The sequence below is a fragment of the Ischnura elegans genome (genome assembly GCF_921293095.1).
Source record: "Ischnura elegans chromosome 13 unlocalized genomic scaffold, ioIscEleg1.1 SUPER_13_unloc_4, whole genome shotgun sequence".
In the NCBI taxonomy this organism is placed as follows: Eukaryota; Metazoa; Arthropoda; class Insecta; order Odonata; family Coenagrionidae; genus Ischnura; species Ischnura elegans.
The window spans coordinates 3,468,625-3,540,315 of NW_025791660.1; the positions used below are offsets into that span (position 1 = coordinate 3,468,625).

The following is a 71,691-nucleotide window of genomic DNA, read 5'->3' on the forward strand; positions in this document are numbered from 1 at the left end:
ATAAAACTTTTGGTCGGTGCAATATTTACACGGAAATTTAGTAATTCTTAATTTGTTGGTGGTAGCCTTCTAATGATATTTGAAACTGAAGTCGATCACTTTCTAATAAAAATTAAATCAGATGTTATTTTGCCTAACGTAATTACCATTCAATGATTTTGTGACGTTAACCATGGATTAATTACTTTACGACGTTCAGATCTTTACGATAGAAACCAATAAATGTCTGCTAATTTGAAATTTCTATGGATGTAATAAATCTTTATGGGTTTACATTTCTATCTCAAATCCTCTTCTAGTCTACTTTCTGGTATAGTTTCACAAACATTACCTTTTGCCTGACGAAAAGGATATTCCCCCAATGTTCATCAACCTTTTTTTTTTTCATTACTTCATCTACAATTTCATAATACCTTCCTCTCGCATGCAACATGTTGGTTATTTGTCACCCCCTGCCAAACACCCTAGAGGTGGCTCGCAGGGTAAATATGCATGTGTAGATATAACCCTGCAAGTCACCTCTAAGGTGTTTTGCAGGGGGTGACCGAGCAGCTTGTAAGAGGACCGCCACATGAACACTGTACGGTCTTGGAAATATTATGCTTATTAGAAATAAAGTATTTCTCATTCATGCAAAGACAAAACCGGCCAACGGTTATGTATTGTCATAAGAATCCATGCAAGGTTAAACGAATGGATAGATTTTAATAATCCCGTTCGTAGATTCCATGTAATTGCGATGATGGCAGATGGCCGCTGTATTCCGATCCACAACTTCTCTCAATTGTATTGTTGTTGACAGGACAAAGAAAGGAATGAATGGTGATAAGGAGAACAAGGCCTTTTCAATGCTTTCATAGTTTCTCTCATCTACATTTACATTTACATAATAGCCTGCGAGCCACCTCTAGGGTGTTTGGCAGGGGGCGATCAATCACCAGCATGCAGCTTGCAATAGGGTGGTTTCCTATTATTTTTTTATTGCCTAAATCGAAAGATTATTACTCCTGGAGTACGTATTTCGCGCTTTTAGATTTTTAAATGACGATATCTATTTTTCGCGATTAAATGAAAAGTGAAAAATTTCAAGCGCGCAAAAACACGACGCGTAAGTAGGAAAGTCCGTGCGACGCATTTCTGGTTCCCCCTCTCTCCTTGTGAAGTGACCTTGATCGAGGCTCTGAGCGCTGATAGGACGCAGGATGCTAGCGGATAGCTGAGTACCTTGCTGAATGGTAGCGCTTGGCTTAAAAAAGGTTTATTAATACCTTATCAAACGAAGAAAACTTTCCGACCTTAGCCAGTTTTAAAAGGTGATTATTAAGACATGTTTCCCTGAGCTCTGTGCCTCATGCATGCATTGGTAACCTCAGACGATGTATAACTCCTATCCTCTCGTGTAGAAACTAAGTCCCTGTGACGTCACGCGGAGTGGAATCGCATGGGCGCCAATCTGGCCTTTTTCAAATGAGGATAAAATTTGACCCTTGCCATTCGTCTAAACCGGTATTTCAAAAACCAAATAATTTGTGTATTATGAATACACTAATGGTGGGTAACGAATCGCAATCATTGCCTATCGTTTTCTTTGATGAAGGAAACTACCCCATTAGACTCCAACATGCACACCACACGGTACAAAAAGCGTCACGTGTACTAACAAATTATACTACCATATGCTGTTAGAAATAATAATAATAAAAGAAAGAAACATGCATTATGTTTTACATAGACGAATAAAATATCCCTCAGAAAGCAGTAAATTTCACCGTTTTGAACCATTTATTTTTAAAATTCCGCAATTCATTAATCTCGCACTTATCGCTTGTACTGGTGAGTATTTCATCCCACTCCACACCTTGGAATTAGTTGCACCCCCCAGTCTTAATTTCTAGATGCGCCCATGTAAGTCAGTAGGCTACACTACAATCCATACAATGTATTTATGAATTCTATCGCTGCCGTTATAATCTCTTATTGATCGTACAAAAGAAGACATTATGCACCTGTCTGTTCTGCAATCTATCTCTCTTATTTCACTTATATCATCTGATCCTCCGTAGCATTTTGGCGTCCGTAAAATATGGGTAACTTCGTTAGAAAAGACACTAAAAGAAGACGCGGACTAGCTTCTCCGTTGAGGAGCAAATTCTCTTCGTGATCCCTAATCGAACGTCTTTTGTCTATGGAGACGGTGGTATATCAATTCGATGACTTCCATGACGCATGTTGTCAGGGGTGGATGAAGGGTTTTTCTGGGGGGGCACAAGATAGGACGTATCCAGGATTTATTTCCTAGGGGTGGGGGGGGGCACAGGGATACCTAGTAATACAAAAGGAACGTAATGGTAATGGGACCGTATTAAAAATCTCACATATTTTTTAAGTGTCTGGGGGGGCACACACCCCTTGCATCCCCACCACAACATGCATAGATCCGCCTAAAGCATGTTGAAAAAGCAAATGTATTGAATCTATCGCTATATTTTCCTTACCAAGTGAGTGAAGTAATGGGATATAAAAAGATATGTCTGTCCCACATTCCCCCTCAACGGGTTTAGAATCGCGAGGAGACACAAACATCTAAACAATTGACACAGGAGCAATGAAGATAGAATGACGCATATTATTGTTATCTTCAACAGTATAATGTAGCTCTTAAAATGAATATGTCGTTTTGGTGAAAAATTTTTAATTTATTTTACGATAAAAATGTTGCTCAAATGTTGCTAATTGTAAGAGTCAATACCGTATGAATGACACATTCTCTGCAAAATACTCCTCTGGTTTCACCTAAATATGAGATTTGAGATTCTCATGTCCATTTACTGAAGAGCGCCTCTTATTAAATAATTATTATCTAATTAAGAAATATTCTCTCAACTCGGGTTATGATCTTTGGGTAGTATGATTAGTTTGATGAGGGTGGGAACACTCCCATTTCTGTGCGACTTAGTCGGAAGCCTATTTTCCTAACTAGGGAGAACTGGAAGTGCAAGCTCTTTGCTTCATTTGTCTGCGCTTTTTTATAAATTCAAGAAATAAATATCATACTCTAGTATTCTGTATCTGGTGCCCGCAAGTGAGTACAAAGCATTGCATTAGAAGATCGCTCCCTGAGTTTGCGGATTGAGACGCGATCGGACGATAAGGATGTTAATGGGGGTCTGCTTCCGATTACGCGGCCCCCTCCGCCATGATGGCCACCCTCAGTCCACATTAACCAGATAAGAACCGAGCCATTGGGATGATAGCAATTAGGAGAGGCAGCATTCTAACGCTTTATCTCAATGGAGTTCTTGATGAGTCAAATCTCGCGCCTGCACTCATCACGGCTGGCCAGTGGTCGTCCCTGACACGATGAAGTTTTTAGTTTTAGATTCGGCCTCGTAGGTGGAGCGGAAATTCTCAATTTGGAGTCTATAGGTTACGCGATACATTTACACTATTTATTTAATGCCTATGAGAATGAAAGGGAGAATGAACGCCAAAATGAACCATGTGATATCATGTTGTGCGAATGCAAGAATAGGAAATGGAATCTGTTGTTGCATTCGTACATGTTGCATTCCAGTCCATGGGCGTACCTAGCGAGGGGAAAAGGGGGGGGGCAAAAATCTCAAAAGTTTTTAAGGAAAATAAGTAGTGATTTTTAATGAAAGTGTTCAACAAATTTTCTTCAAGCCCACGAAAAATGATATGCATTATTTTAACCTCTTCCCTACGCAGGGCGTGATTTCACGGCCTGAATTTTCTGATGCTAAAGAAGGAAGGCCGGCTTTTCACGGCTGGAATTTTTTCGAAGCAAAAGGCCAAAGGCCGTTTTTTCACGGTTTCGCGGTCAAGCATGCCAAGTGGGTCCCAACCGCCATTAGGGTCCCTCAGCGTGAGAGGTTCGACCCTTTCCTATTGTCCGCGTGGGGATTATCTCGGCCCATTCAGGCTCTCAGTGTCCCACTTAATGAAGGTGCTCATGTTCACTTATTTGTTTATAAGGTGGAATAACTAAAAACGTAAATGTTGCATTTTTTGAAAATCAATGCGAGTAATTACATTCTGTATGTTCTGCTGATTGGTTCCAAATTTTAAACGGAATTCTAGCGTTCATATTAACGGAGTTGATCATCACCTAGAACAATTTTTGGAGACGCTAAGGTTAGATGTTTATTTGTTATTTTTTATAACTTACTAGCAAGTTTATAGGGGCAATATTGTAATGATTTACATCTAAAAGTATACGTTACTCTGTTAGCTACTTTCTAAGTGTACATTTGCGGTGAAATTTGATAGAATATCCGATGTAACTTCAATGAAAAAAAACCCTCGTAATGTAATAAAATTTGATTCCCTCAGTTCTTTGTCGTGAGCCAAAATTACAGCGGCTATTTTAACGGCTATGATAGCCTCACTCTTCTCGTAAAAGCTCATTTGGCTATGATATAGTGCCGTTTTGCTGAAAAACCTAAAAATAACAGTAGAACTTCGTTTAAAAGTTCTACAGGCATTGCAAAATGAAAGGAATACATTGATGAACTGACATTTAATGCAACAGCAACAATTAAAAAATAAAAATTGCACTGGCAACAATAAACTGACCGCAAAAGTATGCCGGGATGGGATACCTTCGGGGAAAAGGGTCGAGGATTATATTTGCCCAGTTGCCGAGGGACCCCGCTAGGAAAGGTCATTAAGGGGAGGAAGCGACTACCTGGTCAGTCCCAAGCCGAAAAAAAGCTCCAAACGGGGCGAAAAAGAAAATCTCAAACCCTTCGTAGAGCCAAAAGCAACTTCCCGCAAAGGAGCTCGGCGCGAAAAAGGATAGGTAACTCAAATAAAATTATTTTTTCAAATGTCACAACTTGGCTTGCCTCCTTCTATACCATGGCTTGCCCTCCCAGGTATGATACTGGGTAGGCCTTTGTTCTAGTCCACAAAAATCATGCACGCAAACAGATTCACTAAAGTCGCACTTTAAATCCATCATGTAAAAATCCCTTTCTATCTTGTAAACAGGCCAAGATACATGTTCACTTACTTATTACTCCCGTTAGGTAGTATTTTATATTATTTTAATTTAATATTTCACTTGAATTGATAACATAACTGCGGAATATTTCTTAAGCCATTTGTTCACATGGGCGTAGAGAAAAAAAGAGTCGATTCCGATGAATTCTGACCAATTAGTGACTTCACACATGGTCTTCAAATAAGCTTCTTCATTGAGAATCTGGAGTCAATTCCTTCACACACTCGCGACAACTAACTTAAAATGTTTTTTTGTCGAGAAATCTCGGGCCGGCCAACCTGAAGGGGAGGTGGAGAAAGGGGTTACATTTCCGTTATTACACTATAAAGAAAGTGAAATTAACCTCACCGCCCAAAAGAATTACAAGTGCAAACCAGTAATGGGTTCATTACAGAAATTTGAAATTTTTTAGCCATCAATTCCAGCAACTTGTACAATGCCACAGCAAATACCTCAATTATGAGTCTTCCCTCTGTCTTCACTTATTATTAGTTTTTAATTGTCAATTATATTTAAATGGTTAATGTTCCAGTACCATGTGCAAAATATAGTTAAACGGAAAACCAAATAATAAAATATACAAAATTATTTAATTCTACTTACATTACAAAAAGAGGCCAAAAATAATAAAAAATACAAAAGCAATAAAAACAACAATAAATATCAATTAATTCTTTCGCGCCGGAGCCTCGTTGAGGTAAATTCTTCCACGATACGAGTCCCTTGAAAATATTTATCCCTCCCCTGTAGGAAGCTCTCTTGCATGGACGAAAGGCAGAAGTTCACAGCCGTCCCAAGGCAAGGACCCGACTCAGCGGGACGCATATACCTTTCCTCTGCCGCTGAACGAGAACATGAAAGAAGGATTTAAAGTCTCCTTCATGGCGCGAGTCACCGATCAACTGACTAAAACAGCCATGTTTTATATGATCATAAATTTGTTGTTACCGTAGATTGTATACACATAAAATGAAATCCCTGCGTTTTTCTCAGCGTGACTACATTTTAAACGAAGTTCGGATTTAGTATATTTATGTATTCCATATCAACTGATATAAAACGTAACTGGCATCAGTTGATATTGACGCTAAAACTCCTCTTGAAATTTCCATCTGATAGGCGAAAAAATAGAATTCGTTTCTAACTTTATTAGATACTTGATTTATTAGATAAGCAACAAATATAAAAAAAACACTGCAAATAGCATTGTTTGACATCGTGGAGGGGATGGGGTATGGTCGACCTGAGCGGCCGAGGAAGGACATTAGGCCCATTGGCAAAGCTGCGTCTATAGGGTCGAACACGTAGATATAGGTCTATTGGGGTAATTGGCAGGGGGTGATCGATCACCAACATGCAGAACGAAATAGCATTCCCACATGCACAACTATACGGTCCAAATATCGTCACGGACACTAGCAAATTTTAAAACCTCATTAATGCAAAGCCAATATTTTTTATCTATTCATTACGGTTACCTGCCAAAAAAGGTGGAACACACAAAACACACCGATAGAAATAATAAGAAAATTCCAAAACATGCATTAAGGTATACGGAAGTTAATAATCTACAATACATTTACATCTACAAAGTACCCTGCGAGCCACCTCTAGGATGTTTGGCAGGGAGTGATCAATTACCATCATACAGAATGAAATTGGATTCCCACATGCACACCACACGGTACATAAAACCATCCGCATAATTACAAATTATTTAACCACATGCTGTTGAAAATAATAATAAAATTCTTAAACGTGTATTAAGGTATACATAAGTTACAAGTGGCGCAGCGAGGGGGGGTTTAGGGGGATAAACCCCCCCCCCCCCAGAGCTCAGATAATTTTTTAAGTTTAATCCATTTTACTTAATTGGATTTATATTACTAACATAATAGAGTAAGGATGAATAAAATAACCCTCAAAAAGCCGTAAAACTCACAGTTATGAACCATATATCTTTAAAATTGGCAGGGGGTGATCAATCACCACCATGCAGCATGCAATTAGACTCCCACATGCACACCACACGGTACAAAAAGCGTCAGGTGTACTAACAAATTATACTACCCTATGCTGTTAGAAATAATAATAAAATTTAGAAACATGCATTAAGTTTTACATAGATTAATAACATATCCCTCAGAAAGAAGTCAATTTCACTATTTTTATCATTAAAATTCCGCAATTCATTAATTTCGCACCTACCGCTTATCCTTGTGGGTATTCCATCCCACCACACACCTAGGTATTAGTTGCTCCCCTCCCAGCCTTAATTCCTGGCTGCACCCATGTAAGTTAGTAGGCTACACCACGAGTCATCAAATCTTTTTTGAGTTGTAACGCTAACGTTATAATCTCTCATTGATCATGGAAGAAGAGACATTCTGAATCAATCTGCTCTACAGTCTATTTCTCTAATTTTATTTATATGATCTTATCTACCGTAGTATGTTGGCGTTCGTAGGATATAGCTAACTTCGTCAGAAAACACACTGCTCTTGAATTTACCTATAAGATGTAGTCTATTTTTCAACCTATGGTTTTACAAAGGTTCCCACCCGAGTTTATCTAAAAATTAATTCGTTGGAAAATTGAAGACGCAAAAAGGCGGAGCAAGGCACGCGATATCTCCCTGTACGACATGTTTAGCAGAAATTCTTCATAGCTTGCTAATCATTAGATCAAAATCCTCTCTTGCATTCTATCAATCAATAATAGCAATTTAATGCTAAGTTACATCACATTCCCAGTCTGCATCAATGTGCGCATATCTGAAAGCTCTGCGCAGCAATTATAATCCTTTGATTACAGCCAGGATAGGGACAAGGGGTGGCTGAGATTATGATTCTATAAATTGTGTAATCAGTGTAAATTGGATACCCAAGGGGGAGTACAGGTCCCCATGAAACAAGGATGCCAACTTGCAAAAAAATATTGGGGGGGGGCCCAAACCGGGGATCTTGCCCCGAGAAATTTTATGTGTAGTGAGTTTGAAGATTTTTTTTGAGAATTTTAGAAGAGTCATATGATCAACATTAGAACCATGATAACTCGAATCTCGACACTCCGGGGAAAATTGACAAGCCTGGCACATTTACTCCTCACACCCTTGAAGAATTTTTGATGGGGCTCGGGCCCCCTCAGGCTCCATGGAGTCGGTGCCACTGAGAACATGTCTGCATCTATCACTCGATTGTAGAATACCAACAGCAAGTAAAATGGGTTCTAGTAAGTAGTAAGTCCTCCTAAGTAACTTTGGAGCTAATTAGTAGTATTTCAATTCGTTAACGTCGGTAAATATGAAGGAAGATATGAAGAAATATGTCTGTACCAAGTGGTAACCCCTACTGAGTGTTTCGACCCAATGGGGATGTTATTGCCCCCATCACAACCCCCCGCAGATCCGCCACCGAATACACCCTCCCATTACTTCATATTATGGATTTATCGGCTTCTCTTTTCATTTTATTGTTTACAGATCTCCGTCTATCTCTGCATCGATTTACATTAACTGACATCATTCTCCCGTGATAAACCTTGATAACCTCCACTTTGAGCTTCATCTTGGAGAAATATATTTCAAGATTTCTCATTTTAAAGAAATGAATACATTTTACTGTCTCATAATTATTGTGGCAGCTACATATTCCGCCATTAAACTTAGCAGCACAAAATAACATGTACTTTCAATTTTTACTGAATAGAGTTGATTACAATAAAAGTAAAGGATAACATTTTTTGGAACGTGCGGTTTGCCTGTGAGAATCCAATTGCATGCTGCATGCTGGTAATTGATCATGCCCTGCCAAACACCCTAGAGGTGCATCGCAGGGTATCATGTAGCGTAGATGATAATGAATGTATTTTGATGTTACTTAAGGCGCAGCCATGATAGCGTCGTGTAAAGCGGTGAATTGCTTCAACACATGCGAGAATGCGTGGACGTGAGATGGCAAAATAGCCCTTGCTTTAATTTCATTCATGCATTCGCGCAATTCCACGACATTTTAGAAATAAATGCAGGTCTAACATTCGCAAATCCGAGCCCCGTGTAAAACGGCCCTTAGAAACAGCAATGGGTTAACCTGTATTCTTATGCCTTCTCATCGTCTCTTAGCTAAATTTCCCTTGCTGCTGAGTACATCATAACATCTCCAAGCGATATTTTAACTTTTTCCTCCGGCATCCAAGCTTAAATTTCCAACAGCAGTCAGGGAGATTACCTTCACTCCATACCATAGTGGTTTCGTCTGACGTCCACGGGGTTACCTCCGTTTCTCTTTTTCCTGGGTAATTGAGCTTTGAGGTAATAATTATTCTCTGACATCTGGGGGTATCTATCCTCCAAATCCTCCCATAGCTATGTCATTGATTAGAATAAATTTTGAATAACATGAGTCATTCAAGACAACTAAAGACGTATTTTCTACACGAAAACGGGAGGCTTGTTTACTTAAGAGATTAAAAAGTATATGGAACATGCATGACCGATTTCCGTGGACCGGAGCATGTAGGAATTTATGAATCAAATTAGAATAGGTTATATTTTCAAGTCATGCATTCGCACAAGTTGGGCATACCATGGCCCATTTTGGCGTACATTCTGAATGCCATGCGTACAGACATTTACTATTGTGTGTTAATGTGTTAGATGACCAAAAATTTGGACTTCAAATTTATATTTCCGCTCCACTTACGACGCCGATTCTAAAACGAAGAACTTCATCGTGTCAGGGACGACCACTGGCCAGCCGTGATGAGTGCAGACGCGAGATTTGACTCATCAAGAACTCCATTGAGATAAAGCGTAGGGATGCTGCGTCTCCTAACTGCTATCATCCCAATGGCTTCGCTCTTATCTGGTTAATGTGGACTGAGCGTGGCCATCATGGCAGAGGGGGCAGCGTTATCGGAAGCACACCCCCATTAACATCCTTATCACCCGATCGCGTCTCAATCCGCAATCTTAGGGAGCGATTCTCCCACTCAAATGCTTTGTACTCACTTGAGCTGCTTGATGGACCCAGATCTACATCTACATCTACAAATTACCCTGCGAGCCACCTCTAGGGTGTTTGGCAGGGGGTGATCAATCACCAGCATGCAGCATGCATTTGGACTCCCACATGCACACCACACCGTCCAAGAAACGTCCCGTATAATAACAAACTATACTACTATATGCTGTTAGAAATAGAATATAGAATAGAAATTCAGAAACATGCAGTAAGTTTTACATAGGTTAGTAGGCTACACTACAAGTCATGCAATCTATTTACGCGTTCTATTGCTGCCGTTATAATCTCTTATTGATCGTGGAAAAAATGACATTCGGAATCTGTCTGTTCTGCAATCTATCTCTCTTATTTTATTTATATGATCTGATCTTCCGTAGTACGTTGGCGTCCGCAAGATATGGTTAACTTCGTCAGAAAAGACACTGCTCTTGAATTTATCTAAAAGGTTTAGTCTATTTTTCAATCTACGGTCCGACGGAGATTCCCATCCGAGTTTATGCAAGAGGTCAGTTACACTAACAAGACTATCGTAACGACCTTTCAAATACCTGGCAGCTCTTCTTTGCACGCGTTATAACTCTGTTATTAAGCCTTTTTCATGTGGGTCCCAAACACTGGCAGCGTATTCCAAATGTGGTCTAACGAGGGAAAAGTAGCTAATTTATCTCACTTTGTCGTCGCACTTTCCTAATATTCTTTTAACAAAACCCATTTTACGATTAGCTTGACCGGTTATTTCTCGAATATGTTTATTCCACGATAGATCATTATTGAGTCTAACCCCTAGATATTTCACAGATTCAACTGCCTTTAACTGCGTGCCCCGAATGACATAGTTACGCTGTAGGGAGTTATTCTTCTTCCAGAAATTCATTACGACGCATTTTTCCAAATTTAATTCTAACTGCCAAGCATCGCACCAAGCTTGGATAGCAGCAAGGTCATTCGTTAGTTCATCTATATCTTTGCTGGAACGAATTTCTCTGTAAACTACAGCGTCGTCTGCAAATAATCGTAACTTACTCTGCACTACTTCGCCAGATACAGAATACTAGGATATGGTATTTGATCCATGAAATGTTGCAGAAAATCGGGGACATAGGAAGTAGAAGTAAATAGCTTGCATCTCCAATTATCTTTACCTAGGTATACATAAGTACTTTGAACGCAAATCTATGGATTATGTACACCTTTGTTTTAATTCTAAGACAACGAGTAAAATACTAATGCAGCACATTGGTTGAAGTGTTCCCACCTTCGTGAAACTCATCATTATAACCAAAGGTGACAACCTGAGATTAGAAAATTTTGCAACGTTATGAGATCGTTATTCAGTATATGGGTATGAGACCCTCTAATCTCAATTTTTGGTTTAAGTATTTTGAGGTGAATTTGTTACTCATACATTATTGACTGTTTTCAACATTTGAGTGACATTATTTATCGTAGAATAGATTCCATTTAGGCATCGAGTCTTTGAATTGATTTTCCGCTGTTTTATTGGACAAAATTCGACTGGCGGTCAAAAAACAATATCCTCTGCTAGGGAGAATTTAGTCAGCGTTCTCTTTGCGTGCGTCGCCGTGATCGATAGCGAAGTGTGGTCAGAGAGGGGATGAGAATAATCTCACACTTGCACGTCACAACGGGCGAATAAACTATAAAAAGCATACAAAAGGCCTTGTTTTACTCTACACCTCGTCTTCATCCACTCCTTCTTTTGTGCCATCAACAATAATATTACGGAGAGAACTGATTTATTTATTTCCTGTATCGGCCATTTTCTTGTCATTGCAGTCACATGGAAACTACGGAGATAATTGACACCAGAAAAAAAGAAATGAAGTGGTTGATGAACATTGGACGAATACCCTCTTTGTCGAGCAAAAGAAAATGTTTGTGAGACAACACTTGGGAGAGACAACTGATGATGAGTCAAAATACGCCAGTGGGGTAGCCAGGAATTTCGGTGGGTCCAAAACCATGGGGGGGGGGGGTTTAAAAAGGGTGTAGCTGGTAGATGGTTTTAACCAAAACTTTACACATTTAATTATCGAAATAAACTTCTTCGGTCAAATAATTCTTTCGAAAATGAATTATTTTTCGATATTTTGATTTCTTTTATGAAGCGAGGTGATTGTGTTTTTATATTTTTGGGGGGTCCGGACGCCCCCTCCCTCGCTACGCCGCTACCATTTGCTCATCATAGCAGTTGCACGGAAACAGCGAAGAACATTGACGTACGAAACCAAAAGAAAATAAAAAGGTTGATGAATAATGGAGGAATATCATCTTAGTCAAGCAAAAGAATATGCTGGTGATGAAAGCAAATCGGATAGAATTTAGAATAGAAAGAAATGGTATCAAGGATTTACTAAATAGACAGAAATTTCAAATCGGAGGTAATTTATAGCTTTTGAAAGCGAACTCCTGAACGTTGTAAAGTAAATAAGCCATGTGATGACCACAGAAAATCATTAAAGGGTATTTATCACAGATTAAGTAGTACCAAATTTAATTAAATAAGGAAGTGGTCGTTATCTCAGTTCCAATGTCATTAGCAGGCTTCTACCAAGGAATTAATAATTCCTAACCTTCGTTTAAATATTGCTAACTAGTAGTTTTATTTTTTACATGGTAGCATGTTCGTGTCCTGAATACTATCCCAGTTTACCTCGTGTGGAATCACCCCGTGCACTTATAGGGTGCGCCTCTCCCTCTAGCGGGGCCACCCGCATTACGTAACATTGCTGAAACACCAATATAACTTTTTAATGTCACATTATGGCAATGTCTCGTGCATGTGCATGGTCAGTTTAAATAAAACTTTCTTAGACTTTATAAGTGACTTAATTATTTGTCTTTACTACAAAAGTGACAATAGCTCCAGAAATCTTTTGCTCTTCCCCCTTGAGTTATTTCTCTATGAGCTACTGCCATAGGCAGCAATGGCTGGGACGAGAATGGGCAAAACACCCGGAAATTCATGTGTAAGTGATTATATATACACCCTCAAATTCGCGTGGTAAGGCGCGATTCGGAGTCCCTTTTAAAATACCGAAACTAATTTGAAAAGATATGCAGATCTACGGGGAAAATGAGTGCTTGCGCCCCCCCCCCAGACCCTGAAAAAATATGTAAGATTTTTAATATCGTCCCGTCATCATTGCGTACGTTTTGTATTACTAAATCCTAAATAACTAAGTAAAACGAATGTGGATGAGTTGCGACAACGTTTTCAAAAATTTTAAGAGAGATAGAATTTAGGATTGCAATGAGACTAATTTGGGACCCACGAACCAAAGAGCCTTTATCCAGTCGACTACCATATGGTATTTGAGAGGGAGGGATTATTCGAGGGAAGTCATGGTGCGCGAAATCTTTTCATGCGAAAATCTCTCGAACACGGGAAGAAAGACGTGATGCTTTTTCTACCTTACCTACTTACCCTAGTAGAAAAAAGTGTGTTCGTTCAGTGTTTTTTTTATGTTCATTTAATGTTCAAATTGTGTTCCTTCTATGTTCACCGAATGTTCACTTTATGTTCTTTTTATGTGTTTTGTGACAGAAAGAACATAAAAAGAACACAAAATGAAAACTCGTCTGTGAACATAAAACGATCTTAATTTGAACACAAAATGAACACATTTTTGAACATCAAAAGAAGACAAAATGAACATAAAAAGAACATTTTGTTGAACAAGAAAGAAAAAGCTTTCACAGAAGTCCCATCATTACCATGAACACTTTCACATCTTTGTGAATCAGATGTCAGAGTTTGGAGAAGTTTCAAATCATATTATATCCAGCTTTTTTATTAGAAACAAAGAAGCCAAATGCTCAGGCCTTATCCCTGTTTAGTATGCAATAAAGTTTATATTGAGAGTGTTTTCAGGTGTTCCTTGATTGCATTCTCGGATCGTTCAATGTCCATTTTTTGATGAAATGCCTTCATTTTGGGATAATTTTCCCGGAAATCCATTATTTTAAATTTCTAGAAATATTATGGAAAACTGCTAAAAAAATACAGTTTTGTGGATTTCAAGATGGCGAAATTCAAACTCATTTTTGGTAGACAAAGTCTCCAAAATCATCTGTATTACTTGTTTTATGTAAAGCTACTTGTCATGACACATGAACTGCAGTTATCCACAATCACCTCCAAGGAATGAGAATTTTTATACCGGTTTATTTAAAGAACAACAAAGAAAAATGTTCATTTTGTGTTCAACATAGTGAACATAAAATGAACATATAAAAAAATGTTCAATTTGTGTTCACCATGGTGAACATAAAATGAACACAAAGTGAACATAAAATGAACGCATAAAAAATGCTCATATTGTGTTCACCATGGTGAACATAAAATGAACTCAAAGGGAACATAAAATGAACATATAAAAAATGTTCAATTTGTGTTCACCATGGTGAAAATAAAATGAACATAAAATGAACACATGAAAAAATGTTCATATTGTGTTCACCATGGTGAACATAAAATGAACTCAAAGGGAACACAAAATGAACATAAAGAAAAATGTTCTATAGAATAAACGTAATCAAAATTTCAATTCAATTCTAAAAAATTAATAGAATAAACATAAACAAAATATATGCAAAAAACCTTCAAAGAAATTAACCCATTATTCCCCAGACTGCATATAGGGCTTTTACCTTCGGTTTTTTCCTATTTTCCGGTTTATTTTGGCCTAATTAAGATTAATTTTCAGAAAAAAATATTATATTTATCATAATATATGATTTGCATAATGTTGCGCTTACGCAACGCTGGGAAAACTCCGGTAAATAAGAAGCAAAAAAGGACTTTTCAAAATTTAGGTTGCATATTTTATTTTTCATCGTCTTTTATGATGTAATGTTCGATAATTATCAGCGTGGAATTAAACGTAGTAATTTTAGCAATATAACTTATATTTGATTTGCACACTCGAATTCTTCGCCAGGAATTATAAGTATGATTGCGGATGAAATGCATTATTCTCCCATGACGGGCAAGCTGGAGTATGCCATTTTTCCTAGGGTGTCCTGCATGTGGGTACCGATTTTTATGCTAAATGTCATCAGCAATTTTATTGGAAACGATTTATTGCCTCACAATCAGTAAAATTGTATGATCTCGGATCGAAATTCTAACAATTGAATTGATTGGCCCGTGACTTTGGCGTAAAATCACCACGTATTCACCGCTGCACTATCAACCCCTTTTCGGAATAGAGTTTTTTTGCCGTTAATCTGGATACGGTAACATGCAACAAAATTATCGAGTAAATCTACCCCTCCCATTTCCTGATTGTAATCGTTGATGATATTTCGATTTTTTTCGGAAATCTTCGTGCCTTTTTGTCCTTACTATGGGTTCCATATTCCCGTAATTTGAGGCAACAGCAATGACTTATTATGCCATCGCACTAAGAGAATATGTTTTGACCCGTCAAACGAATAATAGAAATCCCCGGTAGGTTTTTTTGTCAAATCTCTCGAAGACATGAGTGCGCAGTTTTCCGTTCGATTTTCTCTTACTTTTTCCGTTGAAAAATACCAATTATCACTTAAAAGTTGCTAACAGATTGTAACTGGTGAAGAAATTTTAAAAATACGCAGCATGATATTTTGTAGAATTACAAAAATTCAGCAAATTTAGAACATCCCTTTCTCCCAATGAACTTAGAGATCCTAGAAATATCAATTTCAAGTTCCGCCTCTCCATTTGGCAAAAATTGATAGAGATGAGACCAGACACCACAACTACCTACTCTAAATTTTCCCCACGAATGAACATTTTAGCTGCGTGCCACCTGGAATATGGAACCATTTGTTGGGAAAATTCCTAACTGAATGGAATTTTGGTATAATCTATTGAGAAATGGTCCGACTTTCAAAAATGTATTACTTTGTGTAGTTGAGAATTACTGAAGAGCTGTCGATATTTTTTCAATTCGTCAAACCGAATCCGCGTCATACATTGCCTCACGATGCGACATACATCTCCTCTTGGCTTGTCCAGTGCAACTTAGTGGGCGGTAATATATGATACCCCGACAACATTATGGTTATTTATTTATTTGTTAGGTTATTTGAGTGGCTCAAAATTAATTCAAGTAATTGGTGAGTGGCCTCCGTACTGAGTAATAAGTGTCTCCATTACTTTTTTCACGCAGAAATTCGAGACTACTACGGAGGTATATTCCATTTTTTCACATTAAGGTGAACCTGTTCGTTCCCTGCATCTTTTACCTGGGTATGCGCGTTTACTGGAATATTTGTCTTTAGATACTACTTGAGTAAACTGTGATTTTCCTTGCAGCACCTCCGGCATTCATCCATATTTGAAATACTGAGAAGATGTAATCCCCATTGTAGTTCCAAAACTTAGAAAATGTATTCATCGCCTCTCCTGTTAATTTATATTTTTCAATTACCTTCTTGACGCTTCTTCTTAAGTAAACGTCTGAGGCGTAGAAATAAGCTTGATTATGAGCCTTACATCACCTGAGTGATAGAAGAAAAATATAGGTAACTCAGGATTGCACGGAGAAAATTCCAAAGAGCGACTAGAGGAACGCTCCACCTTCCATTACAATCCTGATTCCACTAATACGTTTCTCACCCTCTCATTCTACCATCTCTGAAACTGAATGCATCTGAAGCTGACTTTAACGTCTACGAAGTAATGCTTCCACTCAACGACATGGGAATAACATAGCCCTGAATCGACTCCACGTGTGCGTGCAAGAGTTTGAAGAAGTGCCGGAGTGTTCAATTTAAAATTCGTACCGATGGCCATTTAGGAATTTAAAATGTCATACACCCTCTACTATGTAAACTCACAACCTATGAGTCCCTAAAATGCAGCTAAACATGCCTCCAAAACACTACGTTGTCGATTAAAAGCCATGCTGACAAGTTTCGTTATGCTTTGAGAAAAGCCCTCTGGTCTACCAGAGAATTCCCATCGTTGCGTAAACGCAACATTATTTACAACGACCATATTTATACCAGTAACGACGAAAGTTTGTGACAAAAATAAACATGATAAATAAAGAAACTTAGAACTAAGATAAAACATTACCACTAGTAAGATTACTCAATAAATCTCGGTAAAAAATCATTTACAATTTGTAGTACTTCAGCGCTTCGAAATAGGCAAATTTCGAAGTAAAATAAATACTATTATTTTAATGAAATTTTTTACAAAACCAACTGAATAAGAACGAAAGGTACTTCAGAACTTCAGAAAACCTGAGAAAAAATTATTCTGACGCAAAGATTTGTTCTAATAATTACGATTCAATAATGTTGCGTTTACGCAACGCTGGGGATTAATGGGTTAATGTAGATTCTTTGAAGGGAAGAAAAAAATCAATAAATGATTGAACGGTAGAGCTACACGCTCAATCTCCATAACATTCATTAATCAGGTACGCAAGCATTTTTATTTGAATTGATTTATAGATTTAGATATGAAGTCAGGAATATCATTCCACGCCCTTATACATGAGTTAATGGTGGACAATTGGTATAAAGTTTACAAGAATTGCCATGAGAAAAAATTCCCCTGGACCGGGAATCGAACCACGGACCTTTGGCTTTCCGGGCCACTGCGCAGACCACTACGCTATCCAGGTTCCTTAATTCTCATGGCAATTAAGGTTAATTAAACAATTGGCTTGAAACATTAGCCGAAAATAAAACCTCGTGTGGTTTCGAAACTTCTCATCATAGGCAGATATAGGGGGAGGCATGTGCAGTTACAGCAAACCCTCCATCGTAGGAATTATTAGCTAATCCTATAGAGAACTCACCTGGTGCTCCCACTACTGCACTATCATCCAAATGGTTCCACATATAATTTTTATGCTCAAATAGGGTAGGGTTTGAAAACAATAACATTTGAATAGCTAATGCTATTGGACAAGACAAGGTTAGTGGTCAATAGTGGAAAAAAATAATCTTTTCTGAGGGTCCTACACCTTTATTTTCTACGACAACATTTCATCAGCATCTTTATGTTGTAGATATATTTGTCGAACTAATTAATTTTTCTATATTCAAATATGGCATTAATAAAAACTGACCTTCTTTATATGGCAACATAAAACTTGGACAATGTCTGGATAGATTGCACATTACACAACCAGGTACTATGTTTTTCACTAAAAATATACCAATACTCTGAATATTCTCAGGAATTTCTCCATACACTGTCTCAAAATGATAAATCCAAGTTTTCAATGCAAGCACTATCACAAACAGGCAGGGATGGGCAAAGAAACAGACTTATTTTCAACTTTGGTTAGAGGAGTTGCAATCGCTCGAGAACAGCCATTTTTTGCTCATGTTTGCTCTTGCACTTCATTCAAATTTTCCCCCTTTTCTGTAGACGTGGAGGTCTCATTTGTGTTGGAAAGAATGCGGTTCTCTTGCATCAATCGATTCGAATTTTGTATATTCATCAGCCTCTTTGTTACTGTTTCCGGGGATAGCATGCTCCATTTGCACGTCCTCGGGCTACATTCTTCATTCTCCTTCAGGAGCTCGAGAATTTTCCTCTTCCTAATCACGGGGCGATCTGGAGATCATGTGATCTCCTGATACGTGTATTCTATTACCATTATTCTCTAAGGGTCTTGCATCATTTTCCAGCTCATGTAGGTACTCTCTGTAAAAAAGCAAGATACCCGAGTTTGAGGAGCTCAAGCGTCTAAACGAAGCTATCAATTTTAATGCAACAAAAAAAGCATACGAAAGAGAATTGTGTGTTTCATTTGTTCAATTCATTTGTGTGTTGTAACATGTACTTAAAAAAATCTTCGGCGTCATAGTATTTCCTGTTCTTAATTTTTTTTTCTCCAAAAGAACCCGTTTTATGCGCGTAAAATCAAGTTTCCCTAATTTGAGTGCTTGGCATTGCCGTAGTTTTTGTTCCTATAACTATAATCTTGATATGAAGAAGCCACATCTATCACTAGTAGTTAGCCGAAAACAAGCTGTTTGTACCACTTAAATTAACGGATGTGTTGTATACAACGCAAACCTCTGCTAACTTCCAAACCAAGGGGTCAATTGAAAATTGATATGCACTGTTGTCTTCCGTAGAATGTTAGTAATACATAAACGTAGATCATACAGGTTAAATGTCAGCAGTAAAATAAAAGTAATAAACAGGCAGCGAACCGACAGCGCAGGTGCGGCTAGCTATGGCAATTGGCTGGTTTGGGGAAGTTTTATCGAGGCGTTGGAGAGCGAGTAGCTGTCCTCCCTGTTGAAGCTTGGTGTGTTGGCTATCTCGATAGCCTCTTTTATCAGCCGGGGAAATTATTGCTCCTGTCAGGTGATGAGTTTAGAGTTTCCGAAGTACATGATGTGCATTGGCCATCCCCATACATGCTCGGCAATGGCGGATAAACGAAATTATCTATTGTTGGTAGCTCTTTGGTGATCTTTCATTTTGCATTTAAAGGCTCGTGATGTTTGGCACGTGCACGAGTATCCGCAAGAGCACTCGACTCGGTGTATTCGTCTTTATTTCTGAATGGCACTTGGCCTTTCATATGGAGTCGTCTGTCTCCTTGCCACAGGATTCTTGCAGAACACGACAAAGTCACAAAAGTGTCACTATGCCGTGTTTTTCCAAAACCCTCGCGCCTTTTTCCGATGTCTCGGATGCATACATCCTTGAAATGCAGAATGGAAACGCACCAAAGGCCCACCAAAATAGACAATTTCGTTTATCCGCCATCGCGAAGCCCGAACAATGTTGACTTCGAAAACGCTAAATGCTAAGAATTATTGGGAGACAAGTGGTTCCTGAACTGGCCGCATTCAGACGCTGATGAACTGTGCGTCAATTTTTTCCGCCACTATACCTATCTTCAAAACTTCATTGCAGGTGGCCATTAAAATCTCTCGGGCAGTCTCCTCCCGGACATCAGAATGTGGGACTACTTTTACCTCCGTAATGTTTTGCCTTAGGGAATTCCATCGTGAGTGATAATTTAACGTTGGAGAGACAGCGAATCCTCGGGATAATAATGTGATTGTTTCCCCTTGCCTTCCTCATCGCAGTACTATAGCCGTTCACGTAAATGTTCTCAAAGCTGCAGTGAAATGAGTGTCGCTGTACTGACCACCGTGGCCCCTACCTTTAAGGCCTGGTTACTCGGTGCATTAACCCGTACGGGTTAATGTATGAATGCGTGTCTGTTTGCATGTCTGAATTCATGGACGTTTGCGTGGACGAGGAGCATGAATGAGCGGTTACACGGTACATGCGTTCGCACAAGTTTTCACACATTTTCTCGTAACGCAAGGCGTTTATTTTTTGTTTATTCCCTTTACAGTGCGCAAAATTTAAATGTGAAAACAGTATCATTAGGTAGGAAGCAGACGATACCTACCAGAAAACTATTGCCTTTTCGTTGTTTCCTGTAGGACCAGGAAATTTCACGTACTGGTAATATATTTGCGCTGCCGTGTAAACAGTGGTTTTCATTGTAGTTGCCGAAGTTGTTTCATTTCGTGCCAGTAATATTTATTTATATTTAATATTTATCGTTATCGCTCGCTTAATGCTATATCTCAATAGTACTCTACTCATTTTAAACCGTTATAAAAGTTAATACTTAGGCTGAAAATTTGTAGACGCATCTTGTTTTTAAGCCGTGTTTACTAGACATTTTTCTGTCATATATCTGTTTCACTGAGTGTAGATGATGTATGAGAGTAGAATTTTTTAGTACTTTGTTCTACTTTTGTCCGGGACGGTTATAAAGTTAAGATATTTGCTGTTGATGGAAAAGATGTTGGTTTACAAGTCTTGTCAATTTATGAACTTGCGTAATGTGAGTCGTATTTTTGTGGTGGGCCAGAGCATTCCCACCTCGGACGTATAAAAGGTAGAATTGTCGTTAATTCGTATGATATAAATTACGTTTAAATGTGTTCTATAAGTCGTATGATAGCCGTTGCATTTCACAAATGTCGTGTTGAAAACTCTATGACCTCATCGATTGTTTTGTTCCGGCATAATACAACCAATAAGATACCATAGGCATAAACTTGGTATGTCCGGCATACATACAGGGATAATCTATACGAATATTAGTGTAGATGCAAATGGTGAGTTTGTGGTAGGATTCAAGCACTTACGATACACTACAAATGAACAAATACGCGTAAAGAGTTACTGAATAGCCAAGACGGCCGTGGAATAGCCCTGCAGATGACAACTAAATGTGTCGTTTCCCACCAGGTGGCTCTGTTATCAACTTGTGCGAATGCATGAACGAAATTAGAACAGGTTCTATTTTCCGTTCACGCGTTCATGCATTTGTACATTTTGGGGTGGTTACACGGTGAATTTTTCCGTTCATTCTCGCGTTCATACATTGGTTACACGGTGCATTAACCCGTACGGATTAATGCACCGTGTAACCAGGCCTTTACTCATATGAAGATGACCTGCTGCCTTCTCCTCCAGATGATGCGAGGCATATTTAGAAGCCTCCCATCGCCAAATCGCGGCATTTCCAAAGGCTTTGTGCATTATTTAGTTGGCCTATCTTGCCCAGGAATAGGCTCATATCTGCTCGAATCACTGCCGCCTTTTCTCCATGACTGCTTATTTGACATATGAACTTGCTGATGTCGCCGCTAAATTTTATGACTAAATGTCAACACAACATCTGCATCCCCGGCGGACGCAGTCGGTGGCTGCAAACCTTTAACTGGGGGAGCGTAAAAACTTTTCTGCCACTGTGTGCAGGACATGAGCGGGGAAGATATTTTTCCATCGACCAAGGCGTGTGTCTAGCAGGTAGTGCACCCTCATAATCCGGGATTGCTCACCCTACCCCCTCACGACAGACCACGAATGTAATACGTCCTTGGTAATTACTCAGACTGAAGACCCACCACCAAACGTATAAAAAATAGATACGAATGCGTTCACATAAGTTTCCCCGGCTAATGTACAACAGCAAGATAAATTAATTCCTATGAAATGCAAGGACTCGTTGGAATGGTTTTCATCGTGAATGCGCCGCGGAAAGCAGGGAGCTCTTTCTCTCTCGGAGAGGGGATAATCCGGGTAGCGCTACCCGTGGTGAGGGTGCTAAGTCCTCGAAAGATGCCTTTGAGCTCTCTGCTACTAGGTTTGGCCGAGTTCAAGCCGCCGCCGAAAGGTCGGCGACGAAATCTCAAGGAAAGGCTACCAATTGTAAGAAAATGTGGTCAAACCTTGAAAATCGTTTTCCCAGCACTCACTATGCAGACCGTTTAAAAAAGTTCCCGCTCCCTAAGAGATAACCCATTAGTGCATAGCGTCCGACTCATAGGACGTGCGTCTATAATTTTATTATGGGCTCCAATTGACATGCTCTACATTGTAATACTAAATTAAGTTGACATGGATATCTGTCTATACCGCTCTTCTAATATTTTAGTTGACGACTTGGATGTATCCACTTGAGAAGCATTTATGTGGCATTCGAAGAATCTCAGTCACCCGCACAGGGTAATTCAATTATTTTTATTGAAGTTTTTTTTCTTAATATATTGATAACTTACATCTTTTGTCCTTAGGGTTGATGTTATTCTTTCATATTTCCTCAAGTTTCTCTTAACGTTTTTTATCTATATTATCAACATTGACAGCCGTTCGATATATCGGGCGCCATGCACGGGGGTCAATTCTCGTTGCTAATCTAACAATGGCTGCTCTTATTTTTAACCAAAAATTTTAATTTTAGCATAGTAAGTTTAATTTTAAAATTTATTTAACCATTGAACGCAAGCATATTGTTTGCAACTATCCATAAAAAAAGATTTTTACCTTGGCAATAAATAAATATAAACACCCAATGGCACCTCTGGAGGCGGCAATGATGCAAGATTACCCTCAAATGTAACATCATATTATCTTTATGAGTGGAGAAAGGGGAATCCTCTAGTTAACCTAAAATGCATTCCTCCATTCTATTCAAGGTATTGAAATGTGACAGTCGACTAGACTTTTTCTTTATTTTTCACAGATAAATTTTTGAATCACATATGCATGCAAAGTATCATTAATTCTAAATATAAAAATGTGAACCTAGCTTTGTAGGAGGAACTTATGACATTCCTCGGCGATAAGATAATGTCAGGATGCTCTTAATATTTTTTATTTGTAATCTTTAATACATGTTTATCTGTCCGCCATGTGTTTCCAGACGGCTGAACGGATTGCGGCCAAAGTTTGTGCACAAATAAATCTCTTGCTCACAAACTCCGTAGTACTACTATTGGTTGCGTACGACGTGTCCTTTGCATCATTATCTCATTACCAAATCCTGCAAGTGCGCTCAGCGCCATCTAGGATCCACTCCCCATCCTCTGCTTACTCTCCCACCCTCCGATATCATCCCCATTCACTCTGCCAATGTTTGTACATCTTCCACCTCCATTACTGCCTTTTCTCGCAACTTCACCATTCTAAGGTTAATGGCCCACGATTATCGTGGCTGTCCTATTGACAGTGCATTCCGACAAATCGTGACGAATCACTCAGCCGCGAGTGAAAACAGAGAAATAGGAATAAAATTGCATATCTCTTGACAATGAACACAAATGACATGCTGAATTCATTAAATTAACAAACTCGGCCATAAGTGTTTTATTGTGCTGTAAGATTTACGACCGCTACTGGTCCGTCAGAGGAAGTACAGGGAACAGAATTGAAAGATTTTGTGAGATAAAGACCATTCTTTTATTGATCCCCAAGTTGATGTTGCTCTCTCTACATCTCGCGGTTGACTCCCCGCTGCCAAGCTGCTTACTCTCCCAAGTCCACCTTAGGCGTCCCCACGTGACCGGCATTCACCTCTCCGATTCGTTGCCACCACCGTGGCGTGTGAGACTCGTAGGTCGCTGATGTTGCAGTACCTATAGGTGGGAAAGGAGCGACCGGAAACCAGAGGGATGTGCAAGCTGGGGAAAAGAACGGAGAGAGCGTGGGATGCTTAGGTATTTGCTTTCGAACATGACGAGCCAGCATCCGCCCTCTTACATAGCCCTCCCGCAAAACAAAATTGGACACAGAGTGGACAATTTTTTAAAAAAATAAGACATTCAAAATGAAATACCACAATAACCCAACACCCAATAAAACGTCAGAAAACATCATACAATCCCGCAATGCATAATCATTCCAACCCTTGGACCAACAAAAACACTGTACTTTTCTTATATTCAACTTGGCTAAGATGATACCATTACCTACTCAAAATTTCGTAACATACTAAATCCTTGTTCTTTTCATGAAAGGACATAATGCAATCACCAATTTATAAAGATGTTTCTCAACTAGTACTCCATTATCCAAATGGGAAACACTTTGTCCCGTCGCACTGATATAGAGGCTACATACGTAGACTTACATACACTCATCGCCTCTAGGGCAAACACTCGGCCGACACCATAATGGCCTCATCACTCACTTTTTAACATGGCCGTGGCCTCAAATTATATGGGCAAACGGCTAGCGTCGTACTTTCACAATTACTCTCGCTGCTTTGCTCATCATATGCACTGGGACACACTTCGGGGGAATTTGCACTGAGGGATGGGAGGACTTCAGGGGGCATGGTGGTCAAAGGAGTCTCCGCTGCTGCCTGCGTTATCTTCGCGTGGTCCACGCTATCTTCAAAAGGGGGTGGGGACATGGTGGGAGGCAAGGTCGTAACGGGCAAGGTCGCCGCCGACGTGTCAACAATCTCCACGGGGTCTTCCTTGTCTTTATCAGCAACCCGCCGCCTACTTCGCAACGGGTACGGCGAACGCTGAGGTAACGGCTGCTCTGCTCGGAGTGGGCGTGGTCGGTCGGCTTTCCATTCGCCTCCACGCTCGTCCTCCGAATGATCGGAAACCGCCGACCAAGATGCCTCGCTCTCCAAATCGGAAACGGCATCAATTTTCGAAGAAGGGACAGGGGGGAAAACTGTCACTATTTCTTTCTTCCTCGTTGTCTCATTTGGAGTGAAAGAAGGGAAGGTGGAAACGATTTCCGGAGACGTTGATGCTTCCTCAACTCCTTTCCCACTCGCCATCAGTAATCTTGGACGCCCACGCCTTTTCTCGCCCCTGATTGCGTCTGCGAATTCATGTTCCTTATTTCTCACACCCCTATGTGCTTTAACGCGGTCTTTATGCACCACGATAGTCCTAAAACGTAGCTGCAAACGTAGATTAGAGTCATTGAGCACCTCAAGGATTTTATAAGGCCCCGAAAGCGGTTTGTGGAACTTGCGGATTCTGCCGTGCTTAATACAGGGGTCGTTTAGGTAAACGTATTGACCCGGCTGGTAGTTCACATCCCTGCTCCTCTTGTTGTATTGCCTTGCCTGCGATTCAAGGGCCCTCTTACTGTTCCCCAAACATTCTTTCCAAATCTGCTTGAGTTGATCACTTAGTTCGTCCACATATGAATCTCTCGTACCAGTCTCTACGGTCTCTAAGCAATGGAAGGGCGTCTTCATTTCGCGACCGAAAATCACCTTGAACGGAGTCAATCGCGTGCTACTATGATAGGATGAATTATATCCGGCCACCGAAAACGCTAACCACAGATCCCAGCTATTGTCTCTTCCATTTACATAGTGGCTTAGCATTTGCGAGATGGTTCGATGCACTCTCTCACACCTTCCGTTACAGCTGGGGTGAAAGGGTGATGTACGTAATTTAGATATCCCTAGAAATTTACACAAATTCTGGAATAAAGCCGACTCAAAGTTGGGGCCCTGATCGGACAGTATATAATCAGGAACACCGAATTTCAAAATCCACCGCCTAAGTAGAGCGTCGGCCACTACTTCCGCTGTCTGTGATGGAATGGCCACCATCTCTAAATACCGTGAAAAATGATCGAGAATTGTAAGTATAAACCGGTTGCCGTTCGAGGTGCGCGGTAGGGGCCCAACAATATCTATGCTGATGAAGGAAAATGGGGAGGTACTTACTGGAAGTTTCTTTAAGGGTGCCCTCGTCTTGCCGTAAGGGCTGCGTTGATTACAAGGAACACAGCTAGCAACCATCTCTCTCACATCCTTATCAAGGGAGGGCCACCAGTACATCTGTCGTATTCGTCTAATAGTCGGCTTTACTCCTAGGTGTCCTGACAGAGCGTGGTCGTGATGTTGGCGGAACACAGTTTCCCGTCGGTTCACAGGAACCACCACCTTTAATCCCTCACTTGTCGATCGGAACAACAGTCCATTTTTCTCCTCAAAACTCTCGCACGACTTCCACTCCTGGCATTCCGTATCCTCGGCTTGGTACCTCTTCCAATCTTCGCCATCCATTGCCTCCACCACTCGTATCTTTCGGCTTAACCCGTCGGCGTTAAGGTGGAGTTTTCCTGGCTTGTGAATAACGGAATAGTTATATTCGCCGAGCTTTAACGTCCATCGCATCAATCTGCTAGAGGGATCCTTCATACTGAAAAGCCATTTCAATGCTGCGTGATCTGTTACAATTTTAAAATTTTTCCCAAATAAATAAGGCCTCCAATGCTGAACACTCCAAATTATCGCCAGCAATTCTTTTTCCGTCGTGGAATAATTGATTTCCGCGACATTTAGTTGCCGAGATGCATACGCTATTGGATGCTCCTCTCCTGCGACCTCTTGTGATAAGACGGCCCCAAGGGCAAAATTACTTGCGTCCGTGGAGAGGATAAAGGGTTTGTTAAAATCAGGGTATACAAGTACGGGGCTACAAGTCAGTGCATTCTTTAAAACCCCCATTGCGTGTTGACAATCCGGTCCCAGATAAACGCTGTTCCCTTCTTCAAAAGCCTTGTAAGGGGCCTGGCCAGCTCGGCGTATCGATCGACAAAGCGTCGGTAATAGTTAGCTAGACCGAGAAAAGATTGCAACTCTTTCACATTCGTTGGGGTTGGAAAGTTTTTTACAGCGTCAATCTTTCCCGGGTCGGGCCGCACACCCTCTTTCGAAATAATATGGCCGAGATAATTTACTTGTTCTAAGGCAAAGTGGCATTTTTCAAATTTTAATGAAAGTTTTGATTCTCTCAATTTTTCGAAAACTCGTCTCAATCTCTCGGAGTGTTCTTTAATCCCACTTCTGACACCAATGTAAGATTTACGACCGCTACTGGTCCGTCAGAGGAAGTACAGGGAACAGAATTGAAAGATTTTGTGAGATAAAGACCATTCTTTTATTGATCCCCAAGTTGATGTTGCTCTCTCTACATCTCGCGGTTGACTCCCCGCTGCCAAGCTGCTTACTCTCCCAAGTCCACCTTAGGCGTCCCCACGTGACCGGCATTCACCTCTCCGATTCGTTGCCACCACCGTGGCGTGTGAGACTCGTAGGTCGCTGATGTTGCAGTACCTATAGGTGGGAAAGGAGCGACCGGAAACCAGAGGGATGTGCAAGCTGGGGAAAAGAACGGAGAGAGCGTGGGATGCTTAGGTATTTGCTTTCGAACATGACGAGCCAGCATCCGCCCTCTTACAGTGCACTAATATAACATTTTTTACAAAATATGGACACAAAAATAATTATTTTAACAATGAATATTCAAGGAACACTTTATTAATTCTAAGAAAATTCAGAGCCAATTAGAAGATGACAATTAAAACTGGACTTAAAGCCAGAACATTGGAGTGAATACTGTGGACGTGTTTAAACAAAAATGTGTAGTGTAGGCTGCTTTATCCTAATCTGATAGCCTGGGTGTGCCCTTTTCTGCAACTACTCTCTTTCAATATTCATTACGAAAATCCAGAAACACATTACTGGGCACGCATTTCATAGAAACATGTAGATGGCTCATTGACACAATATCATCATTCATTACTCATTGTGCAGGCAAAAATTAACGATTTAACTCCTCCGTGCATCTTTGCATGAGGTTTAATTGGAACATTTCTAACATTTATTTAAATTATCCTGTCCGCAAGAAAATGTTGCATGCGTAAACGTGACTTATCTGAGTGAAACCACGCTACATACACAACATGAATAGTGTCTCAATTTGGAGCGCGTGTGGTAGTTAAAAGAGAACAAACAGTGAAAGACTAGGTGCAAAATACGAAGTAATAATAATACACCACAATTTTGCGTTTACACATGTGGTGTTCAGGGCCACTGTTTGTAGTGATGGACGTGATGCGGACTATGCATAAACAAGGCTGCGCTCACACGTGTGAGCATGTATGTATATCTGTCAAGGTAACCACTCACTGCAAAACACTTCCAACAAATGTTACACTGACAAGGTTTATCTACTGTGTGTACGAATGGGTTACTAGGTCGCATCATGGCGTAACAGACTTGCTGCAGACGTCGCAGAAATAAAGCAAACCCCGTTTTTTTTGTACAAATGTACTAAGAGGCTCTTTGTCGAGAGGGACACTCTAATTCGCCGCACGAGAAGGGTTTCTCCTACGCGTTGTTTTGCATGTGACTCTTAAGTGAACGACTCTGAGTGAAAAATTATTTTTGTGGATTCTGCGTGAAAAAGGTCTCTTCTGCGTGCGATTGCATGTGTCCCACCAGATACCTTCTACAAAAGGAATTTTTGCACATTTTGCACGACTAAGGCTTCTCTCTCGAGTGTATACGAAAATGTGTCACTAAATGGTTCTTTTTCGAGAGAGACTTTTCGCACTCGTGTCATGATTTAAGGCCTCGCTCCCCCTATATGCAAACGCATGTGACTGTTGATAGAACATCTCTTTGTGAAATGCTTGCAGCAAATGCTACAAGATTAAGGTTTCTCTCCCGAGTGTGCTCGAATGTGTGAGGTGAGGTGACTTTTCCTAGTGATGGACTTGCTGCACATGTTGCAGATAAAAGGCTTCTCTCCCGTTTGTGTTCGCAAGTGACTCTTGAGATTACCCTTCTGAGTGAAACACTTGCGGCAAATACTACAAGATTAAGGCTTCTCTCCCGAGTGTCTTTGAATGTGTGAGGTGAGCTGACTTTTCCTAGCGAAGGCCTTACTGCACAGGTGGCAGAAAAAAGGCTTCTCTCCCGTGTGTGTTCGCAAGTGACTCTTGAGATGACATCTCTGAGTGAAACACTTGCCGCAAATGCTACAAGAATACGGTTTATCCCCCGTATGCGTACGTACATGTTTAACTAAGGTACTCTTACCCGAGAAAGACTTTTCACACTCGCTGCATGAAAAAGGCTTCTCTCCCGTGTGTTTTCGCATGTGACTGTCGAGAATACTCTTCTGAGTGAAACACTTGCGGCAAATGCTACAAGAATACGGTTTATCCCCCGTGTGAGTACGAATATGTATAACTAAGCTACCCTTATCCGAGAATGACTTTTTACACTCATTGCAAGAAAAAGGCTTCTGTCCCGTGTGTGTTCGAGTATGACTCTTGAGAGAACTCTTCCGAGTGAAAGATTTATTGCAGATTCTGCATGAGTGGGGTTTCTCTCCCGTGTGCGTATTTACATGTTTAACTAAGTTACTCTTATCCGAGAAAGACTTTTCACACACGTTGCATGAATAAGGCCTTTCTCCTGTGTGGGTACGTGCGTGAGCGTAGAGAACGTCATTCCTATAGAAGGACTTGCCGCAGACCTCACATATAAAAGGCTTCTCTCCCGTGTGTATTCGCGAGTGAATATTGAGATGACCTCTACGAGTGAAAGACTTGCTGCAAGTGCTACAAGAATACCTATTCCCTCCTGTGTGAGTAAGTTTGTGTACGGTGAGGTCCCTTTTCTGAGTGAAGGACTCAGTGCACTCGCTGCATGAATATAGTCTCTCTTCCTTTCTCGGACCCACGTGATTGCGTACATTTCTAATGCTAGATGAATTTGAAGATAAAATTTGTGTAGTTGATTTCTCTCCTACTGTGAAACTTCTCGTCAATCGTCTTATATTTGTCTCGTCCCCTTTTCCTCCACTGGTTTCCTTGTTGAGCACATTTTCTTTTTGCATGGGCTCTAGCATTTTCCTATCCAGCTCTTCTAAACCCTTTGAGGTGGTAGGCTCGCAAGAACTGCTGTGTCCGCTTGATGGAAGTGCTTCCAGAGACACACCTACGATTGATGATTCTGCTGCAGCATCAAAATTACGAGCAACACAATGAATTTTCATGTGTTTGATAAGCTCCTTTTTGTTGTTGAACACATCTCTGCAGTTAAAACAATTATATGAATCTTCGTTTGAACTGTAACTGCTCCCTGGATTTTCGATCAAGCAATTAAGTACCTCGTTGTTGCCTCCCATGATGGTCTCACAGCCACCTCTGTCATTTCTACTTATTCTGATAAACCTAAGGCTATGCGAGGTATTTGGTGCATCACAACCACTTTTCTCCCCAACAACAGCCATTGCGGCTCCATCTCTGCTGCTTTTAAGTGATTCAATGTCTTTGGTATTACAATGTCTGTCATCAGGAATTGAGCAACTTGATATCTTATCAGAGTCAGAAGCACCACCTTTTTCCAAGTCTTCATCTATCAGATTTTTCTCTATCTCTTCATGGGATGATCCAGCCTTGGAAATAACTTGTGTCGCCAAAGGTGTGGTACTAATGCATTCATCAATTGAATGAGTCCTAAGATTTCCTTCTGCAAGCAGATATGAAGTTGATGTTGTTTGCTCGGGCATTTCTTCGGCAGCCGGGACCCCTAGAAGAAAATTTCAAATAGCAACTAACACAGTCAAACAAAAAATTTAAGAATACAACATCTTCTACTTAAAATCCATTTAATGGATGGAAAAATGCACAAGTCAGGTGGAACAATAGCTGCCCAACTTGGACTTGAACCTAGAGACTCGATATAAATGAATAGAGGGGAAAAGAGCACAGCATAAAAATGACGAGGGCAACAGGGGTGTAGTAGAACAAAAAACACGAAATCATGGGTTAAAATGCTACGTATACAAATAATCAAGCACACACATACGCATCACACATATGACTTCCAATTGCAGGAAAAGAATAAAATTATACCCCTTTTAGAATTGGTCCTTTAAAAAGGAAAAAATATTTTCTTTTCAATCGAATATTTAATGATTGGTGAGTATTTTCTAAATTGAAAAGGTTCCTAACAATGGCAATCACAATAAATTTTGTGGTACTGCAGATGAGTATCTAGAAAAATTATTTTGTCTTTTTCCTGGATTAGGTTTCATAGAGGTAATTAAAAATTTAAAGATAGAAGCAATGAACCAACAGCCAAAAGAAACTCCCTTGAGTGAAATATACCCCACTGTCATGAGATAAGCAATGGTTTGGAGCGGCACCGGGGGCAGATATTCCAAGTATGGCACGCAAGTCTGAGCTCTTATATGTGTTGGGATAGTAGCATTTCCACTCTTTTTCATTATATGCAGTTTAATCATTTCCCAAGCTATCTTCTGCAGAAAACCACTCCTAATAACTTGAGAAGATATTTAATGAACCTTAAAAATGCCAAGGACAATGGAAACAGAAATTTTCAATAATTAGTAAAAAAAAATGACCGAGGGCTGCCATCTTGTATTACGTCCTGCAGTGTAGTTTTTGCACAGAATTGGTCCACTAGATCGACGTCAATTTTCGTTGTTGTAGGATGTAACCATATCAGATTTATTTTGGCTATCCCTTTCAGTATCAATGGCATAATCATGATGCATTTTAGAAAGAATAAGGACTAATTTATTATTTTGGGTCAGTATGACATTATCGTACAATTCTTCTGTGAACTTAAGAGAGATAAATCCCCTGCTTTGCTTTTGCAAGGGAAAATTTCTCTCCAAATTCACCACTTATTTCTTTTTTTGCACTAACGCAGGCCTTTTTCTTTCAGCAATTATTTTGGCTAAGGGAACAATAGATTTTTCTTCCCTGCTGTTCATTATATACATTGATGAACTATGCTCCCACATTAGCAGTAAAATACGTTTATTTGCTGACGACCCTGTCATCTATCGCGAAATTAGAGATCACTCAGACTATGAAATTCTATCATTGGACTGAAACAACGTTCATTTCTGGAGCCAAGAGAGGGGACTCGAACTTAATCTGAACAAATGCATGACGGTACATTTCTTGCTGAATTCGTGCATCCATAACCATGTTTATGCAGTGGATGGTATTAACATAGAGGCAACATACGAAGTGAGGTACGTGGGAGTTATGATAACCGTGACCCTATTGTGGGGAACACACATAAGAAATACTTGCGGCATAGCCCTGAAGAAATGAGGATTTGTCAAGCGTATTAAAGGAAGGTTTTCCGATGAGAAAGTAAAAGATAGGTGCTATTTTGCACTCGTCCGACCGCACCTCGATAATGCAACGAGCGTATGGGATCAAACAAAGAAAGACTTCATCGGCGAACTTAAAACAATCCAGGAAGGCTTTGTGGTTCGTCAAAAACAGCTACCTTTGTACAGAAAGCATTACCCAGATGTTATGTTAATTGGACTGGGATCCACTGGAGACTCGAAGGCTGCACGCTAGGCTAAGATTTCTTGAACACTTGAGATTGGATTTCTTTAAAAGCGACACGGAGGACAAAATACTAGAGCCCCACTATATTTCCAGGTCCGATAGAAGCGATAAATTAAACGAGTTGTTTTGCGGAACGGGTAGATATGGGAACTCGTTTTTCCCCCGAGCCGTAAAAGATTTTAATAAACGCTAGTCCTAATTCCCATAGAGCATCTCCTTTTTATGTAAGAACAGCGGAAGTCCTAACACCCCCTACCACACGCCTTTCAGGTTATCATGCATATTGAATGTAGAATTATTAGACTGATATCAAGAAATCGGCTGTTTCTTAGCCATACTGATTTCATTTCTGGAGCATACCTCTAAATTTAATATTATGTCAACCATATTTTCTCCTCCAAGGAAGCTTCATGCCTAGTTGTCACTAAAACCTAACAAAGCACCATTGCTAATCCCAAGGACAAAAGGGTGAACAGGAATGCACTCATTTAAAAGATTTTTGCTAATTTTCCCACGAATTCAAAATGGTCCAAAAGCAAAGCCAATTTTTGTCCTCATTTGACCAAGTTCCATGTTTGAATGAACCCTGAAATTTACTTCTCATACTCAATTCTCAAACAAAATGCTCCATTCTGGCTTTTTGGGTTTATAATTCTGAGGATTTGCACATCCCCCTTTTTCACCGGCATTTCTGGAAAAAAGGTGCGTGGCTACTATGAGTAAATTTTTTTCTTTCAATAAACTAGTCTCAAAGCTTGGTTGAAGCAAGGCAGCATTATTTTTATTCATTTAATATGACTCTTTAACTGTCAAAAATGCCAAATAGAGAAAATTAAGATAAAATTCTTAGCCATAAATAAAAATTCTTAAAATTAAAAAACTCTAAATGTCAGTTACATACCCAACAGTTTCAGTGAAACAAAAATATTTTGTTAGGGAAGACCATTAAAAACGATACAGATGATTACAAAAAAAGTAAGTAAATATAACACTTCTCCCCTATCCAATTACCACTTAAAATAAAGACAATAGGAAATATGTATGGATGACTAATTCAGGTTCTTCATCCTTCAGAATCAGTCAAAATAATATGATTTCAGAAGAGACGACTTTTCACATTCCTTCATTCTCCACATGGCACAAGGAAATCCAGAGTTTTCTCATCTGAAAGCGGTCTGAATTTCACGACCAGTTGATGCTGTTGATGGTGCAGTGCCTGGCCGGATAGTAATGGGCGCAGCGGAAAACACGGTGTGATTTGACACGTTTGAAGGCATCCCTACATACATTAGGTTTTATGAAAGCATGGCACTGTGCCATCTGAAAGTAGCCTAAGCCTTATCTGTATACAGCTACTTGTAGCCCTTGAAAGCACTCATCCATGGCTTCCATTGCAGACTCATGGGCTACTGTCAAATTCTCAATAATTGCTCTAGTCACAGTAAAAGTTGGCTAAATAAAAGCATAAACATATACATCCTCCACATTAACATCAATCCCTCCAAGTATAGTTATTTGCAACCCGTAAGAGTACTCACCAAATGCAGACTCATGGGCAGTAGTTGAACTCTCAAATGGGTCCTCATCCTCACTTAAAGTAGGCTGGAAGTAATCATCAAGATATTAATCATGCACGAAAAGAGATTCAGGTCTTTTTTTGAAAGGATTGATTTAAACTTTTTTATAAACCACATTACAGCAAAATTTGGAATTCCTCACAAATTTTTCCTTACAAAGTAAAAATATTTTCAACACTTCAGGGAATTAAATATTATTCAATTTTTTTCAACATGTAAACGGTCTTTGATTTATGTTCCGCCTGCATTGTAATATTATCTTCATTTGATAACTCTGCAATGGATGTAATTTAGTTCATGTGATACCATATGATAATTAAGGTTTCTTTTGCAACGAATGAATCGAATGAACGTAATGCAAACTAGGCATCTGTGTGAAAAAATGGGATAAAATCTGACGCTGCTATATTGCAGAAAAAGATTTCCACACAGAAAACTAAATTCTTCAGTGAAAATCATGGAAATAATGATGAAGAGCAGGCTTTTGTACAACTTTATAAAGTGAAAAGTAGAAACAAATTATTAAAAAAGTGCTGCATGCTAATGTGGAACCTAGGACCTCCAGATAGTAGCCAAACACCATAACCACCACACTACCACTGCTATTTGAAAGGAGACCATTTCTAGGGGAATATATTAGGCATATAAATGTTGAACTGCATTCCACTATTAAAACCATTGGTTATATAACCCAATATGGGAGGATATTTGTGGACAGCTCCCTATGAACTACAACACTACAGAGTTTGATTGAAATGTGAGACCTGATTTTCTTAATGAGCTATGAATTATCAGTCCTAGGATTTCATGTTGTAAAAAAAGTCTTCATGAGGCATGATTTATTGGTTGCAGCATATTTTATTGTAAAATAAATATCATATTGATACTTGCATTATCGGTACCAAGATTTATAAATAAAAAATAAATAAAAAAAAGATATGAGGCAAGAAATCTACAACAATTAAACACAAAATAAAGAGGAAAAAATGACTTATTTTGAGATAAGAATATGTACTCTTTTCAGTTATAAGTAACTTTGAATCAAGTAGGTAAGACTGCCTGTAAATACTCGTACGTAAGCCGAACTAACAAGGGGAGACCACCAACCTTGCAACGACTTTTTCAATGCCGTATTTTTTATGGCCTTCGGAATGGTAAACACATCTCTGAAATTGCAGTGGTTCTGTTGTGTGGGCCTTAGTTAGGCTGGAATTAATTAATTTTCATGCGGTTCACAAGCTGCCTATAGTTCCATGATATCGCACTACTCAGCAGACAGGTCAGGTGGGGTAGTGGTAGTGTTTCAGGCTACCACACAGGGGACCTGGGCTTCATCATGGCTATGTATTTTGTTGTCTCCATTGTGATCATACATCGCCACCTTTTTCAATAATTTTAATAGGGGTGTTAACCTCAAACGAAATTATCCATTTAAGTAGATGCTAACGGTGAGCTTTGGTTGATAATTCACATTGGTGAAAAAATTTCTGCAATAGGTGCTTCACATTTTCTTTTGTACTCCGTTGAAATTTGTGCGCTTTTGAAACGGTACTTATTTGAGTAATTGGTAACTTTGAATCAAATGGGTTACCTTTAAAGCTGTGTAAAAATCAAAATATTCTGGCATTTTCCATGATTAACATTTTTTACCCACTATCTCCTTCAACAATTAATTAAATTCCATACATACCTGGGCATTCTCCTCAGGAGATGGTTCCTCCTTTGCCCCGACCAGCGTCCAGTCCCGGTCTGCCACCATGGCTCCTGTGCCCTGAGCTTCCACCTTTTCACCTTGGGAGGCAGTTAAGGCATTGGGCTGCAACATAAACCCCATTCATCATCATTAATGCTTGAGATACAGAAAGATAAAAAACTTTTGAGAATTCCTCACACCAATAAAATTAAAGTTAGTTTCAAATGGATATATTCTTCATACTACCCTGCAAGCTGCCTCAAGGTAATCAATGTTAGGAATTCATAATATTTATAATTATTTTGTTAAAATTACCACTTTTACCATTTGTCAACTTTCCCGGTTCCACCACTGAGGTAATTGTCTGCAGTCATAACACAGCTACAAGGGAAGTGTCACATAACCGAGATATATTTGGTTAAACTATGGTACTGACCCTTTTCTAGGTTTTGAAATAAAAACCAATGTAAGTATATATTTTAACTTGCAGTTTTCAAGAAAACACCATGTCTATTTGAAAGAACCAAATTTCCAATTTCAAAGTACAGCTTTTCTCCCTCTCAAACCACCGAAAAATTCCTATCCCTACTCTTAAGTGGTGTTTCCTTGAGGAATTTTTACATCCAGGGACTACATAAATTGGGAATGCAATTTTAGTAGAACATCATTAAATTCCAGGAAATAACTGAACCATTTACAACTTATTTTCTCAAAAGGTATAAGACAGTGCTTTCAAACACGTGAAGTTGTTTCAGGTGGAAAAGGAAAATATCTATGATAAAATATAAAAAACAAATGATAACTTCACCACTTTAAATTATAAATACACTACTTACCATGGCTTCAATACTATGCAATTTTCATGTTTCATAACCTTACAAACAAACTTATATGCTAAGCTACACAAAGCAGAGTAACCAGTTCATTGATAAGCCACAGAAAGTCTAGCAACCAGTGATGGATGAAGCAAGAAAGAAATAGACCTTGGAATAGTAAAGGCACAGGGATCATTCTACAAAAAAGCATGATCTACTCACAGCTGAGAATTCAAATACAGAGGTAAGGAAACAATGCATCAGATTCTAAGTATGGAACATATTTATAAATGGTGGCTTCAAAATTTACAGCTACAGAACAGTAAAGAGATAATAATGAGTTTAAACTTCCCCGCAATATTGCTTTGATGATCTCCATTTTCAAAGCTATTGACCTGTTTTAATTTCTCTTCTAGGTTAATGGTTTTTCTTGATAAATTCTTGATTTTTCTACCTGCATTCCTATTTTTTACCATTGTTCTCTTGGTTTTCCCTCTGTACGGCTCTATCAAAATCACCTACTGCAGCACTGTATTCCTGTGACAAAGAGGGCATACGACTGCAGGAAGGGACAGAAGCCATTGTGTGTGAGACTCTAAAGCAGACCCTTTATGTGTTCGTATGCCACCACTCCATTTCTCCCGTGTGAATACTGATGACCTCAAAGGCTTTAGCATAGACCCTCTACCTGGAAGTCAATCGCCTGAAAACCTATGATGGCAAAAATTACGTCTCATACCATATTGCTTAAAAAAACTCATTTCCACTATCTCCACACATAATTAATGATCCAAATTAACTATTGTCATTCTGTTAAGGAGACGAGATAAATTACTTCGGTAGGCCGACTATCTAGACCCAATGTCAAGTAATGCTTTTGGCCATTGCACAGCAATGGATTTCGATTAATATGTAAACAAAGAAGATTTGAGGAAAGCAATAAAATGCGTAAAATGATAGCACTTTTGTGTGTACTGAGCGCAAGTTCATGTGTTGTCATGAGAGCGATTACGTTTTATGATTAGGCTACACTGCATTACCATGTTTCCCCGACGAACGAATTTGCGCAACATCGAAATCGCACTATACGAGGCATGAGTGTATGACCATCCAAACCAAAAATTTCCAATGGCAGTGGCAAAGTACCAATTGCAGTACCAGTAGAACATGAAAAATTCATTTTCCTCATACTTCTTTGGACACATCACGCACAAAACAATTGAAAGAAAATGGTGGCGTGGGGAAAAAGCAGACTTTGTGCAACCTGCATCGTGTGTCTATCCCATTGTGCAGTTGACGGGAAGGAAAAAAAACGGAAGCTGCACAGGGTGATTTTGAGTTTTACATGGTCAGCATTGAAAGTGTTAACATCACAAACAATTGATATCTTTTGGCAGTCGACTAGCATTGCCTACGCCCAACACTCAATTCAAAAATGGTAAAGAAGGTCTAAAATATCCATCATCCCCACAGTAAATTCCTCTTCACTTTCATCACAAAATCCAAATCTGAAACAATTTGATCCCTGTGAACATCAATGTCTCATAAGGAATGCGAGTTATTTAGTTGAATCTAGCTAGCAGCTACATCATGATGTCACGGTCAATCTGTTTCACTGTACCCAAGTCAATATTACTCAGTTTAACTCTCAATTCCTAACATCCCCCTTCCACTCCATGGTAAACGGAAGTGAAACTGTGTTTGTATGATCACATAACAAATGACTGCTTAGTGCCGAGATGACAGAGAGATTACTTGCTCAGTGAGCAAAGTTGAGCGGTCAATTTGGTAAAATACACCAAATCTGTTCATTACATTTAACTTTAATTATTCAAACATGAAAGCTCTTCCGTAGTTGTTCATGATTGAACAGGCGAGGCAAAATGCAGTATGTTTCTGCTGAGAGGTGTAAATAAATGATGCATAAAGGAATGACATTGTGTCGTGTAAAAGAAGACCATATGCATGAAAAGATAAGCAGATGTTAGACCATAATTGTGGGCTGAATGAAACCAATTTTAGTTTTGTTAAATTATGATGGTGATACAGTACAAAATAAAGTTCACTAACAGTATTACCTGATCAGAAGAGTCTTGATGTACCAGTTTGCTTGAGACACCATCAGAGCAATCATTGAGTACATGTCCTTCCTCATCATCACTAATCTGATCTTCTTTAAAAGAAGAGCACTTGTACGTTACTGGATCACTCTATTGGAAAGAGGGACAACGATGGATACCCATTTTAATCAATTTGTATACAAATAAAAAGTGATCATTAACAAAGCTTGAATTACATGGTCTCTGTAGACAGTAAATTATTCCTGATGAATGATTCTGGTCTCTTTGTAGAAAACAGATTGACTTAATGAACCATTGTGATTCCACGAATAAAGTCCTTATTCCTTCCCATATTATCTAATGAAATCCTTAGTAGGAAGAAGGAACGGGAACATTTTAAGAATAAATAGCTCTTAAAATTATTGACTTCCCGCATCATTACAATTAATTTCTAAAAAAGAAGCTAAGCTAAGAGCACTGCTTTCTAAAAATATTGATAAAAATCTGCGAATAAGCAAATTGTTAATATTACATCAATAGTGGAAAGATTTCAAGACTATGAACAACAGCAGCAGAAAATTGAGTCAGAGAAAATATAAATCAAAGAAACAACTTGAGTGAGGCATGACCTGATATCAGGTCATGCCGCACGGTTTCAGCCCTCTAAGGGACGGCCAATAAGGGATGCGAGGCAAAATGCAGTATGTTTCTGCTGAGAGGTGTAAATAAATAATCCATTAAGGAATGGCATTGTGCCATAGAAAAAGAGAAGAACACAAGGCAAGAGTATACTCACCAGGTTATCAGTGGCCAATGCGTCTGAGGCATCACTTGAAATTCCAGCTGGCTGTGAGGTGTCGATAACAGGAGAGTTCCCTTCACTGAGAGGGTCTTCACTCTCATCTTTCACACAAAACTAGAAGAGAATAATGAGCGTCACTCAATAAAAGCAAAACAACAATTACCTCATTCGATAATTAAAACTCCTCTTTTAATTGAGACCACTCCAGCTGGCCAAAATACACATGAGATTCTTGCGACTCACAGATCAAACTCCAGCATATAAATGCTCAACTAGGGTGGGGAGAACTACGCCACCAACATCAAATGGTTAGAATGAGAGTATTGGCCACTTACAGTAAGGGCACCACAGTGGGAACGATACATCGAGGTTCCACCGTACATTGAATTGTCTTCATCATTTCTTCACCTAGGCTTACAAAAAGGATCCACAATAGTTAATACTGGTTTCTCTGTTGAAATAATGGAGGATGATGGCTTGAACGAATAGAGGGCAATCATGAGACACAGCTTTGTAATAGCCACCACTAATGGCTTGAACAGAGATTTGACAAGGGTATCCAAAATTATACTCCCTGGGATAAGAGACATTTCTATCAACAGATTATCAATGCTGTACAACTGCTATTGACTTGCATGAAAAAACATTTGTGTGATTCCACTTCCTGCCTCATGTGTCACCACTAGAAATACAACATCTGAACGTCGCATTATGCCAGTGACTTCCCACAAAAATACTTAAATTTATAACAGACACACCCCCATTCCTCATACAACCAAGAAATTTGTAAAACTGAAGGTAATTAGACTCAGTTTTCACTGTGAATGAGAATATAACTTACCAACTTATCGTCCCTGGGCAATAAGCAGTCTGGCACAGGAATGTATACTTCAGTCATTTGGGCTGAGCATGTGAACTCTAAAGTGTTTTCAATGGCATCTTGAATGCAGTCCTTAGACTCCACACAAGGCTCTGACTCCTCATCATCTGCCCCCCCTCCTCCAAAACTCTGCAGAAAAAGTAACGGATAAACCTTTATCTCTTTAAAAGCACATATATGGAATACTCTAAGCATTGCAAAGAAGAATGTTACACATATTGCCTCTGCTATTATATAAAAAATAGCCTGGTCTCTGCATGCCTGTTAATCAAATACTGAAAAACTTCAGCGCAAACTGAAAAAAAATTGACAAGAAGATCCCTGATATTCCAAGTTCACACAGTGTCTTTTCAAAATATCTTGGGGACCATGGAAGCTGCCCTTTCACAGCAAAATACATGATGGAGAATGGAATTATTTAGATGTACCATTTTTCCATTTTTTCAAATCATGAGAGATCAAATGAGAGACTGAAGATGAATTTTTTGCTGTTAACAAAATGAATGAATCAAGTTCCTTATTTTTGCACTCCATTTGCTTCTGCAATTGTCACTTTTGTAGTAGTAGCTGTTAACAGGGCAAATTCACTATTTATTCTTTTCTAAACAGTAGTATCATGGAAAAAACATGTGGAGCATGTTTTCAATACATTTATTATGTTCTTTCTTCTTGTTAATACTCAAATAAACTCTGGAAGAGAATACAGGGTTTAATATTTATGCAGAAAGAAAACAGACCTCAAAATCATCCTCTGTTCAAAACTATTTCAGGAAATGGTTTTTTAAATTACCCTGTTGTTATTGTCCTTAAAACATGCGAAACCAATCACACAGCAATTATGTATTATGCTCGAAACAAAGTTCCTACTGCCTGTCAATAGATGGCTATAGCACTGATTGTTGGTCAATTTTGAACTACCAGAATAATCATGACTCAAGCTTAGACATTAGGTAAACAAACTGCTCAACAACCATGATGAATACGTCATGGCATTAGATACTTAGTGTTGAGAGAAGAGCACCATAAAGTTAACTGAGATGCTGCTATAACAGAAACACTGTTACACAATTGGTATCATTGCTTCAAAGACAATCTTTTCAATGATGAAAACTGTCTATGTGAAGAAAGGCCAAAAACCTCCACAGAAAATCAATTGGAGGCATTTTTCAATGAAGACCAATGCCATACTCAAGAAGAGACTGCTTTGTATTTGGAGTTGCTCACAAAGCCATTTCCAAGTGATTGTGTGCATTGGGAATTTAGTGTCGAGCAAGGAAATTGTGTTTCCAACGATTCAACAGTAATTCCACAGCATGAAATGCTCAACCTCACATTACAAGCCAAGAACAATGTACTATCGTTTTCAAAAGTATGTAGACACCCACGAGCCCCACTTAACTGATGTGGTAGGGTCGGTAAAAACTTGGAAGGTTGGCACATGAGGTAGCCTGTATCTCTCACCAGTACGCCAGCAATAGCCGACGAGGACGGACGCGGAGGCGACCGGGCTAGCGAGACAGGAGTCAAACTACTGGCTCAATTGCCCTAGCGGATAGAATGCACTGAGGAAACTCTCGTCCACGCACAGGTTCGGTTGTAGGATTGTTTTCTTGCGGGCACCATGGCGAGGATTTCCTCTCTTCAGATTCATATTTGGACTCACCGTGAACACGGAATGCGTATGTGGCTCCGTAGTGAGTAGGATTACTTAACGCGCATTTGTTGCACTGAAACTATGGGGGTGGGATTCTAATCTAAGCAAATTGTAACATTTTTTTTCATTTTGTGAATGATCAATTGATAACATAAACATAATAGATTTAGTTGACTCGAGAAAAAAATTAACACCTAATTTTTTTAGTGACTAATTTTTTAAAATTAATGACCCAATCTGCGTTAACGCTTTCATTTCTGAGAAGATTTATTCAAACAATGGAAATAAGCAGGGGAAGTGGCTAAGGTTTTATTTTATCCTTGCGACTGTCAAATATCCGTTGAGGAAATGGATGATATCCAGTCGGTCATAAATATATAATTATTTATTGTTGTCCGATCGGTGTGGTCTGGTCAGGTTGTTTGGTCGGCTATCTCCGAGGCATCCGAGGTTATAGGGCCCCCACAACGCCCGCGTCTATCTCGAAGTGTATATGAAAGGTGTAATAAAAAACTCAGATTACTTTAAATTATTTATAACAGTTATTGAATTCTACGCTCTGATTATTTGCTTTACTTAGAGCATAATCAGCTTACAAAGTTTGCACAAAGAATTACTTAAATGAAGATTTTAGAAGATAAAAGAGAACCTTATGCTTTTTGAAAGGGTTATTTGAAAGTTATCTCGGAGGGTTTCTAGATTTCAGTTCGGTTTAAAGGTAGAAATATACTAAATAGATAATAGAACCATCATACCTAGCTAAGTTTTTAATTTATTTAATTCTCATTTTTCTTAGTATTTTTATTTATGAAATCGCTACCTTTTATTAACTTTAATCTAAATTTTAAGAGCCAAAATAGCGCCAAAATCTATTTCTGGGCATGCGATTTCCCAAAATTTTCCGTTGGAGAACCCCCGAATCATGGGCACTAGCCGAGGTCACACAATCACCCCAGACCGATCCTTCGTCTGATTATTTAGGGTGAAAGATTTCATGTACCAATTTACTTCCACATAATCCTTGGAGATATTTGTAGTTCGCACTCCCATTGGAAGCAAAGGGTTGGTACTTTTAATTACACAACTTCCCACACTGTTGAACAACGATTTTGTCTTGGAGACGTCACGACGTCTCCAAGCCGTTGGATGATCCGAGACGTATTTTTGTGCTGATTCGGAATCAGGGCTTAGATTATTTCCATCACGTCTAGTTTCATTAGGACAGCTGAATGTATGTTTTTACTTTTACAAAAGTAGTAATTTCTTTCATTTATATATTATAATAGCAATAACAGGTAAAAATCAAAATTTCCTGTCATAGCATATTGTCCTACGATGACATGCCTTCCTATCCCAACAAAACATCTAATTAAACTTGCAATAACCTATCGTTTTTTTCGATGCAATGCAATATCAGCTTCCAAAAAAGTATGTGACTGTCGTCACGTAAAGACGTGTATTCATCTGCAGACGGTTTGAGAATCTTGTTGCTCACAGGAAATGTCAGCTTATTACATTGTAATCGTTGTGAAGTGTGTCAGCTTTCATCGTGGGGTCAATCCATTTCAAATCACCGAGGCAATGTTGGTCAACATTTTTAAATATCCTGATTTTTTATCATTGGTTCACTACAAGTAGACAATCACAAAACACCATTTGAAAAAAATTTACAAGCCATTTGGAGTCTTCTGTGATATGTAGCAGATATGTAAGGCTTCTCACTGGTTGGACTGATGGAAAATGTCACATGAATTTTTCGGTCCTCATGATTCGGCGCGAAGATAAGGATCATATTTCTGACTACTATTTTTGTGAAACAGAAATTAAGGGAATAGCACCGAAGTCAAAACACACAGTAAATATCCAAACAACCTAGGGTCAGCCCCACACGTGAAAAATTTACCAGTGCTGGAACCACACAAAATTTTAATGATAGCGAATATTCAGAAAGTATGTGAGAATGATCGATTCGAAAACTCGAAAGACCCAATTCTCTGGCCAGTATATCTGATAGACCTCATTTTATGACGCAAGAGGATTTAAGTGATCTATTGTACAAATTAAATTTGTATAAAAAGCACAGTGAAATCTTAAGATCACAATTAAAGGGTTGGAATATGCTGGATCCAAATACAGAAATTTCTATGAATCGATCTCTCAATGACGAATTTAAATAATTTTTTCTCATGAAAACAATCTTAACTTCTGCAATGATGTTCTCTCTGAAACTTGCTGAAATTGATACTCTTAGTTTTGAATACAATACAGATGATTAGGATTTGTTCATTGATTCTTTTAACGTCAGTTAAAAAGGCTGTTTTTTTAACATAATGGAATTGAACTCCCCTCGAAAGCATTAGCTCATGGAACTGACATGAAATAACCTTATAAAAACAGTGATTTAAAGTGAACAAAATTACATGAAATAAATTTTTCACTACGCAAAATTTGTGGAAAAATGAAAGGAGCTGCATTTTTACTAGGCTTACAGCTTGACTACACGAAATATTATTGCTTCTTCTGCGATTGGGAAGGCAGAGACAGAAAAAATCATTACTTGAAAAAAGATTGGCTGTAACGTAAGCACTCGTTCCTGGCTTCAAAAATGTTCTTTTTCAACTTATTTACGATCCAAAAAATGTCATTTTTCCACGTCTAAGTATTAAATTAGGGCTTTTTAAAAACTGTATAAAAGATATCTGCAAAAATTGTGAAGGTTTTACTTATTTGAAACAAATCAAATCAATGAAAAACAAAAAAAGGATTTTTTTATTGGCCACAGGTTTTTTAAAGAAGCACTGAAGGATTAGGAATTTTGACAGCGAGAGTTCAACAAAAACAGCTCTTAGAAGGCATTAAAAAATGCAGTTGAAGGTTTACTAGGAAATAGAATGGCTAAATAATATCGCGATCAGGTGGTTTATGTAATAAAACTGCACAAAAAATGGGCTGCTCTACGTATTCAAAACAAATCACTTCATTGGCACACACCTGGACTTTTTTCCTACAAACCATGGCACCGTTAGTGATCAACAAGATAAGTATTTCCACCACAATATTTTACTGATGCACAAACGACACCAAGAAAAGTCCAGCAACATGTTATCTGATTACTGGTGGACACTGAAAAGGGATTCGTCAGAAGCTAAATATGGGAGAAAATTCCGAGTAAGTGCCTATTTTTCACATTATTTAAATTCACAATTTATTTACTTAAACGGACTTGAAAGACCGAATCAGTTGTCGTAAAAAAAAACCTTGACATGATATAAAACATCTGGCCCAGATTCGGAATCAGCCCAAAAAATACCAGGGGATCAGCCAAAAACATAGATAGGACAGAAAAAATTATTTCTTGGTTGATCAGTGTTATCGATTGAGCTGCAAACACCATGATCTAGGGCTATTATTTTGATTCTCACAACTAGTGTATCTGGCTACTAATTGAGTATTGTCGATTATATGAATAGAGATTTTTATCAATGGATATTTGACAGTCGCAAGGATAAAATAAAACCTTAGCCACTTCCCCTGCTTATTTCCATTGTTTGAATAAATCTTCTCAGAAATGAAAGCGTTAACGCAGATTGGGTCGTTAATTTTTAAAAAATTAGTCGCTAAAAAAATTCGGTGTTAATTTTTTTCTCGAGTCAACTAAATCTATTATGTTTATGTTATCAATTGATCATTCACAAAATGAAAAAAAATGTTATAATTTGCTCAGATTAGAATCCCACCCCCATAGTTTCAGTGCAACAAATGCACGTAAAGTAATCCTACTCACTACGGAGCCACATACGCATTCCGTGTTCACGGTGAGTCCAAATATGAATCTGAAGAGAGGAAATCCTCGCCATGGTGCCCGCAAGAAAACAATCCTACAACCGAACCTGTGCGTGGACGATAGTTTCCTCAGTGCATTCTATCCGCTAGGGCAATTGAGCCAGTAGTTTGACTCCTGTCTCGCTAGCCCGGTCGCCCCCGCGTCCGTCCTCGTCGGCTATTGCTGGCGTACTGGTGAGAGATACAGGCTACCTCATGTGCCAACCTTCCAAGTTTTTACCGACCCTACCACATCAGTTAAGTGGGGCTCGTGGGTGTCTACATACTTTTGAAAACGATAGTACATTAAAACCTAGCTGGAAACAGTGCAAAGGCTGAATGCACCCACCAAATTCCCCAGACATTGAATCATCTCATTATTATTTGTTGCATTCAATAATACATGGTCTGGCAGATCAGCAGTTGCACTCATATGAATACATAGAAAAATGGCTTCATTCATGCATAACCTCAAAAGATGAACACTTAAACCATTCCCGTGTTCAAGCTCTGCCACAATGATGGGGAAAAACTCAAGATAGCAATGGACAACAATCTTCCTTTCACACCTCTCCCATAAGATATTCTAATAGCTACATTTCCATCATAGGGTGGGCAGAGCCTTATTAATTAACCACAATTATAAATTATTAATCACATCATCCATTAAAATACAAAATAAATAAACATCACGAAGTAAATCTTTAACTCTACAGTTAGGTGAAAAAGTTTATCATCACAGTTACCTGCATAAACTCAAAGGTACTCCAAAAAAATCAGCCAAAAACATTAATTACTCCTTATGAACTAAGAAACTATTTCTGTCAACACACTCCATACTCATTGAGCAAAATTGATCCACAAATTAAAACAGCATCCCATTCCAAATATCACACAATTAATACACAAAACGTTATCAAAACAAATACAAAAAAAGGTTTCAAGAGAAAAGACCTCAAAATAGATTGTACGAATTAAGCTACTCTGAGGATGAATTAATAGTCTTTATTTAGGTCGATAGCCTTAAAAAAATAAGAATGCAATAACCTTGCCAGGCATGCATATCATAAAAAGAATTATCACAGATTTACCCTGCACATAAAATCATTAAAGGTTACATGGGAATTCCACTGGGTCAGGTTCTCCAACGCTATTTTACAATCAGCCGAAGTTTCGATGTACGAGCTGTCCCTCGTCATCAGTGCACCGGGACAACTCATCGAAATAGAAAAGTCGGCCATGATGGAGTAGGAGAATCTGGCCTGGCTTAACTCCTGACTAAGCTTCTGCATGCCATATCCTTTTCAAATATTTTGAAGACTGTTATGAAGGATAAACATCTCAGTACCTAAAAAATATATTTCCTAACACAGGTAACCTTTGAACTTATTTATGCTAAGGTCATATTTAAACTTGCTAACCACAAAATTTGTAGAAAACTTTCAATTTTACAATGTATTTTTAGAAAGAAAATAGTTTATCTCATTGATTGTGTAAAAACCTGTTTTTATAAGTACAAATGCAAATAATTTTAATTAAGGCATTAACAGAAATGGTTCTAGTCAAATATGCTGTGATTTAAATAATCAAAGTTGATGCAAATATAAAAATTATATTCCAATATTGGAAAATAGTTAACTAAATAAAAATAAACTTAACAAATACAGAAAAGATATACCACATCCAAGTTCCTAATTTGCTTTCTAATTTTACACTTTTGATGAAAATGTTTTCTGTGTTAATTTTTCCGCACTTAAATTAATTTCTAATACTTTGCCAGTCTTGCCTTCATTGTAACCACCATCTATTCATACAAGATGACTTTAAAAATAAACAATCAATTTCCGAAACTTCGCAAAGCTATTCTTAGTTATACATAACCATAGCCTCATGAGGTCATAGTTAAAGGTAAGGAAGAGGCTCCGAGCTAAAGAAAGATAATACGTTCGCGTGCACATGTGACTTTATTTGACAACGCATTGACAAACTAATTTCTGGGTCTCTGACACTTCAATCTTTAGCAGCAAATCGTCAGGGATTTTATTTGTTCACTTTAACATGCTCCGATTACCTAATCAAATACTTAAAAATGTAGCGTGGTATAGCGCAGTGGGTAGATTGCCTTTTTGAGTTGATAAATATTGAATTTGAATGCCATACTTTCCTAGTAGTTTAGCACACACTTAATTTTACCAGAATACAAAATATCTACAATGGTCGCAACTGTAACCCCAACTGCAACATTAATAGGACCTTGCCAAGGATTGACGGATAGGGAAAAACCATTTACGAGATATTGGACATGTTACACTTTTCCGTAAACCGTTTCGCAAAATGCATCTATATTGATTCCTACTGCTGTCGACATAAACCAAAGGGTTTCACATTTAACTCTGCAACACTTATACTACACCAGTCTTCAAATAAGAAATTACGATAAGTACTCACCCTGAAGCAACTACTCGGGAAGCTTTTTCTCAGAATAGCGTTTGATTCTAAACAAATCTTTTTGAAAACACTGAATTCCGTAAGTTTCTTCAAACACTGTGGACACATGGTAGTCGGCAGGCCATCTCCCACAGCAACCTGAGATGTTAATAAACAAGTTACACACCAATAGAGTTTGGAATTAAAACATAGAATGGAGTAAGCACCATTGTAAAGAAAATCGATAAAATTTAATGTGCCACTTACTTGTAAACCAACTAAATCATGTAGGGCATCCTTCACAGTTATTTTGCATGCTACATTCGAAGTGAATATGCTGTAATAACAATCATGCTTCTCCCTACAAAGTCTGCAAAGGTCTATTTCTGGATTTCTATCTGAAGATTCCGTGAAAATCCCGATGGTGCGACTCATGTTTTCGATTCAAAATCTCACTCACTCTTTAAATCCGGTTTATCGTCAAAGAAATCATCTACTCATTGTCAGCAATGACAAAGATCACAAAATCGAACAAGGAAACTACATTCACTAAGATGATGAGTTAAATTAAATACATTAGAATTCGCAAAGAAAGGAACACAAAATCCAAAACATGATGAATCGATGGAAAGATATATCACGACTCAATAACATGGATTGAGATAAATTTCAACAATTTATGACACGACTGTAAATTCTTCGGACAAACATCCACGATAAGATTAATCCTTAACGTTCACTTGTTATTACGGGACTATGGAATCAATCTCAGTATAGAACCCAAGTTTTCTAGTTGCAACTTTATCCGCCAACAGCACACCTATGGAGCAGGCCAAACATCGGTGTGTGAAGATTAATTTATTTCTATTTAAAAAAAATAAAGGACCATTTCATTTAAAATTCATCAAATTTTCGATTGATCTTAGTGCAAAAATATTTGGTTAAAAGTTATTCAATCACCTGGCGAAATCACGTAATTTAAAGCCCAACTTTGTCGTCCACAAGGTCACATTACATCTACAGTCTTTAAAGAAATGAGAATTTATGGGAAAGAGTTCAAAATTGTGTAACGCAGAATTAAAAATCTTCAAAATATGTTTTATTCAAATGATGCATTAAACCGGAATGATGCATCACATATAATTGTAAATATTTGATTTTTCGATTTTAGGCCTTTTGCATGCGCCATCCTCTAGCGGTGCAACACGCAAATGAAGTCCGATATGTAAACTAATCCTTACTAGCCAGGTCAGTTAAGAGTTAGGGCGTCAATGAGCATTGAGTCCGTGTAAAATATTTGATGTCTTTTCTGTCGAAATGCGATTTATTTTTTTGGTACAATGTAAATGTGAGCTTTTTATGCAATTTTCCTTTATTATTTTGAAGTTTTTGCGTTGGCGTAAGTCGTAGAAATGAACGTAATGCATTAGAAATTTGTAAATAACTGGGTGCTGTGTGCATGGTTTGTTGGAGGAGCGAACTGGTTTAGAGATAGAATGAGTTATTGCTGTGAAAATATGAGTATTACCACTGGGAATTTCTCTGGTCCTTCAGAAAGGAATTCCGAGGGTACTCCGTGCAGACTTTGCATGAAGGAAAATTATTATTGTTACAACATATTCTTTTCAATTGCAGGAAGCCAGATGACTGTAAAGGGTGCCTTAGGCGATTTTGTTGACTTACAAGTAAGTGAGGGTTTACATTTTACTGATCTCCTTAGTTATTGTTTTATTCCGTCTTATGGGCATGTTTTCTACAGCAAGTCTGAAATCTCTTGCGGATATGTTTTCATTCCTTTCGTAGGTTGCTGTTGGAGATGGCCTGCATGCCACTATATGTACACTGTGCTTGAAAAATCTCATCGTAGTCAATGACTTCATAAATATTTGTCATGAATTGGACGCAGGACTGACTATATTTTCGTGTAGAAAGTACCTGAGGGTGAGTGCATCTTATTTTATTTCATTGGAAGCCTCGTGTAACTTTCAAATAATGTGAAATCATTCACGTAACCAGATATTAACTTGTTCGTGTTAACTTAACGTGTAGCCCGGCCTTAATAGTTTAAAGTTCATATGGACTGGAATGAAATTTTTGTCAAATGTTTGTACTTGTGGTTTCAACAGATTATAGCAATAACTTGAGAATGTAATTAAGCGTGTGTTTGATGAATCCCTTGCCAAGGCGGGCGATGTATTTGTTTGCACGGTACATTAACACGTACGGGTTAATGTCTAAATGTATGAACGCGAGAGTGAACGCCATAATGCACTGTGTGACCACCCAACTTGTACGAATGCATGCACAGAAAAGAGAACTTATTCTAATTCGGTTCATGCATTCGCACATGTACCGTTCCGGTCCACAAAAATCATTCAAGAAAACGTACATTAACTCATACCTGTTAATGCATCGTGTAAACAGGGCTTAATGCTTAGTGACTGCATCAATTTATTACATGAAAAATCAACTGAAAAGCACTAATTATTAGAGATCAAAACTTAATGTAGCATTAAATTTGTTAGTTAACAATATTGAATGTTATGTAGGACCTCGACAATGATCGACGGAGCAGTGAAATAAGTCCAATTTCCCGCATAGTGTTTCCGAATCCTGACGAGGTATTAATTAACTCGCAGTTGCTACCTCAATGGTGACGACCGAAGTCGCTTTTTATATTGGTATAACTAAATGTTTACAATTCATTCAGTCATAAAAGTGATACGTTTGAATTTACCAATGACCAACTCATAACACATAAATGAACGTGAAGAATTTTGAGGAATATGTTCTCGATGTATTTCTTTTGCTTCTTACCTCCTCTTTGGTTTTACAACAGAATAATTCAGCTGCAAAAAATATCCAAAGAGGCATTTCAACAAATCGATTTGAATATTTTAAAACAAGTCGAGAAAAGTGATTTGACATACCTGGCTATTTAGAGTACTTGTTCTTTACAATGTGACAATATTATATACGAATGCATTTTTATATGTTTCGTAATTGATTGATTGGATAACTTTATTATTTGCTAAAATTACATATGTCAGATGTTCATAAAAAAATAATGTGCTCGCGTATAAAAATTTTTATTCAAATAATTTCTTGTTTAATAATGTTTTGTGTACATAATATTGGTGCTGTCAAAAATAAAAGTGTGGTATACATATAATTAAATCAGTAGAGATGGTTGCCTTACCGTTCTTGATTAAAGGTGTTTACTCCATTCATACGCCTATTCTAGTTATTATCTAACTATATGAACCCATGAATGTAAACAAAAATGCATCGCGTAACCACACAACTTGTGTGAATGCATGAATAGAAAATAGAACCTGTTCTGATATGGTCAATGCATGTGTACACATTCCATCCTGGTCCGCTAAAGTCGTTCATGTATTCAATCAATAACTTGTATATGTTTATGTGTGGTGTAAACAGGTGTTAAAAATATGAGGTGATGATTTTGATTCTCATGATATATTATTTTGTCTTCTCTATGGAAACACTAATTATTTGTACATATAAGTTTTTTTGTAATCAGAGTCATGGATTAGAGAATGGGATGTGCTTTATTTTATTGATAAGTTTTGTTTATTTAATTTGGAGTACATGAAAAAAATAATTGTTGTTGTTTAGATTGCAATGAACTCCTTGAACGGGAAAGTCTTCCTTTCTAGTATATTTAGCGATATTTTGCAGTTTTATTTTAATGACTATCTTCGTGGGTACTTCTAAGTATTGGTGGTGAATGACATTGTTGAAGGAACAATTTGTGATAGTTCATGTAGCAATCACTGAGTCCCAGAGATATTTTCATGGCTTCCCCTTGGTCACATTTCATCTATGGTCTTTAAATATGAAAAAGAGTCAAAAATTTCATTTATGTGGAATGAAAAAAGTTCATGTTAAATATCCATGCTTAAAATAATGCAATGCACCTCAATAATATATCACTCATCGTTGGAAATACATCATTTTTCGATTGTAAGCCTGTTGCATCGGTAAACCTCTAGTGGTGCAATGTGCAAATGAAGTCTGGTATCTAAACTAAACCTTGCTAGCCTGGTCAGTTATGAGCTAGGGCGTCATTGAGCATGGAGTTCGTGTAAAATATTTGCTGTCTTTTTTGTTGAAATTCGATTTATTTTTGAGGTCATATGTTAATGTGAACTTTTTGTGCCCCTTTACTTAGTTATTCTCAAGTTTTTGCATTGGCCGACGTCATAGAAATGAACATATTATATTAGAAATATGTAAATCACTCAGTATTTTGTGGATGATTTGTTTTTGGAGTGAACTGGTTTACAGGTTGAATGAGTTATTGCAGTGAAAAACACAAGTATTACCATTGGGAATTTCCCGTAGTCTTTACAAAGGAATGGGGTGCTCTCCTAAAATTAAAAAGCTAATTTTTTTCAAGTTTGGATTAAGTTAGTTAAAGCTATTATTGTATGCAAATAATATGTTTGCGTATAAAATATATATACGCAATATAAATAATTCATAATTCTCAATATTCTTGTTGCTAGAGAGCTTCAAAGTTCGCAACAATTACCAAATTATTTCGTGCTACAAAAATGCCCTGTGACATCAGAATGAGAGTAAGCAGACTCGCTCTGTGGCATTAACAAAACAGTAACAAGGATAACAAACATCTACAGCGATACTGATTCAGAACGTGAAGGTTGTGTGAAAACATGTGAATTGTTCAAAAGTTTTTATGGTGCTCGTATTGTGCAATGGTTGACTCCGACTTCGTAAAGACGCATCCTGGGAGCATTCCGGAGGTAGATTAATTCATGGCAACTTATTTCTTCTCCAGTAATGAAGATTTCTTTGTGTAGAGTTGTGAAGCTGCAAAATTGAAATGTAACATAAATTAAATCAATTATCTCATTCGCTAATAATCTAAAGCATGGTTTGTGTCTCATTTAACTACTGTCATTTACTCATTGGTTTGGTGTGTACTTGGTGCAATATTGGACTATGTGATGTTAACGTTTTGGAAAAATACAACAGAGCATATTTTAAGCTGATTTACTTAGCATTCATGAGGTCTGGAAGAGAGACATACCGTATTTCAGCAGTTTGTTAGCTTCAAGTGTTAATAAATTTGAACGTTTGCACTGTTGAGGCTAAGGTGACACCAGAACATTAAGTGAGAACAATAAGCTTATACTGTGGAAATTGCTGTGGATGAGGAGGATGAGAAAGTAAAAAGCGCTATTTGTCAAGATGGTGCTGCATCTTCCAGTATGCATACATTTTTTAAACCTATCAATTATTCAGGATAATTATTTCAATGACTGATGATGGAACTGACGTATAAAAAATTAATTGTAAAGAGAGATAGATAGGTTTTTCTAAAACTTGGACAAATAGTGCACTGGCACCACTTAAACCTATTGTTTACTGGCCTCTGATGACACGCTCAGCCAACATGGCAATGGGTCGTTTTGAGCGCAAGATTAATGTATAATTTTAAAAGTGAAATTCTACAAAAAATACGCAGCTTGGAGAAGAACTGCTTTCACTTTAATTTACAGCACGAAGGATATTTTTTTATCGTATAATCATTCATTTTCAGTAGAATTCTCCATTCCGAGGGTACCCCTGTGCAGACTTAGCGTGAAGAAAGTGATTATTATTACAACATATTCACTTCAAATGTGGCAGGCCAGATAACTGTAGAGTATTCCTTGTATGATTTTGTCTACTTCGGAGTAAGTGAGGGGTTACATTTTATCGATTTCCTTAGTTATTGTTTTATTCCATTCGATGGGAATGCTTTCCATGACAAGTCTGAAATCTCTTGCATATGTTTTTATTCCTTTCGTAGGTTAATTGAATCATTCTACTTTCGCATTTAGCTTTTTCATGAAAAACAACTTTTTACCCAAAATGAAGGTATAAACTGTTATTTTTGCCATTAAAAGTATTATATAATGTGATTTCAACTCTTAATAACTGTCAAGACTTCTTTTTTATGAGTATGAGTCAGGGTACAATCATAAAGTCATAATTTATGCTGTAATAACAAGATAACTCTTAAGTTTCAACGGAGTTATCAGTTTGATCAATTGCAGTTTCACAGCCCATGCAGTGGGTTTATTTAGATTTTCACTTACCCAGAATTAAATCAAGGGAAGGTGTTAGCAAATTTTCAAGAAAGATCAAAAGGGGTTGAGGTGGAGATAAAAGATGCACCAGAAGAGGGTGCGATGAAGATACAGTCATGCGTACGATGGAGATAAGGAAAGTGGCGGTGCATCCATTAGAGATGGAATGTTCTAAATGAAGGCTTCTATTCGAGGTCGATGAGATGGTGTTCTCAATAATTCTCCATTGTCAATGTATCCCAAGGTAATGCTTGTTATTGTGTGTCGTCCAATGTTATAGCATTTTGAGAAGACGGTGTAGAGCTGAGGTAAATTTCATTACCAAAAGGATGCAAGAGAAGGAAGTGCGAAGGGAAACCCAGGCAGCAGCACATACAGAAAAAACTCTAGGGGGAGTGCGAAAGATACCATGAGTTTCATTTAAACTGTGTATTCACATATACAAGATAATCAATCCTATGATATTAAACAGCTACAATTTTGGTTCTGCTATGTTTCGTAATAAGAGTTGCACCACAAAGGTGGGGGGTCGTATTTAACTGCCACTGAACCCAGGTTTAGTCTTTCAACAAGTGGCACTAAGGCTTGATCAGATTCTTTTATTTCTTATCGGAGTGATGAAAGTGACTACCAAGAAATTTACACCACTGCCACTATAAACTATTTATTTGTCTCACAAGAGGACCAAATAAGGGATTATTTATTTAAATCATTCATATTGGTTTTATTGATTTTTTTTCAGTTGCCAATTTTCTCACCTTATTTTGCCAGAGCTCAGATTTCCTTATTTATCTTCATCAGTTCCAAACATGTTATCTTATTTACTCAGGGTTCACGGTAAACAAGGTATTTTCCATTGCTTAGATGTTCAAGACTGACCCTACAATCGTTTACCTACCAGAATGCTTTGGTCTGATGCAGACTTGTTACTCATTTCATGGTAAAAATGGTGATACTCAGTGATTTTAGTTAATAAATTCCACTCTTGACAAGTATTCTTTATATGCGGGGTTGCCTATTAAGCAAAATACTTTTCGTTGTTTCTCAAGTCATGTGCATGTCAATTCTCTTGTTTTATCACTGCAATTGACTAATATTACGGCAGTAATTAGATTTTCATTTTTTTTCTTTCCAGCTCACATTTCATCATTTCGTGTCACCTGTGATAGTGTGTTTCTCCCGGATAACCATCGGCAGCTTGGCAGCTGGCTGTCAACATAACACAACAATCCTTTCAGTGGTTGTGCCAATGATTCACGATGATGTCAAGCAATGTTTCTGCTAGCAATGCCGAGCAATATGTCGAGGAGAGGCTCTTAAATGGATTGTTTACTGGTTCATTGAACCAGCACAAAGAGCTACTCGATGTGTTGGAAGAAGTGGATGCCAGGGTGATAAAGCAGAGTACGCTATTGCATGTTGGAGTGAGACTAGGTAAAGTTGATTGGGTGGAAGAGCTATTGGCGAGAGGTGCTGACCCGCAACTGACAGATGACAATCAAGTGGATGCACTGTCTTCAGCCAAGGAGATGGTTTGCCGTTTCCCTGAGAACTGGGACTGCTCTCAGGTGCTGAAGTTGGTGACATTGGTACAGCGCAGGGACCAAGTGATGATGAACCGCCTGCAGTCGTCATCCAGTCAAAGCACTGACTACAAGACATCTGTGGATATGTCTAAACATCATATTGAATCTCTCAGGTCCTCTGTTGAGGCATTGAGACAGGAGATGAAATCTATTGTGAGTCAGTTGAGCTCCTCTTTGGACGAAGTCAAGGCGCAAGTGTGTGGACGTGACACACTGTTGCGTTTCTTGGAAGAGGCCGTCACCTCAACTGCTGAGAATGTGGCATCAATGAAGTGTGGTCCTTTTGGGGAGACTGTGGTGAATCTGCTTCCATCCAATATGGCCAATGCTCGACAGAAGTGTGTGGAAGCCATGCTACGCAAGACTGAGATAATGTATGGAGATGGAGTAGACATTATGCGTAGGTATTATGGCAGAATTTTTGATGAAGATGATTGCACTGCTTGTATAATGAAGTATCTGAGTGGGGATGATAGGGTGAAGGTATTGGTGGACTGTGAGTCTAGTCACATTGGAAGGATGAAGGATAAGTTTGTGAACTTGGATGGGACTCGGGAGAATGGGTATCATTGGATTTCATTTTGTGACTTGGTGACCGATGCTGTCTATCTCGGTGCAAAGGTTTGTTGGGATAACAGTGAGAAAGGCGTAGCGGCTAGGTTAGCTCGATCCCTCTCACTATTATCTTTCAAGTTTGCTTTTGGCAATAGGGGGTTGCCATATGAACACAGCAACACAGAAAGCGAGTCTGAGTGGATGAGGGCTCTGCAGGAGGTGGTGGAGAGGAGGAAGAGGGGCGGTAGATTACATTGGTATATCAATTATGCATTGGAGCAGAGGACGCAGTTCGCCAAGGTATGTTGGCTTGCAGCCGTAGTCCCTGAGATTAGCATTCACGATGGATCTGCAGAAGGAAGAGGGAAACTGCAGGAGCAAGCCCCTCTCCTCCTCTCCATGTTCTCTAACCAGGTGGTACCAACACTGCTGGCCAAGGCAAGGGTGAGTCCTCTTTCTATCTCATGCTAATACTTCCCCTTCCTACATATATGCAGAGTATCATTTATTCCTGTCCTGTTTATTGGCATCCCATTTGTCCTCCTCTATTCTGAGCAGCAATATTTTGAATGAATCTCATTTTAGTCTTGTCTCTCATTGGTATTAGGTAAGAGGGGTCAAAAGGTCATTTTTTAAAATTCATTTCCAGTGCTTTTTTTAGTGAATATCATGGTCCAAATTACAATGTTTAATGCATTACTTAAGCCTTTGTTTATAGGTCAATAATTCAAAAATTCAAATATTATTGCCATTGTAGGAGTTGAAGGAATATTATGTTCAGTTACTGTGCTATCAAGGCTGACTTGACAATATTATGCTGTAATGAAACAATGATTGGTCATAATAAATAACCATGTGGAAAGAGCTTAGTATTCCTTTTATTATTTCCACTCCTATGATGAAGGATTTCCTCCAAGTTATCCTCGCTATTATTAACGCCATTTTGGAGAACAGCAAGAGTGAGCCATAATTCATTTTCCCACAGTGCTACTCCTTGCCTTACATTAGATCCATAGCAAGCATTCCTATCCCATGTGTTGGGCCCTGTTTTGTCCTCCACTTGATACCTCAGATGCTCTTTGAATCCTGAATGCCACTCATTGATTGGAGATATCCTTGGTGTGCTATAGTGAAATGTAAGATCTGGCACAATCACAATTTCCTTCTGTACTCTTTAAGAGGTTTGATAAAATAGTTGACCAGTGCTCATAGTTTAACCTTATTTGATTGCAATAATTCTTTGGAAAACGTTCAACTTCTACATTAATGAGTTATGAAAGTGTTTCCACATAAATGTTGCATTCTGTAGCTAAAATGAATTCATTGATGGTAAGAGGTTAACATGCTGCAAATTTAGATCCATGAAACTAATCTCCCATGAATGTATATGCAAACTGCACATTTTTGCCAGTGTTCCTGTTTGCTTTGACTTACCAAAGCTATGATTTCTGTCAAAGCATAGGTTTATTCTAAGTTAGTTTACAACTTTTTGTGTTCCTTCAACTTTGGTAATTATGTTGATTTTGGCAATTGCTTATGTATGTTACTATGAACGAGGACCTAATATTAATATTGTAATTGCATCTCTGGTTATGTTTGTATTATATCCCTCAATGTGACATCTATTTATTTCTGCTTCCTTCTTTCAGCGATGAATGTTGTTACACTTTTGGGGTACATGATGGAGCCAGTCTTGAGGAGGAATATTTCATTTATATACATCAGATTTTTATCAAGCCTTAAGTACATTGTAAAATGTTTGGGTTTTCACTATTATTATTGTGTCGAGGAATCAATTAACTTTTTATTAATATTGTGTTTCCTATGTGGTGCTGCATACATATCTTGTAATCACATCTTAAGATGCATATGTTTCTCTACGATGGTGTGAATCCATCATTGAATTTTACTATGCCATGCAGTTGATTTACATGCAAGTTACCTTAGCTATTCCATTCATACATTGTTCTATACTTATATTATGTTTTTATGATGCATGTTAACATTGTACAACTTATTTACAAAGAGCTAGAGTAGGCATATGAAGAGACTTTTTAGCCAGTCTTTTGTAAGATAAGCTTCTAAAATATTTGTATTTTGATTAGTTTCTTAAAACCAGAATCAACGGTGAAAGAAAAATTTCATGTAGTTTCCTTTCATAGAGTTACGAAAAGTAGTAGAACCACACACTTATATTTGTCTAAACTTTATCAGCAACCGTTGAAATTGTCGAGTGGTTAAGATGACTGCTGTAGTGGTTCTACTGTTAATATCTTATGTATTTCTTTCACTGCAGAGTTTGCACAAAAAGCAGCATTTGGCTCAGCAATGTGATTTTATTCTTTATTAAACTGATATCCATTTGCAACATTTGCTTCTCTTTTCTAATAGCCGGAATTACCTTTGCCTGATGTTCCCATCTTTATCTAGCCTTTCAGTAAAAATTGGTTTGCTTGTTTTCATTTTGATGGAGTCGCTTGGCACATGCAATTCCAAGTTAATTGCTTGCTGTTTGAAACTATGATAATTGCGTAAAATTTTATAGTGAAATGTTTTCTTGAAAGTTGATTATGTTCTGAGAACTGATCTGTAATTTAAATCTCTGGCTTCAAATTTAATTTTGCATTCTATTGGTTGTTGTTATCATGCGTGATAATGTGATTTCTAAAATTTACAATAATTCACAAGTTTGAAGACATTTAAGAAAGTTCTCATTTTTTATTCACGTTTTTTTACGTAAACTATATATTTTACTGTCTGCTCTGTCTCAAATTTTATTTAGGTACTTGTAGTGTTATAGAGGAGCACTGCCTTCATGCAGGCTTACCTGTTTGCAAGGTTTTTCTTTAGCTCATTTCTTAGTTGACCAATTAAAGTGTGTATATGTACTGCTTTTCTATAAATGACAAAAATGTAGCTTACCTTTCACCAGCAATGAGATTGTATTTCTGAAATATGGTGAATGTAATGGTTTGACATTGTATTTTTATGCATTACATTCCTGGAAGGTATTCTATTTTATACTTTTATGATACATTTTGTCTTACTTTAGGGGTTAATGTAATTGTAGCATCTTGTTCATAATGTCCAGATATCCATCAAAACTGTTATTTGAAGAATGGAAGTCTTGTGATTTTTTTTAATTTTGCACGATTTTACCACTCATTTTTTGCCTAGTTATATATTCATTCATTGCAGTTAATAAACTTATCTACTATTGAAACCCATATTTATATATTTTTTCATTTCCTACCAGCGAGTGCCAGAAATGTGGCTTACACGGTATTCAGCTCATTTTATTTAGAATAGTTTAATTTGTTAGTAATATTATCTGACTGAAATCTTTGCTTTGTGCTCCTATTTTTGTCCTTCAATAGTCAAAGTTGCAAGGGTTATCCTTTCAGAAAGGTATTTTAAACAAATCAGCATGAAAATGTGTCTTTATGTTCACATCTTTGCCCTCTGCTAAGGTATGAAGTGAAATGAATGTGTCAACATCTATGGAAATATGACTTCAGGCTGTTGATCTTTAACCATCACAAAATGCTAGAAGTCTTTACTACAATAAATATCCATTTTTAGACAGACTGTGACATCAGTTCCTTGCCATGCATTGTACTTTTTCAAGTAATATAGTAAATACATCAATGTAGCAAGCAAATAGTTCCTTTTAAATAGATACAAAGCATGAAGTCACATTGAAGCATATGTGGTTAATAATTTTAACAATATAAAAAGCATGCATATAGCTTGGTCGAAGAGAGGTAATTTCTTGTATGATGGGATGACACACTTACTGATTAAGTTCACCAAATTTTGTGAATATTAATACTTAAACTGATAATAAATTTTCCTTAGTTTTAGGAGTAGTGGCACTCTCTTGCAATGGTGAGCAAGCTCTGCTGCCCTGAAGTTCTTTCTGCAGGATGTCATCAATGGTGTTGTTGTTGGTCATGGCGATTTCCAATTTAGGATTCCATTGGGTTCCCTGCCGCTTTTATCCACCTCTTACACGTCTTCCTGTGCTGCATGAGACAAGCATCGCACATACTCATCAATAGCATAGCACATATCATCATAATATGTGCTATTATTTTCTTTTATAACCCTATATTTAATTAATTATGTAAACATAACTTTTAAAATAATATTATGTAAAACACGTGTTTATTAAATAGAAAAGTAGTGAAAATGCACTGAAAAGTCTTTCATGGTTAATTGTTAGTCCCTTTTTTTCTGATTAAGAAACTATTTGAAAACCTTCCGCAACATAAGTAATAATAATAATTAAATGTATTTTTTCTATTATTTGTCAAAATTCAATTATTGACGTAACCAGCAACCCTCTCCAACCATTTTTTTTACATATTCTATGAAATATTTCATTGTTTATACATTCTGTTAATAGTTTTGAAGGCGAATTCAGGAAATAATTTTGTAAACACTTCCGTCAAAAATAATGTGCTGTTAAGTGGAGCATTTGTGAAAATTTGCTGATAAGTCCATCGTTCTTTTTTCATCCCACTTTTCTGACCAGGAATGCAACTTTCCTTTTTCGATACCTTACTTCGATAGGTGGTGGTAAGGAAATAAAAAGGGTAACAAATGAAAAATATTGATAATGGAGAAGTTGTATTGCAGATGAATTAATATACCGTTTTAATTATATCTAAAATAATTATCAGTCTTTAAACCTAATAGTCATTGCATCCATAAGCGTATTTAGGTGGGGGGCACATGCCCTCCCTGGTCCTAAAAATTTAGAATAAATCTTTTATACAGTTATCATTACGTTCATTTTTTGTGTATTAAGGACCCTCAATCATTTAATTTCATATTAATAAGTATCGTATTAAAGTAGAGGCAATATTTTGTATAGTAATTGTTACATCTTGTTTCAAATATCAGGTATAAACAGTGGTGCCGACTCCAGGTCCCAGGCTGACTGAGGGCCTGAGCAATGAACAATAAATAGGGTAAGAAGAGAAATACCAGAGTCTGTGAAAGCATCAAAAATAGTGATTCACAGTGCACGGGTTATGACACATGACGGAATTTCACTTAGAATATATCAGAGCAAGAAAAATAAGAATGTAATCTTACTTAGCAGCCTACACCCCAGAGTAAGCATCCTTGCAAACAAGAAGAGGACACCAGGAAGAAAGTATTACAACTACACAATGGTGTCGATATCGTTGACCAAATGGCAAGACACCTTTCGGTAAAAGCATCATCAAGGTGGCCCGTGCATGCATTCTACAATATTCTGGACCTCGCTGCAATAAATGCTTTCGTGATATATAAAGCTGTCATGGGAGAAAAGCTGCCGAGGAAAGTATTTCTTCAAAAATTATCAGAGGTGAGATTAAGTTATTTAAAAGAAAAAAGTGTTGGAATTGAGCCCATTCCTGAACTTTATGAAAACAATTTACAACGAAGTACTAAAAGGCATTATTGCCAAGTGCAGAAAACTGCAAAAGAAATAAAACAAGAGAGATGTATATCAAGTGCAGGAAAATGGTTTGTGGACAATGCACTGATAGAGCGAACTACTTTTGTTTTGTCTGCAAAGAGTCTTAATTAGTAAACGACAATTTTTAGAGTGATATGTTATAATGTTAACAATATATTTACATAATGTAAACTTCTATGAAATCCTTCCAATCTCTTCTCCAACATCATTTTTTGAAAATAAATGGAACGAAAATCCAAAAAGAATATTGTCATAAAATGAGTTTGTTGTACGTCCTGCCCTGTGTGTGATTGACTTCATATTAGCTAAGCTAACTAGTACAACCAAATAAATGACCAGTAAAAACAATTTTTGTTTTAATTTCATTACCCACAACTTCTTGTATATACATGCGGAAAACTTGGAGGGGATCAATTTGATCCCCTCGGCCGTTGAAGCTGAAGTGGAACTCTGGACGTTCTAGTGTTAATGTTAAGTTTTGTAAACTGTACTCTACGTATATTTCATGCGGCCCTTCAAAATCAATGTCTGTTTAGTACTGCAGACAATTTTTCTGTCAAAAATGAATAGATAAGGCCCAGATAGGGTAAAAATGGTGTTTATTAAAATTTGCCATACATTAAGATAATAAGAGTTTATCCTCAGGACCGAGTATGGATAACCAATGGGGAGAACCATACCTGTACCAACAATTGAAAAAAACAGACTCACCATCAATAGTTTTAAAGTCACAGAAGGTGAATTCATAAAAAAACTGAATAGATATCATTAACAAGGCAAAAAAACAAAAAATGCAATGAAATTGTGCAACATACAAAAAATTAAAAATACCTAATACATTAGTCCATTGAAAATTTTGATTAAACAGCCATTATGAACAACAGGCCCTACTATTACAGTGGCTCGCAATGAATGAGAGTATCATGATGGCATATAATAGAAACTCGTGTCAGAAGTCGTGGAAGGCTATTTCGAAAATTGGACTCACCCTCGCCTTGGCTTGCAGATTTGGTATCACGTGGTCACAGTACAAGGAGAGGAGGCGAGGGGCTTGCTGCTGCAGAATAGCTCTTCCTGCTGTGGATCCATGCAAAGTAATAATCTGAGGGACAGTAGCTGCTAGGTAACATAACTTTGCCAACTGTGTCCTCCGATCCAAGGCATATTGGATCTTCCTATGTAATCCCGATACCCTCTTCCTCCTCTCCTCCTCCAATTCTGCTATAGCCATCATCCACTCACACTCATGTATGATATCTCCCTTCTTATACGGCAAACCTTCATTACCAAAAACTAATTTCTGAGATAATTGTGCGAGGGTCAAAGCTAACCTACCACATATGTCTTTCTCACTATTATCTGAACAAACCTTTGCACCCAAATATACGATCTCACTCTGCAAATCACCAAAGGACAAACATTGAAACCCACTCAACTGAGTCCCATCCAAAGCCACAACCTCATCCTTCATTCTTCCAATGTTAATAGAATCGAAGTCAACCATCACTTTCACCTCAGCATCCCCACACAGACACTTCATAATATATGCAGTGCAATGATCTTCATCAAACAGTCTTTCATAATAACTACGCATAATATCTACCCTACACCTGTACACAATCGTAGTCCTAGACAACATGGCATTTACACACTGCTGCCGAGCACTGGCCGCATCGGATGGAGATGGATTCACTGCAATATCCCCTCCTAGGCCAAACTTAATTGACGTCACATCATCTACAGTTGACGTCACCGCCTCTTCCAAACAACGCAGCAAAATGTCACGTCCACACACTTTCGCCTTGAGTTCCTCCAATGATGAGCTCAGCTGACACAGTAGGGATTTCATCACCTGTTTCATTGCATCAACAGAGGACTTGAGAGATGCAATATCACACTCTGGGCTAGCCACGGGTGTTACAAGGCCAGTGCTCTTACTCGAAGATGATTCCAGACGACGCAGAATCACCTGGTCTCTCCTGTGAACCAATGACACCAATTTCAGAACTTCTGAGCATTCCGTGTCTTCAGGAAAACGGTGAACCATCTCCTTAGCTGAAGAAAGTGCATTCAATTGAGTGTCATCCACAAGGTGTGTGTCAGCTCCTCTTGCCAGCAGCTCCTCGACCCAATCAGCCTTCCCAAGCCTCACCCCTACATGCAAGAGTGTTTTTTGCTGCACGCCCCGTACATTCACATCGTCCACCATATCCAGTAGCTCCTTATGCTGGAGCAATGAACCGGCAAATAATCCAGAAAACAGCCTATCTTCAACAAATTCCTCAGCAATACTATTGGTCGCATTTCTCGCCATTATTGGGAAACCATGAAATAATTACTTGATTGTTATATGGATGTGGCAGACAGGAAGTAGACTGTGGAGTAAAGGAGTGGCTGTGATGATCATGGACAAAAAACACACTATCGCAGCATTGGCAGGAAATGATGAAATATTGACTGCAAAGAAACAGAATTAATATCAAATAATTACCTTTGAATTTGTCAATATCAGTGTTGGAACAATAAAGCAAACATAAGTTTGACTTGAGAAATAGAATATCACACTTGATGCACAACGCAGAATAAAAGTAAAACTGCCAAAGAGTGCCATTAAATAAAATGTCATCAGATGCAATGACCATTTTTATGATGAAATAACAATTCTACAGCAGACCAAAACATCAAATGGTTTCGAATACAGTTTGGAGCGTGAAAGAAAAGATAACCTAGTAACCTGAGGAATCAAGAATAAGGGAAGTGCAGGTTGCAATGCAAGTCACCTAAGCTCTAGGTTGTATTCCCCACACACATATACCATCTATTATATTATGCTACCTTACTACACCATCAGACTACCAAATTGACTACGTAACTTTGGAATATGCTGACAATGGTGAATACATTCTTTTAAAAGATTCCACCTTTCATGGATATGCTGAGCTTCCCATCTTATCTCCCTCATACATATTATCTCCCTTCAATATTTATAGAATTTTGGCATCTTTAAGGACAGTTTCAAATTCCAAATGGACACTGCAAACTCAGTTTAGATGATATTTTTTGCCCACTTCTGCAATTTGGATAATAGAAATGGCATGTTGATTTACCAAAAATAAATAAATGAACTAATATTAAGCTGCACAGTAATAAGCAAAAGGGCAAATTCTATGTTTTCTACAGTTTACAGTGACAAGCAGTGCGAAATAAAGTCTCAATCATAGCAGAGGTTTTGAGAAAATAAGAAAGACGACTTGATGCAGAAGATATCCTGCCGAAATGTTTTTCCTTTTCTAGGTATATTGAGATTTCGAGGCAAATAAATAACGATTTCAACAAAACAAAATGAATTTCTGCAATACAAATTTTAAAATGACAGGAGTGGAGTTTACATGATACAGTGAACAAGAAAAATGTCATATTGCCATTTTGTACCCCTACAAAATATTCCCTTGGACAGGTTCGGCTGTGTGTCTAATGTCGGTCACATCATATACCCATCACCGAAGTAGCTGTTACCATCGGTGTGGCACGAGACTCCAAAAAAGCGACTCATACTTTAGTCATTATAACCAAAATAGCGTCAATGTGAAGTACACGTTTCGGTTATTATGATCGAAGTGGCAGTGAACGTATTAAAATCCATAACATACTTTCATGCTATTATCGAGGATAGCTGCAATTTCAATTTTCTAACAACGCGTGTTTAAATAAATCGTTTGGGAAGGACTTCTGCTATTGCAAAAATAGAGTAAATGTTGGACAGGTAGTCTCACTAATAATTGATGGAAAATATGTTTAATTTAGCTTCAAATTTTGCCAGAGAAAATTGGGCGAGATTTATGTCCTGAAAATACATAAGTCCCCATTTTACTATTGCATTTTTTTAAAGAAACAAAAGCACTATTTTCCTAGGATTTTAAACAAAAAGAAACCTACTGAAATAAAAAATCTAGGAATTGGATTTCTGTGGACTTTCAAAGTCTTGCTGGATATTGCGAAGTCTTATATGGGTGAGAACCAAAGTTGTCTTTGATTTTATGTAATTAGTGCCTTTCCCAATACCCTGAAAACATTACACTGTGTTAAGAAGTCAAAGATATGATCCAAGTGAGCTGCTTTATTCAAAGTGAGTGAGGTGATAGGAAATTGAATTCTGAATGTAGATAAGACTATTAATGCATCTTTTTTACCATGGAGTGCGGTTCAAAGAACACTACTTTCGCTTAACTACCCTCCTGATGGAAGTGCAATGGAGCACCAGTCCACAGACCCTACGTTTGCAACGAGAATTTCTTGTCAGCCAGTCAGGAGCAAAGTCAATGTGGTAGAATTAATGATGGCAGACTAACCAGATTATGAGATTGTGGGGATGGTTTTAATTGCAAATTGAGGAAATTATGGCCATTGAATATTAATAGCTATGGTTGAATGTAATTAAAATATATTTTATTTTCCAATATCGTGGCTCCACAATGTAAATTAAGAAACACTTCATTTCTCACACCTATCCCCCCAAACCTTCTGAATGAAACTCATTACCCTATCAAAGTAAAAATAAGGTACTCTAGCGTTTACTCACTTGTAACATATTCACTTACTATGGCTAACGACTATTATAAAACATGAATCCATTTCATTTAAATCCTACTTTTCTTCAGGTAATAATTTTTGACATGATTTGATGATTGCAATATGTACTTTAAATTGTTCCTTATACTATATGTCTCTTTGAATAATTTGTTGTTGCCTTTTGAATGTAAAAGCTGCTCCCCAAGACATTTGAGTTTACTTTGGGGGAGATAAGAGAATGTGTAAGGAGGGTTAGTGCTTGCTGTATTTTCAGATAAATCACAGTTAAATTTATCTCCTCCCTGTGAATTCCATCCCCGCTAATTTGGAGACAAAAAGGCATCCAGATTCAATGCCCAAGAACTGCAGCGCAAGTAATATCACCATTGCCTCTGTGCACTCCCTTTGAATTTCTGGCAAAATATGACTCGCTCCTTCCCTGACCCTAATTTTAACAGGAGCATCTAGAGCAAGGCAGGAAACGGGTGCATGATGTTTACCGTGACGTCACAGCTAAAGCTGTTGTGCTCGGTAGCAAATAACAGACCACTTAGTAGCTAGTTGAAGGCACTGAGTATTTTCAGATTTCATTGGACAGATTACTGCTGACTACAGCATATGCAGTACTAAATTTTGCTTCATATTTTTGTATATGAGGGTCAAGGCAGTTGGCCCAAATTAAAAATGGGCGAATTCTTGACTTATCCCTTACACCAACTTTTGACCAAGTATAAACGAGTAAAATTCTCCCTTTGCTGTATGGGATACGGCCCTCGAAAAGACTCTCTATCAAGTGAGTCCATTTGCTTATGTTACTGCAGAATTACTTTACAGAAGCAGCAATGCTGAATTTTCCCAGCAACTCAAATAAAAGAGTACTCAAATAACAAAATCTCAAAAATGGTTTTGAATGTCTGACCGTATATTAAGAGGTCTTGTAAGTGTGACCTAAGGTTTTCTTCCATTTCATATAATTAGCACCATTCCCATACGCCGTAAACGTAACGCTGGATTCAAAAAGTAAACATATAATCTAAATAAGCAGCATTCTTCAAAGTGAGTTGATAGTGAACAGAGTTGATAAAGTGGGTAAAACTATTAAGTCATCTCAGTTACCATGGTGAGAAATTCCGGAATCTGTGAGTAATTGCAAAATTTACCTCCCCTCCTGATATAAGTCTCCCTTATCACTTATCATACATATAACAAATCACATTATATTCCATTTCCCATTTCCGACAAGGGAAAGATATCGAACAGATCCGCCATGCTCCCTCCTTTCCTGGTTTATGACAATCCTCTCGTATTGGTTTGCAGTCAACTTATGTATTGCTTATATGTATTTAGCACATGGATAATTGTTGCTTGCATGTAAATGCAGACTTGGAAATGAATTTCTCTTTTTTTTTGAGCATTGTCAAATTTAAAACAACTTTTAAGGTCAATATTAATGCATTTAATGCAGCATCAATTTCAATGTTGATATTTATACATAACTCTAGGTATAAGTTAATACTTATTGTATAATTGCATTTAAAAATTGTAAACTCAGCTCAAAAGACAAAGAATTCAAATGTTTGTTTATATTTCTTGCCAAAAGAACAAATATTTATTTCAAAAACTGACTGGATAAACAATTGCATGACCTTACCGCTACGAAGGATAATAAAAGACAAGAGGTTTGGGTACCTGCTCCCGGATTCCGAGGGTAATGCCTAAACCCTGCAGTGTTGGGTCCCGAAACAAAGACGTCGTACACCGGCGACTGTTATAAAAGGGGGAGAGCTAGAAAACGTATAAACCATGTTTGCACTAATCTAAGATGAACAAGATTCTAAGTCAAATTCTTTTTTGAAACTCCACGAAGGAAAAAAATATTTTCCCAATAACGATACGAATAAATGATGATGAATGCGGGAAAACGATCAATGCGGTGATGTTCCGTTAGGTTGCCTATGTCCCAGGAAACTCAGGATTTTGGTGAGTAATTATGATATTCATTAAAGGATTCAGACAAGATTTTAGCAAATTACAGGAATACTAGTACTTTATCGAGACACTTAGGCCATATTGCTGATTCAACTAATATCTCTTTCAAGTATGCCAACAAAAAAAATGCCACCTCCCTAAAAATGTTTCTTCACTCAGCATTTATGCTATTATGGACTTTCATCATCAACCACATTCGCCAGCGCAGTGATTGATTGTGAGATGGATCAAAAAGGCCAAAAATAGTGTATTATTTGAGTTGTTCCTGTCAAATGAATATACTTTTAATATAATTGAGGCAGTGTAGAAAACGTGAAAAATGTTGTGTTAATATTCAGCGGCACGCCCACCTGGATCCTCAGCTTCATCTCTCTACATACTTGTTTTCCTCAGGTAACTCGCTGTACCCCCACCCCTACCATCACAAGCTAGTGGAAAACTCAAACATACTGAGTACTGAGTATCTAGGTTGCCATGACCCAAGGCAGGGGCGGATCCAGGATTTATTTCTGGGGGGGGGCTCAAGCAAGGCAGCATCCAGTATTTTTTCTGGGGGAGGGCACAAGGATACCTCGTAATACTAAACGAACACAATGATAATGGGACCGTGTTAAAAATCTTGCATAATTTTTAAGGATCTGGGGGGGGGGGGAGGGCACATGCCCCTAGATCCTATGACCCAAGGCGTTCAGCAATATTCACGCACTTCTAGCCCGGATTCTTTTCTTCATGTTCAATTATTTTCAGTTCACCTCTTAAAGTTCTCAATAGCTTCTTCGGGGGGGCCATGGTCAGAAGACGAATAAAATTAAACTAGTGAAAATGAAACCTGACTTTATAAAACTCACGCGGAAAACAATCGGTGGTTTGAAGTCAAGCCACCCTGGAAAGTAGGGAACCACTCGTACGAGGTGAAGTTCGGAACTGATGCTATCGCATATGGCAAATGCAGAGCGTACTGCAGAGGATGAAGCATGACCATATGACTGCACCATGAAATATATTTTCCTACAGATGCCCATTTTGTTTCAATTGGCGAAGCGCTAGAAGGGCAAATGAATTTGAATAGCTAGCAGGGAGAAAACAAATGCCCTGAAAAAATATCCCTTCGTCTGTGACTGTAACAATAGAGATTTATAACATAAATCATATTTTGTAACTTCATATATGTTTCGGGAAAAAAATGCCACATCAACTTCTGGGAAGCTCAGCTGCGAGAATATCGAGTTTCGCCAGAATGCTAAGTCTACGTCATATTTTGACATTTACTTTTTTGCGTAAAATGCCTAAATGAAGTCAGAAATACGTCGGGTTGATCTTAGTCTTTTTTAAATTACACGCACATTACTAATATTTCAATCCAATGAAGGTGTAATATCAATTGCCGAAAGTCATTTTTAGACACCTTTTGGCCTAATAGGTGACTCATGAAGCAGTTGACTTCCAGAAATGGGGAACTTCGAAGCAGGTAAGCAGAAAAAGGTCAGTGGGGAAGAAAGAGGGAAGGGTGAAACAAGATTCTATTATTCTCCTATAACTTGATATTTTCTTTCAAAGCTAAGGCCTTTGTAATAAAATCCCTGCAAGACCTGGGACCTTTTTTTTTGATTTTGGAGAAGAGGAAAGCATCAGAGGGGGGAGGAGAGTGCTGAATGGAGGGGGATAAGGATCTTGGGTAATGCGCTCATGTTACTTTCCCACGGCACTGAGCTCCTCCCAGTGGTAGTTCCGTCTCCTGGGGAATATTCAAAATGTGTGACTGCTGGTATGAGCCATTAATGACACGCAATCATTTTGTCTCATTTTCGTCAAATGATGGATGAGGGAATAACTTTTCGTTGGGATCTTGATCTTCAAATGATCAATGTGGGAAAACGATACTTCGGGGAACGGTAGATGCGGGAAAAAATTACATTGTCCATATGGAACTTTATTTGGGACCAGAATTGGCGAACGATGAATGCCGGAACGATAGATCGGGGTTCCACTGAATAAATTTTCTTTTGAAAGCGGCAGTGTATTGACTTCTTTCCTCAGCCATCGTAATAGTCTGAAAGGCACGGAATCACAACTGAATCGATCTCTCTAATCAGAGGCAAATTATGCTGCCTTCTTACCCTTGCTCTGAAAAAATGCAACAACTTCGTAGCAGTTTATTCCGCGACGGTGTTGAGGCTTTAACGTTTAATTACTTTATTCCCGCATCCATCATTTGATGAAAATGAGACGAAATGACTGTGTTATTTATGGCTAATAACAACAGGCACACATTTTGAATATCCCCAGGAGATAGAACTACCATAGAGAGGAGCTCAGTGCCGCGGGAAAGTAACCTTAATTGTAACCAATCACACGAACATTTTGTGAGTTTATCAAGCTTTAATTTGGATGGAGCCTTACCCAGGGTAAAGCGGGCAATCACGCGGACACGGCAGAAGAGCACCCGGCGACTGATCGGCACGCACCAAATCTTTGCCTGCTGCCTAAAAATGAAAATGTTTTTTTATGTAAATGCAAAATCAAATAAGCTAAATTACCGTTCAGCTGTTTTTGACAATGATTTTTCATGGCACACCTATCAGGTGGCAAACTCAGGTATCCATAATTTTTCCTTACTAAATTATGCAACCCGATTGGCGTCGAGAATATTGCATCCAATTGTAAGACGAACCCTCTTTTCTGCAGGAGTTGGGTGGGAAAAAAACCTCGTCTTAGATTCGTGCAAATACGGTATATACGGCTTTCGTTCTCTTGGTCAGGAATATCTCAAACGGAAATATACAGCTTTCGTCTCCCAGGTCAAGAAACGTCTATATGTATATTTACGTCTTTTGTGACGAAAAGATTAAAATAGTTGTGAAACAGAATAAAAAACTGATGTGTAAAACACTTAATGACATGGTTTTTAATAATCAACATTTCACCATTTTTAAATTTATAGCCATAAATATTAGATTAAAATGGCTGATTAATTGGAAACATTTGAACTTATTTCGTTTTTCCTTTTCTTTATGAATTTTCGCCAGGAGTGGTGTGTGGTCTCACAGACCATTAATCGAGTTCAGTCAGATATTTAAAGAAATAAAGAATAAATATGTTAGTTTTCAAGACTGTTAAATCCATAGAAT

At 38.1% G+C, this 71,691-nt stretch overlaps 3 protein-coding genes across 4 annotated transcripts; 1 reads left to right on the forward strand and 2 right to left on the reverse strand.

The window, feature by feature from the left end:
- Positions 1 to 23,997: 23,997 nt before the first annotated feature.
- On the reverse strand, positions 23,998 to 25,338 carry LOC124173054. The gene is made up of 2 exons (XM_046552578.1): positions 24,329 to 25,338; positions 23,998 to 24,036 (listed from the first exon to the last, which is right to left on the reverse strand). The coding sequence occupies exon 1, from the start codon at positions 25,152 to 25,154 to the stop codon at positions 24,549 to 24,551; it is 606 nt and encodes a 201-aa protein (XP_046408534.1). The 5' UTR covers positions 25,155 to 25,338; the 3' UTR covers positions 23,998 to 24,036; positions 24,329 to 24,548.
- A 3,450-nt stretch (positions 25,339 to 28,788) lies between these two features.
- Positions 28,789 to 48,426, reverse strand: LOC124173044 (zinc finger protein 569-like). The gene is made up of 7 exons (XM_046552561.1): positions 48,291 to 48,426; positions 40,328 to 40,495; positions 39,481 to 39,600; positions 38,703 to 38,834; positions 35,807 to 35,932; positions 34,078 to 34,141; positions 28,789 to 30,728 (listed from the first exon to the last, which is right to left on the reverse strand). Exons 1-7 carry the CDS (start codon positions 48,396 to 48,398, stop codon positions 29,008 to 29,010), a joined length of 2,439 nt encoding a protein of 812 aa, XP_046408517.1. The 5' UTR covers positions 48,399 to 48,426; the 3' UTR covers positions 28,789 to 29,007.
- A 1,104-nt stretch (positions 48,427 to 49,530) lies between these two features.
- LOC124173048 lies at positions 49,531 to 60,580 on the forward strand. Of its 2 annotated transcripts, XM_046552569.1 has the most exons (5): positions 49,531 to 49,617; positions 49,905 to 49,954; positions 50,073 to 50,210; positions 55,527 to 56,976; positions 58,182 to 60,580. In XM_046552569.1, exons 4-5 carry the CDS (start codon positions 55,651 to 55,653, stop codon positions 58,185 to 58,187), a joined length of 1,332 nt encoding a protein of 443 aa, XP_046408525.1. In that variant the 5' UTR covers positions 49,531 to 49,617; positions 49,905 to 49,954; positions 50,073 to 50,210; positions 55,527 to 55,650; the 3' UTR covers positions 58,188 to 60,580. The 2 variants fall into 2 exon arrangements, with proteins under 2 accessions (XP_046408525.1, XP_046408524.1); XM_046552568.1 differs by lacking the exon at positions 58,182 to 60,580 and having other exon boundaries at positions 55,527 to 58,083.
- The last annotated feature ends 11,111 nt before the right edge of the window (positions 60,581 to 71,691 follow it).

Coding starts and splice junctions, on each gene's coding strand:
- LOC124173054 (XM_046552578.1), bottom strand. CDS start 25,154: ATGGCGAGTGGGAAAGGAGTTGAGGAAGCATCAACGTCTCCGGAAATC.
- LOC124173044 (XM_046552561.1), bottom strand. CDS start 48,398: ATGTGTCCACAGTGTTTGAAGAAACTTACGGAATTCAGTGTTTTCAAA. Junction 39,601..40,327: donor TGCCCAGGGACGATAAGTTG/GTAAGTTATATT, acceptor ATTCTCTTCTAG/TTTTGTGTGAAAGATGAGAG. Junction 35,933..38,702: donor ATCAAGACTCTTCTGATCAG/GTAATACTGTTA, acceptor TTTATGTTGCAG/CCCAATGCCTTAACTGCCTC.
- LOC124173048 (XM_046552568.1), top strand. CDS start 55,651: ATGATGTCAAGCAATGTTTCTGCTAGCAATGCCGAGCAATATGTCGAG.